Here is a 60,948-nt window from a genome sequence, read left to right on the forward strand (position 1 = left end):
TTTCTGAAATTCATGGTTTTTGCTGTCCCAGTGTATATTTTTTTTTACACCAGACATTAAATAATATTACTGTACTGAATATTACTTGCCCTGGTGGTCCAGTGGTGCGGTGGGGACGCTCCGTGTCCGGAGCCATTTTGGAGGCCTATGGACGCGCGCGCCTCTACGTCATTTAAAGGTGCAGGCGCGCTGGCGTGATGACGCCAGCGCGCAATGGCGCCAAATTTGAATCGTTTAAAAGGCTCATTAGGGCTATGAGACCGTGCCCGTGATAGGATCTTGTTTCCTGGTGCTTTGTTGCTGTTCTGTTTCTGATTCTGGTTTTGACCCCTGCCTGGCTTACGATTATCCTGACTTCTATATCTAACCCTTACCTGAATATCGACTTTCCTTCTGCTGAACCCTCCTGTCTGATTGATTACCCGGTTTTGACCTTGGCCTGCCTGATTACGATTGACTTCTGCCTGCCTCGACCCGGCCTGTACTGACTACGATTCTGTTTCCTGTTTTGTACCGTGACCCTCGGGCCAAAAGACTCTGCTACCAGCCGTGCCCCTTTGCCAGCCAGAACATCTCGCCTTGTACCCCTCGTTAAGTCCAGGTGGCACCCAAGTAAGCTGAGGGCTCCTCCCGAAGCCCAACGGTGGTCACACTACTGGTGAAGCCGAGCCGAGACCAGGGTACTTGGCATTTGTTCTGGTATTGGGTGCCGGCCGTGACATTATCACGGGCCATGGAAGACGAAGGTCACGCCACTGCTGCTGCTCCCTCCACTACAGAAGTGCTCGTGGAGGACCACGAGCGGAAGCAAGACTATCTCATGCAAGGCTTCCACAATCTGACTCGCCGGCTGGAGTCTCTGCAGCCTTTGCCTGGTCCAGTTGCTTCTCCTCCTGTGGGTTCTTCTGCTATGATGGGTAACACCTCTAAAACCCATGAACCCAAAATTGTGTTCCCTGAAAAATTCAGTGGGGACAGAACCAAGTTTTTTGTGTTTAAGGAGGCCTGTAAATTATACCTTAGTTTCTTTCCTCATTCATTTGCATCTGGTGAGGAGAAAGTAAGGTTTGTTATGACCCTGCTTCAGGGTGACCCTCAAATTTGGGCTCTCAGATTACCCTCCACTGATCCTGCCCGCTTTTCCCTTGATTGCTTCTTTAACACTATGGCAATTCTATACGATGACCTGGATCGTGCGTCTTCTGCCGACTCCGCGATTTGTAAATTACGCCAGGGAAAACAGGATGCGGAGGTATATTGCACGAGTTCCTCCGGTGGGTAGTTGAAACTGGGTGGAATGACATGGCTCTTCGAAGCCAGTTCCGTATTGGGCTTTCTGATGCTGTTAAGGATAGCCTAGTTAACTATGCTCTATCTTCCAACCTGGATGATCTCATATCTCTTGCCATCCAGGTGGATAGAAGACAGAGGGGGGCAAATTCACTAAGATTCTTAGTTGCGCCAGGCGTAACTTCGCCGCACTTCGCCACACTTCACCAGGCGTAGTTTCGCCAGCGCTTCGCAAATTCACTAAAATCCGAAGTTGCGCTCAGGGGTAGCGTAAGGTTGCGAAGTTGCACTAGCGTTGATTCGCTAAGCGAAGCGAAGTTACGCTAGCGATGGTTAATTTGCATACGGTGCCAAATTCAAATTTCAATGGAGGAATACGTATCAGCACTACAAATGCCTAGAAAACTTTCAAAACATCAAATAAAATTTTTATTTTGCCCTACACATGTGCCCACTGTATAGGCAAGTTGCCATGAGTCAGGAAATGTAGGGGGGAAGGAGGGGAGCCCCAAAAAAATTTGCGATCTTTTTCAGCCTATCACCCATAATGTAGAAAACACGCCAGCGTTTTTTAGGACTTAGAAAAAATTTTGACTTTTTTTGAAGCAATCCCTATGTACTCTATTGCGCTTCACCTGGTCTGAGGTAGCGAAGGAAGTCTAGCGTAAAAGGTAGCGTTCAGTACACTGCGCGCGTTAGTGAATTTGCGTAGTTACACCCGTAGCGATAATTCGCCAGGCGTAAGGGTGCGAAGTAACACTAGCGAATCTACGCCAGCGTTCGTTAGTGAATTTGCGCAGTAACGAAAATGCCAAACGCTAGCGAAGTAACGCTAGCGTTCGGCTCTTCGGCGCTTAGTGAATTTGCCCCAGGGAGAGAAGGGGTGAGAAAGGTTCTTCCTTTCAGTCTGGGTATACCAACACTAAGTCAAACTTTCCAAATGTGGCGACCAATGTTAAATCCCCTAATCCATCTGTGCCTCTACCTCAGGAGGAACCCATGCAATTGGGTATATTCCATCTGACTCCTGAGGAAAAGGCCCGCAGGCGGTCCCAAGTTTTATGCATATACTGTGGGGAGAAGGGTCATTTCCTGAATCAATGTCCTAAGAGGCCGGGAAACTTCCAAGCCTTAATGGTGAAGGGGAACTCCATTTGGGTAAAGAAGTTTCCTCTCCCCAGTATTCCTCTAGGATTTTGATACCTATTAAACTTACCTGGCCTACGGGTTCTGTCAGGGTGTCCGCTTTTGTGGATTCGGGGGAAGAGGGGAATTTTTTGGATGCCGCGGCCATTGCTTCGCGGCCAGATTTTGTGTTCCTCTGACCTCTCTAAACCCTCCCATAAGTATATTAGCGGTGGACAAAAGACCCTTGGGGTCAGGGTTGGTTTCTAAGAAAACTGCTATCATATCTATGTGTGTAAACAATCTCCACAGTGAAGAGCTAGCCCTTTACATTATAGAGTGTGCTTCTTCTCCTCTTATTTTGGGGCTACCCTGGCTCCAGAATCACAATCCTCTTATTAATTGGGTATCTTGGGAGATTGTTGAATGGGGTTCAAAGTGTGGGGGTACCTGTATTCCTTCTTTGGTGGCGACTACCTCTTTTGAGGGTTTACCTGTGGCATATGCAAAATTTGAAGATGTGTTTTCCAAAAAAGCCGCTGAGACTTTACCCCCACACAGGCAGTCTGACTGCCCAATCGATTTAATTCCCGGGTTTACTCCCCCTCATGGTAGAACTTTTCCTCTTTCCTTGCCGGAAGCCCAGGCAATGAAAGAGTATATCAAGGAAAACCTTGAAAGAGGTTTTATTAGACCTTCTAGTTCCCCAGCAGGGGAGGGCTTCTTTTTTGTTGGAAAAAAAGATGGTGGTCTTCGCCCCTGTATAGATTACAGGGGTCTTAATAAGATCACCATAAAGAATCGCTAACCCCTTCCCTTGATCTCTGAATTATTTGACCAGGTTAAAGATGCCAAGATCTATTCTACGCTTGATCTTAGAGGTGCTTATAACCTCATCCGAATCAGGGAAGGGGACGAGTGGAAAACAGCCTTTAACACCAGGGACGGCCACTACGAATATCTAGTAATGCCCTTTGGTCTCTGTAATGCTCCCGCAGTGTTCCAAGAATTTGTTAATGACATCTTCAGGGACCTGCTGGGGATATTCATAGTGGTCTATCTTGACGATATTTTAATTTTTTCCTCAAACCTGTGTGAACATCAAAGACATGTTTGTGAAGTTTTATGAAGGTTAAGAGAGAATAATCTTTATGCGAAACTTGAAAAGTGTACCTTTGAGGTTTCTTTTGTTCAATTCTTGGGTTTCAATATTTCCAGTAAGGGTCTAGAGATGGATCCAGGGAAAGTAAAAGCTGTACTGGATTGGGCCCAACCTCTCTCCTTACGTGCAACACAAAGGTTCTTAGGTTTCGCCAATTACTATCGTCAGTTCATTAAAAACTTCTCCCTGATAGTGGCCCCTATTACCGTTTTGACTAAGGAAGGTACTGATCCAAGCATATGGTCCCCCCAAGCTATCCAAGCTTTTGAATCTCTCAAGAAAGAGTTCAGTTCTGCCCCCATTCTTCGACACCCTGACACTGCACTTCCTTTCATTGTTGAGGTTGATGCCTCTGAAGTTGGGGCTGGGGCAGTTCTTTCTCAAAGGCATCCAGTAACCAACAAAGTGCACCCCTGTGCATTTTTCTCAAAAAAATTCTCGCCTGCTGAGGCTAACTATGACATCGGAAATAGAGAATTGTTGGCTATCAAATGGGCCTTTGAGGAATGGCGGCATCTGTTGGAGGGCGCTAAGCACTTAATTACGGTCTTTACTGACCATAAAAATCTTTTGTATATAGAGTCAGCCAAACGGCTGAATCCTAGGCAGGCTAGATGGGCACTGTTTTTTACCAGGTTTAATTTCGCTCTTACTTTTAGGCCAGGCTCTAAAAACAGTAAGGCAGATGCACTCTCTAGAAGTTTCGAATCCAACCCCGCCGAATCTAGTGAGTGCATTTCCATCATCCCAAGTGAATTAATTGTGGCAGCTTTGGGATCTGACCTTACTACTTTGTTATCTCATACTCAATCTTCTGCCCCAGTTGAAGCTCCCTCTGGGAGACTATTTGTTCCTGAGGATCTTAGGGAACAGGTTTTGGGTGAAGTCCACAATTCCAAAATGGTGGGACATCTTGGTATCACTAAGACAGTGTACAAGAGGGGGGTTGTGGGTGCACTCCTAAGGCCATATAAAAATATATATAAATACAATAATCCCCTGTCTTAAAAAAAGAAAAACAGGGTTTTTTGTTACAAAGTTATGATCATAAAATTGGTAAGCCGCCATACCACGTCAAGGTAAACCCCATACGGCGGTCCCTAACCTGTTTACCTGTGATCAAAATTTAAAACCTTGGTTTCAATCTGGACTAGATCCTCCCCTACCACCTGCATATGCGGCTTTTGTAGGGGAGACTGCCCAGACCAACGCCCATTTAAAAAAAAAAAAAAAAAAGTGATTGTGAAGAGACTATAATGAAGGAAAAGTAAAGTTGTATATATAAGTGCACACTTGTGTGTGTATGTGTGTGAGTATAAGTATAAGTACAGGTGTGAGTATAGATTTAGAGGGAGATGAAAAAGGAAAAGCTAAATGTGGAATGTAATAGGTGTAATGGATGTGGGTCTGTGCAAGTGTTACCTAGTGATAAGTGCAGCAGATATAATGGGTGTCTCACAGGCGTTGGTAATAAAAAGGCCAAAGCCTCCCCAGCCGCTAGCATTTGTGGCTTTTGAGGGAGAGAAATTGCCCAAACCAAGGATTCATAAAAAACAACAAGGACATAGGGCCACCGTTAATTTAAAGGGGTGGGTATGAGGGTGCACTAACCACATGAAGCTTAGCCACAGCTTCCGGCTACATTTCAGGTACAAGAGGGGGGTTGTGGGTGCACTCCTAAGGCCATATAAAAATATATATAAATACAATAATCCCCTGTTTTACCATAAAATTGGTAAGCCGCCATACCACGTCAAGGTAAACCCCATACGGCGGTCCCTACAAAAGCCGCATATGCAGGTGGTGGGGGAGGATCTAGTCCAGATTGAAACCAAGGTTTTAAATTTTGATCACAGGTAAACAGGTTAGGGACCGCCGTATGGGGTTTACCTTGACGTGGTATGGCGGCTTACCAATTTTATGATCATAACTTTGTAACAAAAAACCCTGTTTTTCTTTTTTTTAGACAGGGGATTATTGTATTTATATATATTTTTATATGGCCTTAGGAGTGCACCCACAACCCCCCTCTTGTCACTAAGACAGTGTCCCTTTTATCCTGCAATGTGTGGTGGCCTTCCTATAAGCAAGATGCTAAAGCTTTTGTTAATTCCTGTCCCGTTTGTCAATGGTCTAAATCCTCCAGGAATTAGTCACAGGGATTGTTAAGGCCACTTCCCATTCCTGACAAACCTTGGTCCCATCTTTCGATGGATTTTATTGTTGATCTACCCCCTTCTCAGGGGAAAACTGTGATTTGGGTGGTGGTGGATAGGTTTACCAAAATGGGCCATTTTATTTCCCTTCCACACCTCCCTTCTGCCAAAACCTTGGCTGAATTATTAATTTCCCACATCTTTAAGTTACATGGGTTTCCGGTCAATATTGTTTCTGACAGAAGGGTTCGATTTGTTTCAAAGTTTTGGCGAGCCTTCTGCTCTTTGGTTGGGATTGAGTTGTCATTTTCTACCGCTTATCACCCCCAAACCAATGGTCAAACTGAAAGGGTTAATCAATCCCTTGAAAAGTATCTGAGGTGTTATGTATCTGACAACCAATCCTCATGGGCTGAACTGTTACCCTGGGCAGAATTTGCCTACAATAATGCTACTAATTCCTCCACTGGGGAATCTCCTTTATTTATTGTCCATGGTTTACACCCCACAGCATTTTCATTTTCTGGTTCTTTGTCTCCCGTACCCTCTATTAATTCCTCTGTCCAACAGTTTGCGAAAATTTGGTCTCAGGTGCATGACTCTCTTTCCGCAGCTACAGCCGCTCAGAAAAAGGCAGCTGATAGATCCCGTAGGGAGGCACCCAAGTATAAGGTTGGTGACTCTGTTTGGTTGTCTACTAAAAACATCAAACTCAACGTCCCCTCTCTCAAGTTGGGTCCTAAGTTTATTGGTCCCTATCCCATCTCAGAAATAATTAATCATTCCTCTGTTTGTCTTGAATTACCAGACATTTTTAAGATTTCTAACTCTTTTCACGTGTCTCTCCTAAAACCAGCTTCACAGGTCCGTCAGCTACCAGTTCCTCCCACAGTGTTGGTTGAAGGTCAGTCTGAATTTGAGATCCAAGAGCTCCTCGATTCTCGCCTGGTGCGTGGTAAGCTCCAGTATCTAGTTAAATGGAAGGGCTATGGCCCTAAGGAGAACTCTTGGGTCTCAGTTAGTGACATCAGGGCTGACCGTCTCAGGAGACAGTTTCATCAAAAATTTCCTGGGAGACCTGGGGGTCCAGTGGCCCCCCCTATAGGGGGGTAAATGTAGTGAATATTACTCGCTCTGGTGGTCCAGTGGTGCGGCGGGGACGCCCACCGCTCCGTGTCCAGCGCCATCTTGGAGGCCTAAGGACGCGCGCGCCTCTACATCATTTAAAGGCGCGCTACCGTGATGACGCCAGCGCGCAATGGCGCCAAATTTGAATAGTTTAAAAGGCTCATTAGGGCTGTGAGACCGTGCCCGTGATAGGATCTTGTTTCCTGGTGCTTTGTTGCTGTTCTGATTCTGGTTTTGACCCCTGCCTGGCTTACGATTATCCAGACTTCTATATCTGACCCTTGCCTGAATATCGACTATCCTTCTGCTGAACCCTCCTGTCTGATTGATTACCCAGTTTTGACCTTGGCCTGCCTGATTACGATTGACTTCTGCCTGCCTCGACCCGGCCTGTAGTGACTACGATTCTGTTTCCTGTTTTGTACCGTGACCCTCAGCCCAAAAGACTCTGCTACCAGCCGTGCCCCTTTGCCAGCCAGAACATCTCACCTTGTACCCCTCGTTAAGTCCAGGTGGCACCCAAGTAAGCTGAGGGCTCCTCCCGAAGCCCAATGGTGGTCACACTACTGGTGAAGCCGAGCCGAGACCAGGGTACTTGGCATTTGTTCTGGTATTGGGTGCCGGCCGTGACAATTACATTATGATCACTTTTACCCAGGAGTTCAATTACTTGAACATTTGCGATATGTTCTGGGTCATTAGAGATCACTAGATCCAGGATAGCAATTTTTCTGGTTGGCTCCTCAATAGTGATGGGCGAATTTCGCGCGAAATTCGCGAAACGGCGAAAAATTCGCGAAACGGCGCTGGCGTCTCGTTTTTGACGCCGGCGCCCGTTTTTGACGCGAATTTTCGCGCCCGTTTGGCGAATTTATTCGCCTGCCGTGAATCGCGCAAATTCACCGCGAATTCGCGCCTGGCGAATAAATTCGCCCATCACTACTCCTCAACAACTTGTGCCATAAAATCAGGGCCACCACCAAGGGGGGACAGGCGGGAGCATTGTCCCGGGCCCAGAGGATTTTAGTTTTTAAGGGGGGGCCTGGCCATACTGTACATCCTTAGCCGGGCCCCCTCCCCTGCTGTTTGTGAGGGAGGGCGAGAGCGAGGGTTGCTGCATCTTCTGTACAATAGCAGCATTATCTTCCCTTATTGGTTACAGATGTTTAAGTCCCAGAAAAGCTGCATAAGGATGGGGTGAGCTGGAAGGGGAGGTTCAAACCTCAGCTATCCAATCCCTGTGCAGCTCAACTGGGATTTATAATAAGGGAATAGAATGCTGCTACTCCTGCGGCGCTCGATTTCTCCTCCCTGGCTATTCACTGACAGTGTGTGGCTTCTTCTCCTCCTCCTTGTTGGATTCGGGATCTTATGGCTATCGGCACTCTCGATAGAGTCATTAAATGGGCCTGGGTGCAGAAACATCAAAATTGCTCCATGTATATCTGAAAATAATATACAGGACTTATGAAATAAAATTATTTTAAATTTTCAGAACTTCAATCTGACGTTTCGGCCCAACCCTAGGCCTTTCTCAAAGTACCAAAATAACAGTAATCATGCCTTAAATCTGCATTTTCGCGGGAAAACAGCAGCAATTACTGTGACGTATTAGCATAGTCATCAAATATCGCTGTATATTCACTAATGTAACACATACCCATTAAAACTACATAAAATAACATAATTACACCGAAATATTAAAAACAAGACACTGTATAACAATCAAAGTTGTAACTAACTAGATACAAACTATCACTCATGTGTCAATATCTAAGAACTTTAGAATTCTAAAAGTATCAGTCATTAAAAGGCTACTAAAAATGTATAAATCCTCTTCTAGTACAGATTAGACAGCGTAACCCCTTCAGGTCCTTACATGTATTGTTTTATACCACTCAATATTAATTACTTCCATATTTCAGTAAATGTAATGCTAATCACCCTAATATATGTGGTGTGTCACAACTACTTTATTATTTCTTATTAATTATTTCTTCATTGTTTGGTTTAACGCTCCATATTACTTCTTTTCATACCTCTAAAACAAATAGTGAGGGGCGAATTTATTCGCCAGGCGTGAATTCGCGGCGAATTTGCGCGATTCGCCGCCAGCGAATAAATTCACGAAACGCCCGCGAAAATTCGCGGAAAAAAATCGCCGGCGTCAAAAAAAATTTTTCCCGAAAAATGGATGCCGGCGTCAAAAACGGGCGCCGTTTCGCGAATTTTTCGCCGTTTCGGCGAAGCAAAACGGCGCAAATTCGCCCATCACTAAAAACAAACAATTTTGGTACTAATCACCGTGCTTCCTGTGGTGTGGCAAGCTGTACTGTTATGGTGCAGTGGCATATTCAATCTATACTCCCCCTAAACTGTTCCAGTGTGTTTTATCAGCGACCTGATCCTCTAATTAATCTCTCCCTGGGAAACGAGTCATGGCTCCTACTCCTACTGCTTAATGACCTACCTATTGTAAACTTAGTTTGCCTAGCTCCACAAATTCTAGTGTCAGTGAACACAAAATTACCAACCAGTAAAAAATATAAAATGATTAAGCAAATAAATAGGGAGCTTACAAACCCAAACATATATATATATATTAAAAACCAAAGTGGGGACCTCTATCCTCATTAAACCCCTGTCTGTATATATCATTATCTTGTGTACCATATCGACCAAAAATACAAAATCAGTCTAGGTGGCCACCATATACTGATACATGCACCCTTGTTATCCCCATGAATGTACCTACACTATATTTATATTAATTAATAATCTCCATCTTGTTCCATGTCACCATCCAATCAATATTGGAATATATTATCTAAGTGTATTCTACTCATACCCAAACATTTAATAAACCATCCAAAGTTGCTCAAAAATACCCGAAACAAAGCTCAAAAAATACTCAAAAAGAATGTTCAAAAAATGTTCAAAAGCATGTCCCAGTGCTTAAATGTCCCACATGTTGTTTGCCTGCATACAATCGATATATAAGGCCAGTTAGTATCCATACCCAGGATCTTGTTCTTCCCGTTATTCACAGTGCATATCGGGGGACACACAACTTTACCTCCCCACTGTACGTGAAGTCCATTCCCGACTCCTGATCGTGACTCCAGCTGCGGGACCTGACCTCCGGTTAATGGGCTCATGTCATATGGGTGATTATACTTCTTGCAGTATAGTGCGATTATCTCTCAAGCCAGCAGTATGCCTTTCCAAAAACGGAGTATTCGGGCCGGCACTTTCCGCGTTTTAGCCATGTCTGCTCAATGCTGATTGGACAGTGTGGAGCAGTGTTACGTCACAGGAAGGGGATTAGCTGAATGGGGAATTTCGATTTTTTACCTCAGCGTTCATGGAGGATGCAGTTTCTTATTCTGCTACAAACTCCGTGGAGCTTCCACCTCAGTTTCCTTCCAAATATCATAAAAAAAAAGGTGCAATCTCCTTTATATTCTAAACATAAGGAGGAACATTTTTCTCTGTTCTGAGGAAAAAGAGTGATGTTAGACTCTAGTCCACAAAGCTGCTTTATTTGAGGTGGATAGACAAACGTAGCAGTGGATGAATAAGTGCTGCAGGTCAAAAAGAATATTTCCTTCCTAACCCTTAGGAACACAAGAGCATTATGGGAGGAACTGACGTCACACATAAGGAAGGAATAGGAGGAGGGTTTACAAACAAGGAAATACAGAGCCTGCTGAATAGCTTTGGTCACTAGGTGGCAGCATAACAATGGGTATGCATATAAACATAAGCAATTAAACATATATATATTCTAACCCTGATAACTTTAACTGCTGGGGCAGCACACTGATAAAGGAAGATGATTTAATGTACATATGCATTTTTTGCATATTTTCCTGATATGCTGAAATTAATTGCACGTTACATTTACCCACCTCAGCTGCCATTTGGGTTACCAGGCCTAACCAACAAATATAATGGCTCCATTTCTTTCAACTTTACACTTCAAAGTTTCAAAGGCTATTGGCTCCACCCCTATTAGTCAGTGTGGATCAAGAAGGCCTAGATAAATTCTTGCCATGAAATAATTCCAAACTGGCAATTTGTGGATTCTGGCAGATGACAACGGGACTGCTATAAGATGCCATAGACAGTCACTATTGACTGGGCATGTGAGGGCTGTTTGGACCTCTGTATACCTGAAATGGCAGGTAATTTTTGACTCCCAGTCTAGACCTGCTTGTAACTCTTATTACTTCCTAATTAGCTCTAGAGAGCAGCTCTATTTATTGGCCAAATCTTTAAACGTGTGACCAGCCAAGAAGGTTTCACCACAGCTGTGCTAGCTGACCTAGCCTGCAAATCTGCCCTTATGCTACATCCTCCTACATGTTTTTGTCAAATTTCATCCATGAAATAAGGGCTGGACATAAAGCTAAGAAATTCTTTGTAGACATTAATGCTAAACCTCACTTTATGTAGCACTTTAGTAAATATGGTTGTTTTAAAAGAGTCCAGGACACAATACACAACTTCCGTTCTGCCATTGTCAACTTCTCTATGAAGAGATCAGGGAAGGCTATGCATTGGTTAATCATGACATCAGATCCCTGATTATTCAGGATAGTAAAAAATCGGTCTGCCCCTTTTTTTAATGATATTTCCTGTATATCTATCTGTATTGCACCTCTCTTTTGCAAAAATTCTAGACAACATCTTATTAAATGAGGTAACTTTAGGAGATCCCAAAAAGACCCTAAAGCTCAGTGCAATTTAGATTAGTGTAGGTACCTGCTTAAAGAGTCTACCTTGAAATGGTGGTTAATAATCCTTTGGCCAAAACTATTTTCTGTTTTTTTGCTCATGTCTTTGTTGCCTTTTTATTGTGGTGTGGATGGGCTTGTGGGTGGAGCTTGTAGTGCAGTGGGCGGGGTCCAGAAGTTTTTTTTTGGACGTGGCCCCGTGATTTCTCATGGCAACTCTGCATAAAAATGCCATGCAAAAAGTTTATAAATGTGTTCCCATTAACTGACCTGGCAGTGCTCTTGCTCCAGTCAATATCTGGGTAATTAAAAAAAAATCCCCCATTATCATTAATTTTCCCAAACTAGCAGCCTTTTCTATTTGCATCAGGAGCTTAGTCTCCTCCTCATAAACATTAGGGGGTCTATAGCATACTCCTACAATTCATTTGCTGGAGTCTTTACTCAAAACATTTTCTATCATCACCTCCTCCTTTAAATTAGCTTTTAAATCCTTCCAAACAAACAGACATACCCCTCCTCTTTTTCTATTGCCACTGTCCCTCTGAAACAAAGTATAGCCGCTAATATTAACTGCCCAGTCATGCAACTCATTCAGCCATGTTTCGGCCACACCAATCATATCATATTTTTCACCTCCAGTTCTCCCATTTTACCAGTCAGACTCCTTGCATTTGCAAACATACAGTTAGGTCCATAAATATTTGGGTAGAGACAACTTTTTTTCTAATTTTGGTTCTGTACATTACCACAATGAATTTTAAATGAAACAACTCAGATGCATTTGAACTGCCAAATTTTAACTTTAATTCAGTGGTCTGAACAAAAAAGATTGCAGAGGAACTAAAGCTTTTTTTTTTTTTTTTTTTTTTTTAACACAATCACTTCATATCAGGGGCTCAAAAGTAATTGGACAATTGTCTCAAAGGCTATTTCATGGGCAGATGTGGGCAATTCTTTCATTATGTCATTATCAATGAAGCAGATAAAAGCCCTGGAGTTGATTGGGGGGGGTGCTTGTATGTGGAAGATTTTGCTGTGAACAGACAACATGTGGTCAAAGGAGCCCTCCATGCAGGTAAAACAAGCCATCCTTAAGCTGCAAAAACAGAAAAAAGCCATCCGAGAGATAGCTACAATATTAGGAGTGGCAAAATCTACAGTTTGGTACATCCTGAGAAAGAAAGAAAGCACTGGTGAACTGGTGCAATGCAAAAAGACCTGGACGTCCACGGAAGACAACAGTGGTGGATGATCTCAGAATCATTTCCATGGTGAAGAGAAACCCCTTCACAACAGCCAAACAAGTGAACAACACTCTCCAGGAGGTAGACATATCGATATCCCAGTCTACCATAAAGAGAAGACTGCATGAAAGTAAATACAGAGGGTGCACTGCAAGGTGCAAGCCACTCATAAGCCTCAAGAATAGAAAGGCTAGATTGGACTTTGCTAAAAAATCATCTAAAAAAGCCAGCACAGTTCTGGAAAAACTTTCCTTGGACAGATGAAACCAAGATCAACACTACCAGAATGATGGCAAGAAAAAAGTATGGAGAAGGTGTGGAACAGCTCATGATCCAAAGCATACCACATCATCTATAAAACATGGCAGAGGCAGTGTGATGGCTTGGGCGTGCATGACTGCCAGTGGTACTGGGACACTAGTGTTTATCGATGATGTGACACAGGACAGAAGCAGTGAATATTAGAAGTCAACCCATAGGGTATAATGGACAAAGGTGCAAATCTTTGGTGGCCACTTCCACCTGTTCTGTAGACACGATCAGCAAGCAGATAGCACCACACGTAGGTATTTTCTTAAAAGGCCTTTATTGCAAAAGGGCTTTTTTTTCAAAGAAAAGCCTTTTTGCATTAAAGGCCTTTTAAGAAAATACCTATGTGTGGTGCTGTCTGCTTGTTGATCTGTGTCTAAAGGACAGAAGCAGCCGAATGAATTCTGAGGTGTTCGGAGACATACTCAAATCCAGCTAAATGCAGTCAAATTGATTGGGAGGCGTTTCATAATACAGATAACCAATGACCCAAAACATGCAGCTAAAGCAACCCAAGAGTTTATTAAAGCAAAGAAGTGGATTATTCTTGAATGGCCAAGTCAGTCACCTGATCTGAACCAAATTGAGCATGCATTTCACTTGTCGAAGACTAAACTTTGGACAGAAAGGCCCACACAAACAGCAACTAAAAGCTGCTGCAGTAAAGGCCTGGCAGAGCATTAAACAGAGGGGGGAAAAAAAAGGAGGAAACACAGAATCTGGTGATGTCCATGAGTTCAAGACTTCAGACTTTCATTGCCAGCAAAGGGTTTTCAATATTCATATTAGAAATTAACATTTTATTTAAAAATTTTTATTTGTCCAATTACTTTTGAGCCCCTGGAATGAAGTGATTGTGTAAAAAAAGGATTTATTTCCTCACATTTTTATCTTTTTGTTCAACACACTGAATTAAAGCTGAAAGTCTGCAGTTCGACTGCATCTGAGTGGTTTCATATAAAATTCACTGTGGTAATGTACAGAACCAAAATTAGAAAAAAAGCTGTCTCTGTCCAAATATTTATGGACCTAAATGTACATTTAATACTGGTACCATATTGAACATATGACATGTGGTCCTCCGTATCCTTAACAGTACCCCAACCAAATCTCCTCCTCCATTTTCCCTTGCTTTGCCCACTACCTCAACTAGCAATTAGTGAGGTAGTGGGAGCACTTACCAGATCACAAGCTTGAGTGTGCTGCACGTCAGACCGCTATGCCAAACTGTAAATCCAAGACAGAGTTTATGTAGAAGAACGGGGCACCGTAGAGCCAGGATAAAGAGTTAAAAATATTCAAAATTTATTATACATCCATTAAAAATCACAGCAGCATATCTCCCAAGAGGGCTACCCGCTTAACGCGTTTCGTGGCTCCTTGCCACTTAATCAAGGACCCAGCTCCCATCCTAATTAAGAGTGTGTGACCCCACCTCCCCCTTATCAAATCTCCATTAAGTGAACACACACTCCCACCAATTAAAACTTCAGAGGTGAATATACGTCACAGCCCCACTAGGTGGTATCGCAAAAATATTTAGGAACATACGGATTAAATAAATACACTTCCAAATTATCTTGATAGATCCAAGTAACTTAAAATATATCAATTTACCACAGACCTTATGTATCCAGTACTATTGCCACAATAAATGTTATAGCAACATTGGGCAGCCCTCTTGGGAGATATGCTGCTGTGATTTTTAATGGATGTACAATAAATATTGAATATTTTTAACTCTTTATCCTGGCTCTATGGTGCTCCGTTCTTCTACATAAACTCCACTACCTCAACTAACCTATCTTCCACAGAATCCTTTACTAAACCCTCCCCACCACACCTAGTTTAAAATCCCCTCCAATCCTCTAGCCATCTTCTCCCCTAAAACAGTTGCACCATCATCATTGAGGTTCAGCCTATCCCTAGCAAAGAGCCTGAAGCCAATTGAGAAATCAGCCCTTCTTTTTGTTGAAACATTGTATGATTAACATATAGTCAAATCAATGTATTTTAATGAAAAACTCAATAAAAAGAATTTTAAAAGAAAAGAGAAATCAGCCCAGTTCTCCAAAAGCCCAAAGCCCTCCTCTCTACGCCTATCTCTCAGCCATGCATTAATCTCCCTAAACTCCCGATGTCTTCTTAACGTTGCTTGTGGCACAGGTAATATTTCTGAGAAAATTACCTTGGAAGTCCTCGCCCTCAACTTTACACCTAGTTTTTTTAAATCATTCTTGAGGACTTCACCATCTCCTCTTAGTTTGTCATTGGTACCTTTGTGTACCAAGACCGCTGGGTCTTCCCCAGCCCCTTCCAATAATCTGTCCACTCGTTCCACCACATGCCGAACCCTAGCACCAGGCAAGCAGCAGACTGTTCAGCATAACTCTCTAATGCTGCAAAGTTTGGGGACCCTGGCATGGACATCCAGAGAAAATATTCCAGGGGGGCAAGAAAAAAACATTTTACACAGATTACTCATTTTGGTTTCCATACAAACAGCATTTCTATAAATATATAAAGTAGTAACTGTTGCATCTGTATAGCATTGCCATTCTATTAGTGACACAAACTTTGTTTGCCATGACAGCACTTTGAGAGGCCACCACGGCCCAGGCCTAGGGCGGCAGTATTTTAGGGGCGGCATGCTGTCCAACCACACAAACATTGGTTCAGAAACACTGGGGAGGTGCAGGATATACGATAGTTTTTAAAATTTCCTGTAAGCCAATCCCCATTGCACTGGTCCTGATGATGAAAATATGATTGAATAAAAGGGAGGCGGCTGGGATGACAAACGACAGCTGGCCTAGGGGCACCTGCTATGTAAATTCGCCCTGCCTCTACACTAATTCACTAAAATGCAAAGTTGCATTCTGGGCGCCGAATGCTGGCAACTTCTCAATAGCCTTACTTCGGCAGTGTGAGCATTTTTTAAAGCAAAATTACGCTAGTGGTTGCTTCTGCCTAACAAAAATTCGTTAGTCCTCTTACACTTAGGTCAATTCGAATAGGGCGGGTATATTAAAGTCATATGGATGTCTTTATTAGAGATGTTGGTGCAAAGGCTTTAAGTGGACACTTTCTATTACAAATGTCCAAGGAACCTGAATAAAGACAAAAGAGATCCTCTAATGCCCTACACATGAGCCCAACCTAAAAGTCCCCAGCATTTTTACAACTTTAATGTATTTCCGGCAGACAGTGTATGATGTATCTGACAAAGATTGAGGAAGATGCAGCTTTATTTTAGCAGTTAGCCTGGTCTGAAGTCAACTCTGGCGAAAAAGATAACGTTCAGTAAAATTCGCACTATGCTGAATTTGCAGAGTAATGACCGCTCGACAGAGCGAAAAGTCGTCCGGCTCTAGAGTGCGAACTAAAGCTAACGACGGTTCCGTTCACTAGCAAATTGTTGCCTACACTTGTTAGTAAATTTGTGATGTCCCTGCGGATGGGATTTCTGGTGAAATGTCGCCATAAATCTGCCCCTATGAATGCTATTTAAGTCTGACTAAAGGATGTAACTCTTGTAAATACACAAACAAATGTACTATACATTGTTATCCACTAGATGTCAGTATTTTCCTATAATGATGACAAGGCATGTGTATGTTATTCTAAGAGACCAGTGCAAGAAAAGTTCCCCCCCCCCGTACATTACGCCTGTATATGAAAAACTGCATTAAACATAGATTTGCAGGATACTTGCCTTCAAGCATCTCCCCCCTACCCCTTCCCACCCTTTTCACACCCCACTTTCTTTTTCTCTGTCTAATTCTAATGTTCTCTGATTATTCTATTTTGCATGATCTTGATTTTGCAAATGTTTACAACTATATGTGACAATTGGAAGTGACACCTAAGCACATGTCTACTGTAAACATGTTTATTTTCTATGAATAAAATCTTTTTGAAATACAAAAAAAAAAAAAGAAAAACTGCATTAGCTCAAAACACATTTTCCCCCTTGTCTTTTTAATTTGTTTTCTGTTTATTATGTGTCTTAAACTATCTGCCTGCTTAGAGGTGCTAAAACTATTACTTGTATGGTGAATTTGCTTTGGGTAATGGGTGGACTTAACGAAGAATTTTGCATGTGGGTTTTGGTAATAAAATAGGTCCCTAGTGGAAGGTCAGTTTTTGTAATGAAAAAAAAAAAAAAATCTTAGCATTTAAAAAAGACATTTAAAGAAAATAGGGATGCATCAAATCCACTATTTTAGAATCTTTTTTTATACTGTGATATTGGTTCAAAGACAATAATATTAAGACTGGGTAAAAATTACAATATATCATAATTGAACATTTCCTCGGGTGAAAAAATATATAATAAAATTATACCAGCCCCAGTTTTTGATGTCAATATCTGTATACAAATGTTGGATAGAATCAGTGGTATCAGAGATTTCTACGCTAATGTTTTTCCACTGGTAGAGAACACAGTCATTAGCTTAACAGATAAGCTGACCCTGTTCAATTCTACTTCAATTATATGTTGTATAAATGCTATCCACAAAACCAATGTGAGAGGTTTTTAAGTGATCTATTTGCTAGTGATTTATTGTTGAACTTTTATTGTTGTTTTTTATTATCAGTCAGTGTATTTCTTTTTACTGGACCAATTTTCTCTCTCTGGGTGATTTTATTTCCTGCTGTCTGAATGGCCTGTATCTAGGCTTGCCACCTCACCCCTTTAAAACTGAACACATATGTGTTTGGTTTTAATATCCTTGTTGTTTTGATCTGATCGCTTGGCCCTTGGATCAGCGACATTGCCCACCTCAAGGTGGCCATATTGGGGTAAGATCCACAAACAATGGGCCAGAGAGACTTTTAAACCTTTTCATCTTTTCTCTAGCTAAAGGTGATGTAATGGCAAAAAAATAAAATCCCATTTTTACTTTCAGTAATGAAAAAGAAAAAGAAACTATCTCCAATATACTTTTATTATAAAATGTCTACCCTTTTTATGAGAAACCTAGCTGTATGCAGTGAAATTCCCACTCCGTTTTACTTGCTCTGACTGCTGTGGATATCAAATTCAGACGGTCCATAGCTGGGAAATGATCATACGTGAACAGCATGGGGCAACCCGCCACCTTACTTCCAGCCATGCAGAACTCAAGCAGCTGTGTTTATTTCCCTGTAGAGCAGTCGGTGACGGTGTAGAGATTCGTATTGGATTTTATTTTTGCCTTTATATCCCCTTTAATGTATCCAACTCCAGTGGCAGTGACAAAGATCATGGAGCTAGATTTAAACAGATAAACTGTGATTCTAATTGAAGAATTATTTTGTGGCAGCCACTGGTTCTGCAGATTTGGAGAAAGTTTGTATTAAACAATACAAAAACTATAAACTCCACATTAGATTATATAACAACACAGGACCCAGTGCAGTCTGCATATTATGATTATCAGTTTTGCTGTATCGGCTTCACTTGTGCTGTTTTGATAATTTATGACGATCCCTAAGCAGTAGCCCAAACCACACTGAGCATGAGCATAGTCTTGGTCTTGCAAAGATGTTTAACAAAGTTACAAGATGGTGAGCCCCTGTGGCCAACTTTGATAAAATCATTTGTTTTATTAGGCTTGTGGTGTAGTAAGTTCATATTTTTGTTTAGTATTCAAAATACAGCATTTCTAGCATTAGTCTATTTTAGATTTTAGTTCCCCTTTAATGGCTGGCCCCATGGCTATACAGCAACTATACAGTAACTATGTAACTTATTTATATAAACTATAGAAGTATTTTTGAAGCAAACACACAGTTCTTACCAATGCATGCTAACAGTATATTATATATGAATTACTTTAAAACACTTTCATTTTTTGGTGTTACTGGAATCAGCTCTCTTTATTCAGCAACTCTACAGTTTGCATTTTCAGCTATTTCTGGTTGTTAGTGTCCCAATGACCCTATGCACTGATATGAATAAGAGACTGGAATATAAATAGGAGAGGCCTGAATAGAAAGACAAGTAACAAAAAGTAGCAATAACAATACGTTTGTAGCCTTACAGAACATTTATTTTTTAGAAGGGTTCAGAGACCCTCATGTGAAAGCTGAAAATAAATAATTAAAAAAATATTTTAAAAATGAATGAAGACCAATTTAAAAGTTGCTTAGAATTAGCCATTCTTTGAATCACCCCTCCAATTCAAAATTAACTAAAGTATTGTTCTTAGAAACAGAATTGCTTCTTCCAGATCCTCATTCATAGATGCTTTTAAAACTGATTTAATTATTTTCAGTGCTTGTACAGTATACTCCAGATTAAAATTATGTATGAATGTCAGGTTGCATAATATTTTATCTGGACTTCACACTAGTGAAACAGTTACAAACCAGCTTTATTCTTGCAGTAGAGAAGTACTTTATGCAATGTCCTATTTCACAGATATCATCATAATATTGTATTTTCCAACTCCATGACTCACCCTCCACAGCCCTGCTCATGGTTTATCATGTGAAAAGTTACAGATGAGATTCAATTAGAGGAGAAAAAAAACAGTTCCTTTTAATTCAGTTCCAGTTTTTTTCCATTGAATTTTCACGTTATATACTGTGAGATACGTTTTTCTGAATTGAATCTCAAACTGAATCCCATCCATGAGTTTTCACGTGATAAATCTGTTTCTCATTTAACTGAATCTGGCCCATATCATGCTAATTTGCTAATAAACTGATGATAATCCCCATGATAATGTTTTGTTGCATTTTAGTCCTTATTTTATGAGTAAGGCACCAAAAATGGCTCCCAGTGCTATTTAGTATGATCAACCACAGTCCCTGCGACTATGGTGACATTTCTTTGTATAATTTAAGATTTAATGTGTTCATCTAAAAACAAAACAAAAACTGTGGTTCCGTGTTAGCCAGTAGCAAAAATAACAAATACAAAAAGTATTGTAGAAGTGATACCTATATTGGCTAACAATAAAAATATATTGCAAGCTTTCTGAGCACCAAGGCCCCTTTGTCAGGCAAAATACAAATGAAAGCTAGAAAGGCACAGCAAATATACTGTCAGATCAGTGAAAGGTATTCATGGGCAATAAATTAGGAAGTTACAGATAGAGATCAATTGTAGAGATAATACAATGAATTAGGGTGGGTTTTAAATAGTCCAGGAGTCTGGATTCAGTCAGGTCACATAGTGTGACCTGAAACCTGACCCTAAATGAAGGCCCTGTCTTAATGTGTTAAATAACTCCATACATTTAAATTCATAAATCTTCCTTTCCTGTGCAGTTTTAAAGTTCCCTTTTAGAATTAAGACCTGCGTTTCCTGAAGACTGTGATTTTGACCACAGAACTGTTGCCTCACTGGTGTATCACATAATTTGGTGTTGATTTTATGTCTGTAATGGTTCATCCTGGTGCACAATTTTTGTCCTGTTTCACCAATGTATATGCCTCCTGTAGAGCACCTAGTAAATGTAATCATGCATACCGCATTGGCTGAAGCACACAAATAGTAGTCCAGAATAGTGTATACTTTTTGTGTATTCGGTATAGCAACTTGATCTTTGCACAGGATGTATTTGCAGGTTTCACATATGTTGCTGTTGCAGGGAAATGTACCTGCTTTAGTTGTTTTAGGAATAGCACTGACAATCATTTTCCTCAGATTAGGTGGTTGTCTATAAGACAAGAGAGATAGTTCCGGGAATATTTGTTTTAGTCGGGTATCTGTATGGAGCATTGGTTGCAGTTCTCTGGCTATTTTTCTAATAATGTTCTGTTGTGGGTTGTTTTCTGTATTTTCTTTGTAATCCAAGAGTGTGTCTCTGGGTACTTGAGTTGATCTGTGGATTTGATCATCAATAACCTGCAGATGATATCCTTGATTAACAAAAGTTATCTTTAAGGAATCGAGATGTTTATTTCTGTCATCAAGATTTGAGCAAATGTGTTTGTATCTCCCTGCCATCCCCCCACTAGACCACCAGGTACAATCACTACATTAACCCCCCTGGGGGGCCACTGGACCCCCAGGTCTCTCAGGAAACCTAAGGTGGAACTGTTTCCTGAGACGGTCAGCCCTGATGTCACCAACTGGAATCCAAGAGTTCTTCTCAGGGCCGTAGCCCTTCCATTTAACCAAATATTAAAGTTTACCTCGCACTAGACGAGAATCGGGGAGCTCTTGGACTTCAAATTCAGACTGACCTTCAACCAACACTGGGGGAGGAACAGACAATTGAAAGACTTGTGAAGCTGGTTTTAAAAGAGAAACATGAAAATAATTAAAGATTTTGAAATTGTCAAGTAGTTTCAGATGAACAGAAGAAGGATTGATTATTTCAGTAATGGGATATGGACCAATAAACCTGGGCCCCAACTTGAGAGAAGGGACTTTTAACTTAATGTATTTTGTAGACAACCATACAGAGTCTCCTACCTGATATTTGGGTGCCTCTCTACGAGACTTATCAGCTGCCTTTTTCTGAGCGGCTGTAGCTGCAGAAAGTCATGCACCCCAGACCAAATTTTTGCAAACTGTTTGACAGAAGAGTTGACAGAGGGTACAGGGGACAAGGAACCAGAAAAGGAAAATCCTTTGGGATGTAAACCATTAACAATAAAGAATGGAGATTCACCAGTAGAAGAATGAGTTGCATTATTATAAGCAAATTCTGCCCATGGTAATAATTCAGCCCAAGAAGACTGATTGTTAGACACATAGCACCTTAAAAATTGCTCAAGGGATTGATTAACCCTTTCAGTTTGACCATTTGTCTGAGGGTGATATGTGGTAGAAAATGAAAATTCAATCCCAACCAAGAGCAGAGCGCCAAAATTTTGAAACAAATTGTACCCCTCTGTCAGAAACAATATTGACCGGAAAACCATGTAACTTAAAGATATTGGAAATTAATAACTCAGCCAAGGTTTTAGCAGAAGGGAGGTGTGGGACGGAAATGAAGTGGCTCATTTTACTAAACCTATCCACCACCACCCATATTTCAGTTTTCCCATGAGAAGGAGGGAGATCGACAATAAAATCCATTGAAAAATGGGACCAGGGTCTATCAGGAATATGTAATGGCCTTAACAATCCCTGCAACAAATTTTTAGAGGACTTAGACCTTTGACAGACAGGACAAGAATTAACGGATCTCTTGACAGCCTGCTTAAAGGATGGCCACCAAACATTTAGAGACAAGAGGGACATAGTTTTCGTGATGCCAGGATGTCCCGCCATCTTGGAATTATGGGCTTCACCCAAAACCTGTTCCCTCAAATCTTCAGGAACAAATAATCTACCCGAGGGAGTCTCTACAGGAGCAGATGACTGAACAGAGGATAAGAGTGTGGCAAGGTAAGATCCCAGAGCTGCTACAATTAACTCACAGGGAATAATGGGAATACACTCACTAGTTTCAGATGGATTGGACTCAAAACTTCTAGAGAGTGCATCTGCCTTTGTATTTTTATTACCAGGCCTGAAAGTAAGAGAAAAATTAGATCGGGTGAAAAACAAAGCCCATCTAGCCTGCCTAGGATTCAGTCATCTAGCAGATTCAATATAAAGAAAAATTTTGTGGTCGGTAAAGACCATTATCACATGCTTAGCCCCCTCCAACATATGACACCACTCTTCAAAGGCCCATTTAACATCCAACAATTCTCTATTCCCAATGTCATAATTAGCCTCAGCAGGCGAAACATTTTTAGAGAAAAAAGCACAGGCAAGTACTTTGTTGGTTGTTGGATGCCTTTGGGAAAGAACTGCCCCAGCCCCAACTTCTGAGGCATCGACCTCTACAATGAATGGAAGCGAGGTGTAGGGATGACGAAGAATGGGGGGCAGACAAATTCTTTTTTAAGGGTTTCAAAGGCCTGAATCGCATCGGGAGGCCACATACTTGGATCTGCACCTTTGTTTGTTAAATCTGTGATTGGGGCTACAATCAGGGAAAAGTTTTTAATAAACTGGCGGTAATACTTGGCGAACCCTAAGAACCTTTGGGTCGCTGTAAAGAAAGAGGCTGGGCCCAGTCTAGTAAAATAATCACCTCTAAGATCAAGCTTGGAATAAATTTTGGCATTTTTAACCTGATCAAATAGTTCAGAAATCAGAGGAAGGGGGTAACGATTTTTTATGGTGACCTTGTTTAGACCTCTATAGTCTATACAGGGATGAAGACCACCATCTTTTTTCCCAACAAAAAAGAAACCTGCCCCAGCAGGGGAACTAGAGGGTCTAATAAAACCTCTGTCTAGGTTTTCCTGGATATATTCTCTCATTGCCTGGGCTTCAGGCAAGGAGAGAGGGAAAGTTCAACCACGAGGAGGAGTAGACCCAGGAATAAGGTCAATTGGACAGTCATACTGTCTATGTGGGGGTAAGGTCTCTGCGGCCTTTTTAGAGAAAACATCAGAAAAGCTTGCATAAGCTGCAGGTAACCCCTCAAGGGAAGAGACTGCCACCACTGGAGGAAGGCAAGAAACCTTACATTTAGAACCCCATTGGAGAACCTCCCCCGTTACCCAATCTACATGTGGGTTGTGTGCTTGAAGCCATGTTGTGTGCTCCGCATCCCGCTTTCCCAAATTTGGGGTTCACCCTGTAACAGGGTCATCACAAACCTCACTTTTTCCTCGCCAGTGGCAAAGAATTGAGGGAAAAAAGTTTACATGCCTCTTTAAATACAAAAAATTGGGTTCTGTCCCCATTAAATTTCTCAGGGAACACAATTTTGGGTTCATCGGTTTTAGGCACGTTGCACATCAAAGCAGAAGAACCCACAGGAGCGGCCACAGGAGGGGTGACTACTGGAGCTGGAGACTGAACAGGAGCATCCAGTCGACGGGTCAAATTGTGGAAACCTTGCATCAGGTAATCTTGCCTCTGCTCATGTTCTTACAGGCGCTGTAACAGTGTGTTGAGTAGCGCTTCAGTGGTGGAAAGAGCAGCGGCAGCTAGACCTTCTTCGTCCATGGCCCGTTATAAAGTAACGGTTGGCACCCAGAATTTAGAACCAATGCCAAGCAGCCAGGTCTAGGCTCGTGCTTCTTGTCTGTAGCAGCCGCCTTTGGCCTCGAGAGGAGCCCTCAGCTACTCAGATGCCGCCAGGTCTTAAAACGAGAGGTGCAAGGCGAAAGGTTCTAAACAAGCGAAGGGGCACAACTGTAAGCAAAGTCTCTGGGCAGAAGGTCGTGGTGTAAGGTGTTTAGACAGAATCGTAGTTGGAACAGGTCGGGTCGAGGCAGGCAGAAAGTGAGAGTAAACGAATCAGGCAGGGTCTGGGCAGGCAGAGTTCAAAACGTGGTCAGGCAGGCAAAGGTCAAAACCGGAAGATGAAATAGATGGAAAAGGCAGAAGAGATAGTCGGATTTAAGGCAAGGATCAGGAGACAGAGGTCAGAATCGTCAGCAACAAGCAGGGGTCACAACAGGTAGTCAGAATCAGGATCAAGATCAAAATAGGAAAAGCTAACAGCACCAGGAACAAATCCTATAACAGGCAAGGTCAGAACGCCCAAACAAACAAACTATTTATACATTTAAACTTCGCGCCCTTGCACGCTGACGTCATCACACCAGCGTGCATGTGCCTTTAAGGTAGCGTCACCGTGCCACTAGACCACCAGGTAGGATCGCTACATTTATCATCTAAAAACAAGAAACACTGGTTTACCTAGTGAAAATTTTTTATAAAAAATTTGTTTCATTCTAGTCTGTTTATAAGTAATAACAGTTTATTAATACCTACATCTCAGTACATGAAAGATTATACTTTATTATACTTTATTATACTTCTTTCTATATATAATTTTTTTACCAGTGGAAAGCTTGTGTAATTTAATCCGATGATCTCCTTAGAAGAATTTTGAGTTATGATAGTGTCTGACCACAATTAAGGCGGAGTAGACAGTACAATGTGGGCTAACAAAAAAGAGACTGACTTATTCAAGGCAGCTTTCAGATAGTTATGTGAAAGCTTGCCTTTTGCTGGCAGCAAGTCATTCCACACAGAAGCAAAGAAGACAAAAATGCTTAAATGGATTCAGGGCTCTGCCTTACTGAACTTGCAGCTCAGTTCCTTTCGCTGATTGGTTACATCTGCTGCTTGGTGACTTTATTCATACCTAGGGATGTATCGAACTGCCGATTTGGTGTTCGCGAACGCCGTTCGAACACCGGCAAAAAATGCGAACGTTCGCAAACAGTTCACGAACTTCGAACACCCGCTAAAATCGTTCGATTCGAACGTTCGAAGGATTTTTCATTCGAATCGAACGTTCGAAGGATTTTAATCGTTCGATCGAAGGATTTTCATTCGAATCGAACGTTCGAAGGATTTTAATCGTTCGAACGAATGGAAATTGTTCGAACGAATGGAAATCGTTCGAACGAATGGAAATCGTTCGAAAGAATGGAAATCGTTCGATTTTAGCGGTCGAATGGTCGAACGATTTGTATTCGAATCGAACGCGAACTCAAAATGCGAACGTTCCCAAACGTTCACGAACATTAGGCGGACGCGAACGGTCGAAGTTCGCCGGCGAACAGTTCGCTACATCCCTATTCATACCTCATTGGTTGACTGTATCGCCAGGTATGCTTGTCAATGAAAGCTATTGACTTGGTTTGTGGCAGACCTGTGTCATTCAAGATGTGGGTTCAAGAGAGTGTCAGGATTTCTAAACTATCCTTGACTTGCCTTTTCAGATCCAGTTGGGTTGTATACCTACAGTATGTGTCTATCGGTATTCTGTGGGGAGCTTGGATTTTTGGTCTCAACACCTGCTTGATCTGTCTGAAGTGCATCGTTGACCAAGATAAATATGTTAGAAAAAGAGCAATTATGATTGGAGTGCTTTTTTTACTAGCTGGAGCCTTGTATTGTATCCTACTTTGCCTATGATGCCTTTGTGAAATTTTGGAACTTGCCCAAAGACATTCCTTGTTTTGAATATGGAAGTGCCATGTTTTCTGTCTGGGCTGGTGGGTCATTCTTAATAGCAGGTGGAAGTGTACTCATGGTTTCCCATTTCTACAATGGCCATGAAGGAACTCTACCAATGGGTTCAAATGCCACAACCATAAACCTTGAACCTGTCTAAAAAGTCTGTTATTGCTACAAATAGTTATTCCAGAATTACATTTCATCACACGGATTTTTAATCAGTTCAAATTTTACCATTCAAATTTTAAAATATTTCTATATATATCAATAAAATGCCTATAAATCACAGACATGTTAATTTTTTATCCTTAAAAGCAAAAGGAATTTTAAGTCACAAATGATGTCTCTTTTCTACACGTGTGCGGTTTTACAATGAAGGGTAAGCTGAGAATAATAGGAGCCTTTGTGTAAATACTTCACTCACATGCTTTTTAAACTGGCTCCCACCCCTCAGCAAGCCCAAACTGTAGGCATAGCAATTTCCCATTCAGCATATACAAGCCAGATAATACCCACACAAGTCGCATATTTGAATTTATAATGAGATGTTTATTTTTGATGATCTTTTAAAATCCAACATGTACTTTGTTACATGTACTTCTATTGGAGAAGTTTATTCATCCCACAAACTGTAATTCTAGTGCAGCTTGCTCTATATGATCCATCAAAAATGATGAGAAAAGAAAATAATGAGCACAGTTTTACTTGTAGTGTTTAAAGGCTGTTAGCAGTGAAATATATGTATTTTTATATTTATATATTTTTAATAGTAGTACCATATGATAATTGAACTACTTCTATCACAAATAACTACACTATATAATCAGCATATCATATCAGCATGGTACATTTGTAGTCCAAATGTTACTATACATACATATGCATACCTTTGCATGGTATGCATTGATTATAAAATTTTACCTGGCTTTAACATACTCTACTCATACATGGGCACACCTTGAATACACACTAGGCTGTATTTAAGCTAGTTAGCAGCCTATTGGTTAGTGTGTGGGGCTAAAACAAAGGTGGCCTCCCTAAAAAAAAATGTGATTATGGCTAATTCAGGTATCCATGGGTTAGGTCCACAGCTAATGCATCTGTACAGGACTCAGCATGTTATCCCATGTATGGCAAAAACCTAACTGGTTGCTACAGACAACATGTCAAACTTACCGAACAGGAGGGAACCACTGGCTTTGAGGAAGACAACCCTTACAGCCCCTCCTCCAACACACCCTCAACTAGGCACAGAGGGAAGTTAGTGAAGGTGAGATATGGGAGCCCGTAAAGGTGGCCATAGACCACAGATCCGATCCGGGATGACAACACAGATGCTCAAACTCAGAATACAACAACACTGCAGTTCAATCAGAAATGCGGATAAAATAGGTAAATCAGATAAAATATTATCCACAGTTGCAAGTCATTTCAAACAATATCACAATATGAACCCCTCCAATGTTAAATTTTGGGCTATAGAACAGATCCAATTGGGAATCAGAGGGGGTGATCTGGAACAAGAATTACTCAAACGGGAAACACATTGGATTTTCAAATTAAATTCAGTTTCACCCAATGGGATCAATGAAAATATACTATTTAATGCTTTTCTTTAATAAACATGATTCAGGTATTTGGTTTAACATATCAATTCCTTCTAATAGTAGACACTATTCTAATAAACATGATTCAGGTATTTGGTTTAACATATCAATTCCTTCTAATAGTAGACACTATTCCACTAACATTTTATTTAAATAATCTTGGTAATAAATAATAATAAGTTTTACTAACATCTCTTCCTCAATAAATACCGGTGGTTGTTATAGATACCAGTGAGTTATATATCGATTTAACCAAATACATCTGAAATGTGACCGTCGCTTAGCAACGATATACACATATCTTCCCCAATGTAACTCTCGCGAGATCTCATCGCGAGATCTCATTTCCAAGTATTGCGAGATCTCATCGTGAGATCCCATTTCCAAGTATCGCGAGATCTCATCGTGAGATCCCATTTCCAAGTATCGCGAGACCTCATTGCGAGATCTCATTTTCAAGTATCGCGAGATTTTGTATTCAGGAAGTGATAAAGATACCACACCAAACGAGTCACTTTTAGATTTTGCCTTGACAAAGCCAGCAGGCGAAACACGTGTTGGCACACTGGGAAGCGCTTTTTGTGAAGTCTCCTGGGCGCTTTCCTTATTTTTACTATTGCAAAATAATTTCCTATTGATTTTAAACCTTTGCGACCGCATTGATTCTTCTTTTATAATCTTACCTGTTATCCAATGGCACTGTGGGATTTGTAGTTTTATAGGGAAGATTAGCTCTCCGAATTATAAGATAGCAAGGTAAAATTGAGACTACATTCCCAGTGACCTACTTTCTCCTCCGTGTGGGGTCCCAGACTTAGAAAAATACAGGCAGCTAGAACTTGGGACTTCTCCACCTCTAACAATTTTCCTATTCCTCCTTTCTCTTTCAATGCTAGTCTCCTTTGAATAATTTTATGCAAACGTTTTTTAACACCCTATAACTTTAACGGGGGTGTATGGATTAATTATTACTCACCAATTTTTATGCAGTCTTCAAAGATTACTTTAATTGATTTGCAGCAATTTTAATGAATTTAGTAAAGTTTACTTTTTAACAGTTAATCAGTTATTTACAATCTTCTATAATGAATGGATTTTAATGTGTGATATATAATAATGAATTAACTTTAATCTCACCTGGGTCAATTTAATCCTGGTTATTTAAGTTAACTTCTTAATTTCATTTGAAGCACTAGCACTTTATAGCACAATATTAATTAATCCTGTTACATGATTTTTAATTGCTAATGAATTATTAGCACCTAGCACATAGCACTTTATTGGGTAACCCAGCAATGGCTGCCCAATAATTGAAGCAACACTGGGTTAGTAACCGTTAACGAAACTGTTAATAAACTCTGACACTGCTGCACTAATATTTGAATTTTCTTTAATTGGTGGTCAATTGAATAGAGAGGGGTTTTACTTCTTTTCATTTCTATAACACATTATTTTGGTAATCACACCTCTTTCGTTTGGAAAACGTATTGCTTTTTTAGGAAGGTACACTGAACAATTCTTTCTTTACTTCACATTATAAGGAATAACAAGCAGCACACTCACTACCCAGGGGTCAGATTCATGTGCATTGTAGGGATTTAACTTATGGCGTTAGGAAGCACCAAGATGTATTCTTGGACAGAAGAATTGCTGCTAATATTGCAGGGGGACTAAAGATTGTGTTGTGCTCTGCTCTATGTACTGCTGGCTTGTGTGGCTTTTGAACAAGTGTGTGTAAAGCTAATAAATAAAAGCAATTTATTATTACACAAAGGGTGCTTTATTTGTTGTATGCAGTACACCCATGGGTGGGCCCGAGAAGTAGTGTAGGATGTGTGACTGGCTTACAGTGTACCCCCGATACCATTGGGCTGTGGACAACTTCATGCAACTCCCAGCAGTGTGCATTGGCCCCTTTAAGCACCCTACCCTGAGCTGGATCCTGGTGCACAGATCAATCAGGCTGAAAGTAACAGGGTGATTGTTCAAACAAATAACTTCTTTATTGAACAATGGCAGATGATATGGCTCACAGCAGTCAGGTAGTAAAATGCAGCAAATATTTTAAAATCAAATTCCTTGTTATTTATAGACGTTTATATAAGAGGGACAAGGGTGTTCGCTAGTGCAGTAACCCACACTAAAAAAGGTTTTGCATTCCTTTATATAGCTAATTACTGATTTTTTGCTTTAGTTTATTGTTCAGGAGCAAATTTGCCTGTGTTAGTAAATGTGTTTCCTTTTTTTGTGGCTACTTACATTGAATAATAAAATTACAGGCAACAAACACAGTGCATTGGTTTCTCCCAGAATAATAATAATGGTTAACCTGTAGCATTAATAAACTTTGTTCACGGATCCACACACACAATTTTTCTGCAATTGGGGAGCTTACCCCTTTGATTGTGTTACCACAGTATCAACATTTTGGGGGGCACACCCTCCCTTCATTATCCTGATGTGTGTTGCTAAGGGACCTTGCCGGGTCAACAGAGTGCCAGCACCACCAGTGCAGTAGAAGTGAATTACAGGTGTGCGGTAATTACAACATAATAACCTGTAGCATTGCAACATAATTTTACATAGTTATATAATACAAGTATTTAAACTGAAATAAAAATGTGATCTTAATTTCCCTAAAAATAACATCATTTTGCAACTATGTTGTAATAATTGTGTTGTATTTTATACCATAGGTTGAAAACAATAGCAAACAAAAGAAAGAAAAATAAATTTACAACTTTTCCTCTAGTTCAAAGCTTCATTAGGAATTCCATCACAATTTAGTATGTGATTTGAACTTCTTCTAGATGCAATGCTTCTAGTCCTGGATGTTTCACTAGTGGTGAAACTTAGACCATCACAAAGTATATCATCTGAAGACAATGGAAAGACATTAGGATCCAAATTGTAAGGCAACTTGTAAGACAGAAAAAAAGCCCCACTAATGAACAGAAGAATAGCAGACACAATCCCAACAGTAATCGCAGCACCAACTTCCTGTTTCTCTGGGCTGGACGGAATGTCATAGGAACTTGGAAAATATATGCTGGAGTTGTTTACAACAGAATGTAGGTTCCACGTCACTGGAATTATAATGCACATACTAGACAGCATAGTGAGCACTCCTCCAGCAATAAACCATCTTGGGATCACAGTTACATTAGGTCTACCTTGATATACATTCTTCAGTCCAAAGACGCTAAATGCTTTTCCTACTGACCCCAGGATAATAGCTACTATCATGAGTCCTTGCGCAACGAAAATCTCCCGGGGTACAAAGGAATCCTGAACACTGAATTCCTGGCAGTACATTACCTTTTGGTTGGAAGACACTAGTATATCCCTAAAGAAACAAGTTTGCCAGATGCCTATCCAAGCAATGCCAGAAGAAATTATGGTGGCATTAGACACATACCAAACTCTCCATTGTACAAGTCCAGTAGTGATTAAGCCCAATATCCAGCCGACAGTAGCAAATGCAAACCCAGCAAGTTGAGAATTTGCAGTATGTGCAAGGTAGGGCATGACCTAGTTCCTTGGTGGCTGTGTCACAATTTCCCTCACATCACCTGATCATAGATGTTACCAACTGACCACTGAAAAAAAAAAAAAAATTAAAATTATAGCAAAAAACAATGAACATAAAGTACAAAAGCTTTCTGTGATCTTTCGATGTTTGCTCTGCTTGCTACCTATGCCTTTCAGATGTATAACGTAGCTCAGTTGCCAAGAGACATTCCGTATTTCCAACTAGTAAGACTAGTAAGCAGTGGAATAGTTTGTGCTTATGTTTCTTGAGTAAGTTCAGATAGGATAAAATAGCATTCATTATAATCTATTACGTTAACATGAAATGTATTTAATTTCACATTCTCTGGCTACAATGAAACAGTTGCGTGTGGACCAGAAAACTAAAAGTAATTAGATTATAAAGATGTAAAAGCTGATGTTTAATCATTTATAGACTGTACAAATTGGCTCCACTCTAAAAAACAAAGGAAAAAAAAAAGTAGGATTTAAGTTGAATTTACACTTAGCAATATTATCAATTTCCGGGATTCTTAAACAGAGTACCATTAGGGTTAGTTCATACGAGGAGATTCAGGGAGATTTTTTCGCCTGGAGACTAATCGCCTCTTCTTCTGGGCGACAATCTCCCCGAACTGCCTCTGCGTGTCTTCCCATCCACTATAATGAAAAGTCCCTGCGCTAAAGCACACGCGGCGTTGCGTTTTCCGAAGTCGCCCGAAGTTTCCTCGGGAGGCAACTTTGGGCGACTTCTTAAAACGCAGTGCAGAAGTAGAGGCTATTAGTCAACAGGCGACAAAATCTCCCCGCATCTCCTTGTGTGAACTAACCCTAAGGTATTGGTTTACAGTATTTTCATGAAAAAAAATTTCATTTCAGTCAATGCCCAGTTTTTTCTAAGAGGTTTAACGCTTTATTGCACACAGTGTGAGCTGTAACTCATAGGTGGATTCATGTTAAAGTCAGATGCAGGGTTGTACTGGCCCATTGGTCTAACCTGCAGTAGTCAGTGGGGAGCCCCACAAGTTAAAATAGGTTCTCCCACTAACACTGGGGGCCTATTCATTAAGGGTCAAATTTAAGATTTGAATTTTTGATTTTTTTTATGGTCAAAACTGTCAAAATCTACTAGGGAATTAACCAAACTTGATTCGAGTTCTTTAAAAAAAATTTTTTATCATACTCTGGCCCTTTAAGAATTCAAATATGACTATTCACCACCTAAAACTGACGAATTACTGTATAAGTCAATGGTGCAGTGACAAATTTGGAGTTGTTTGACATCAACATATGAATCGAGTTTGGACGGATTTGATTATAATTTGATTTGAGCTTTGAAGCCGGTAACATTTTACATAATCTATTTTATAAATAAATAGACAGACAGACAGAATAGAGTGTTCAAATTTCGAGTAAAATCTAATTTATGTGAGTTAAAAACAACTCACATGAATATAAAATTTGGCCCTTGATAAATGTGCCTCCCCATATGAAGAGCAATTCTGGCCTGAAAAGCTACCTGCATTTTCAAGGAGAAATACATATATAAAATCAAGAGAGAAGGCGCACACCCTTAGATTGAATTATAGGGTGCTAATCCATAGGTGACTCCCTATAAGGGTCTCTGGAAAAATTGACAAGAATTCAAAGTAATAGATAGCACACCCAATTTAAAGAAAAATAAGTAAATTTATTAGAAAAAACAAATAAACAAAAAATAATAATAAAAAAGATCCTTTTTGATTTTTGTTTGATTTGTGCCTCTGAGGAAGACCCTTAAGGTCGAAACATGTTGGGTTCACCTTCTTACTTTTTTATTATTATTTTTTGTTTATTATTTGTTTTTTGTAATAAATGTACTTATTTTTCTTTAAATTGGGTGTGCTATTACATTGAATTCTTGCATTTTCAAGGAGAGCTGATGTGCCAGACAGGTAAAAACAATGTATTAAAGTAGTTGTTCACCTTTAAAGCGGAACTATCACAAGATGAAAATTTAATATAAGTTTCAGCATACTGAAATAAATAAACTTTCTAAATACAATCAATTTAAATTATTGAACTGTTTCTGAAATAATCAAGTTTATCTTTACTATCTGTTTCTCTTCATTCTCTCTTCATGCAGTAGTTGGGAGTAAAGATATTCATTGACAGTTAGATCCGGTTTATATAGTGAATAAAGTACCCCCTCTTGTAAAATATAAGGATATTATAAGTTACCAAGGAGTTTCATGACCATATAAAAACACGAGGCCGAAGGCCGAGTGTTTTTATACAGGTCATGGAACTCCGAGGTAACTTATAATATCCTCATATTTTAAAATTGGGGGTACTTTATTTATTATAATACACAAATTTTAGTGAGTCATGTGACAGAAATTACATCACTACTCACCGTTTATAACTGATGACATCACTACTCACCGTTTATAAGGATATAATTTACAAGATATTCATGGCTTTTGTGTATTATAAGGGGGATCCATTTGCCTAGAAGAAGATGTATTAGAGCTCACTCTATTAAATGACCAGAAATCCTCTCTCTCTACATGCAGGATTTGTGCAAAAGGCAGTTATTTTCTTTTTTCTGGAATCAGTTATTTTAATGAGCTCTAATTCATCAGGAAAGGAAGCCTCCCCATAAGATATATTGGATCTTATTGTTAAAGGGGAACTATCGTGAAAATTTAAATTTATTTCAAGCTTCTTTATACTGAAATAAGAAACTTTCAAAATACAATCAATTAAAAATTATTTTTTGTTTCTGAAATAATCAAGTTTATATTAACTATCCCTCCCTCAGCATCTGTTTCTCTTTATTCTGTCTTCATTCAGCAGTTGGGTGTCAGATAAATGATCCAATATATTTTATGGGGGGCTTCCTTTCCCAGGTGATGAATATAAACACTGTAATCCGGAAGGCAAAGAATGGAAATGAAGAGTTAATTGCGGTGGAGGTGAAAACTAACCCTAAAGTTTTTTAAAACATATTAATAGTAAAAAGATGCAGGTTGAGCGTGTTGCTCCATTAAATAACGGTACCAATATGGTTGTAACAGATATAGAAAAGGCAAATGTGTTAAATCAGTTCTTTTCTTCAGTGTATATAATAGAGGAGTCAGAGTTCCCATGCTCACTTTTTAGCTGCACAAATGGCTCAGCTCAATCTAGTCAATGGCTGACTCAGGATATGATTCATAAAGCTTTAATAAAATTAATGTAAACAAGGCTCCAGGGCTTGATGGCATACACCCCCGGGTTCTAAGAGAGCTTAGTTCAGTTTTAGACCAGCCACTGTGTCTGATTTTCTCAGATTTGCTTTCATCTGGAATCCTGCCTATGGATTGGAGAAAAGCTGATGTTATTACAATATTTAAAAAGGGATTACGATCTCAGCCTGGCAATTATAGGCCAGTAAATTTGACATCTGTGGTGGGCAAATTATTTGAAGGCTTGTTAAGGGATCACATTCAAAATGTTTTCCTAGTGAATGGCATAATGAGCAGCAATCAGCATGGCTTTATGAAGGATAGGTCATGTCAGGCAAATTTGATTGATTTTTATGATGAGGTAAGTAAGATTCTGGACAGTGGGGGGGCAGTAGATGTGAACTATTTGGATTTTGCCAGAGCTTTTGATACTGTGCCTCTAAACTATTGTCTGTTGGGCTTAATGAAGTCATTTGCACATGGATAGGAAACTGGCTACAGGATCGGGTACAGAGTGTGGTTGTTGGTACATTCTCTACTTGGAGTAAGGTTCTTAATGGGGTCCCTCAGGGCTCTGTATTGGGTCCACTTTTACTTATTTTGTTCATTAATGACTTAGGGGAGGGTGTTCTTAGTAATGTATCAGTGTTTGCAGATGACACAGAACTATCCAGCCCAATTAATTCCATCCAGGATGTGGCATCCTTGCAACACGATCTTTACAAGCTGGCAATCTGGGCAGCTAAGTGGCAAATGAGATTCAATGTTGATAAATGTAAAGTCATACACCTGGGATGTAAAAATATCCAAGCCACTTATACCCTTAATGGGACTGCACTAGGCAAATCCATTATGGAAAATGACCTTGGAGACCTTGTAGATGATAAACTTGGCTGTAGCAAGCAATGCCAGTCAGCAGCATCAATGGCAAATAAGGTCTTGAGCTGTATTAAAAGGCATTGGGCATTGATTCACGGCAGGAAGCGGTCATTCTTCCACTTTATAGAGCACTGGTAAGGCCCCATCTAGAATATGCCGTACAGTTTTGGTCTCCATTTCTCAAACAGGACATTATTGTATTAGAGAGGGTACAGAGAAGGGCAACTAAGCTAGTAAAAGGTATGGAAAATCTTAGCTATGTGGAAAGACTGACCAAATTTGGGATGTTCACAATAGAGGCGCTTAATATATAAGAGGAGCTTATAATAATCTCTCTAATGCTTTATTTACCAGTAGGTCTTTCCAGCGGACACAAGGTCACCCATTCTGATTAGAAGAAAAGAGGTTTCTCCTAAATATTCTGAAGGGGTTTTGGAATTCTCTCCCTGAATCACATGTACTGGCTGATACATTAGATAGCTTTAAGAAGGGGTTGGATGGCTTTTTAGCAAGTGAGGGAATACATGGTTATGGAAGATAGCTCATAGTACAAGTTGATCCAGGGACTAGTCTAACTATTATGTTACTATGTAAATAAAGACCAATTGAAAAGTTGCTTAGAATGGGCAATTCTATAACATGCTAAAAGGATAAGTAAACTTTTAAAATAAGCAAATGTAGAATTTACGTGGGTGCAATTTTAAGAACTTTTGCAAAGTAAATTTAATTTTTATTTTGTTTTTAATGTCAAGGATACTTGAATTGTTGATATGAATGTGCCACCTGCTGGTCATTTTCCAACCGTTCTGACCATTAGGATCATTTTGAGAAAGGTTTCTAATTTTTTTCCTAACTAGAAGAACATCAGAGTAGCTCCTGACAACTTTATTGACTGCTTGGTGGTCAGAATGGTTGGGAAATGACCAGCAGGTGTCATGGTTGTAACAAAATTAATTAATCTTAACAGCACATGTATCTTTTACTCTATCTTCAAATTAAAAAAATAATAATAATGAATCAATATACATTGCAAAAGTACTTATAAATAGCACCATCATCAATCTTACATTCACTTAATTTAAAGGTTTACATATCTTTTAAGAGAGAAATCAACCTGTGGGGAAAAAAACCCCTACCCCCCACCCCATCTTCCGGCTCCTTTGTAAGCTGATCGGTATTTCTGCGCATGCGCAGTTGGAGCAGTTTGCGACAACTGCACATGCGCAAAATTACACGGAAATTGCAGATCTCTCAGTCAGCTTACAGAGGATGCAGAGGATGGACACATGGAACTTCGCTGGAAGAATCTGCGCCAAGGGAGTATGGAGTATGGGGCATCTCCCAGGGGGTTTATTATCCTGGGGGAAAGAGGGAGGAAGGGCTACCTGGGGTGGGGGGTAGGTTTTTTTCCCCCACAGGTTGATTTCTCCTTTAATTAACCACCCCTTTTAGCTTGAAACACATTTTTACACCCAACACAGAATGGCTAGTTTCACTGAAAAAATGCCTCTAACTTGGAAATATAATTGAAGGTATGTTTTCTATGGTCCATACACTTCAGATAAGTTTCAGAAACCATTCGATTTGGTTATGGAACCAGCATTTGCATGTTACCTATTATAAAAGTCTAAAATTGGAAATTATGCAGGTTCTCACTTCTCCCTTTGTCTCCAGCAAAGTGACTAAAGTCTGATGTCATTTGTTCCTAGCACTATACATGGTAGAGTCAAGTTAGGGGATCTGTGCAGCCCCAGGCTAGTATGCTGATAAGAAAGTTCAGTTGCTTGCACATACCTGTATTAAACTACATTGAGAAATATTATATACTATTCCAGATTATCTTTCATATTTTGTGTCTGCATGTTTTTAATTGATGTATATTGCCAAGTTGCTTGAAATGAAAAAAGCTTAAGTTACATTTTTGTGAAGTTCCCATTTAAAGGGGTGGTTCACCTTTAAGGCAACTTTTAGTATGTTATAGAATTGCCAATGCTAAGCAACTTTTCAATTGTTTTTAATTTTTTATTTTTTATAGTTTTATAGTTATTTGCCTTTTTCCTCTGACTCTTTCCAGCTTTCAAATGGGCGTCGCTGACTCCTGTCTAAAATGCAAATGCTCTGTAAGGCTACAAATATATTGCTATTGCTACTTGATATTCCTGATCTTTCTATTCAGCTCCTCTCCTATTCATATTCCAGTCTCTTATTCAAATCATTGCATGGTTGCTATGGAATTTTGCACCCTAGCAACCAGATTACTTAGAATGCAAAGTGAAGAGCTGCTGAATGAAAAGCTAAATAACTCAAAAACCACAAATAATAAAAAATGAAAACCAATTGAAAATTCTCTCAGAATATCACTCTCTACATCATACTAAAAGTAATCTCAAAGGTGAACCACCCCTTTAAGCTATGTGTTTGACCAATAGACTTTATGGAGGTTTGGAATGAAATAAAAAAATGTAATATGCGCAAAGTATGTGAGTGACATCTGCTGGGAGTAGCATTCAGAATTTCCAGTGGCTTGCCAAAATCATAACAAATAATTTATCTTGACTTTCAGTATGTTACAGAATGGCTAATTCCGAGCAACTTTTCTTTCCCTTAATTTTTTCTTTTTTATAGTATTTGAATTATTTGCCTTTTTTTCTTATTCCTACCAGCTTTCAAATGAGGGTCACTGACCCCCTCTAAAAACAAATGCTCTGTAAGGCTATATATTTATTGTTATTGCTTTTAATAAATCCTCTTTCTATTCTGTCCCTCTTCTATTCATATTCCAGTCGCTACTTCAAATCAATGCATAGTTACTATGGTAATTTGGTCCCAAGCAACCAGATTGCTGAAATTGCAATAAATAACTCAAAAACAATAAATAATAAAACATGAAAAACAACTGCAAATTGTCTCGGAATATCACGATCTACATCATTAATTTAAAGGGGAACTATCACAAAAATCCATCCTTTCTGAAATAATCAAGTTTATCTTCACTATCCCTCTCTCAGCATCTTTTTCTCTTTATTCTCTCTTCATGTAGCAGTTTGGTGTCAGATGAATAATCCAATATATCTTATAAGGGGGCTACTTTTGCCTAGAAGATGTATTAGAGTTTACTCTATTAAAATCACCAGAAATCTTGTATCTACACATGCAGAATTTGCAAAAGGCAGTTATTTTGTTAGATTTTGTTTTTAATGGATTCAGTTATTTAAGTGAGGTCCAATACATAGTAACATAGTAAGTAAGGTTGAAAAAAGACCACGTCCATCAAGTTCAACCTTTTAGTTGATCCAGAGGAAGGCAACCCATCTTAAGGCTCTCCAAATTGAAGAAAAAATTCTTCCTGACAATCGGACTAGTCCCTGTATCAACTGGTACTATGAGCTATGAGCTGTATTCCCTCACTTGCTAAAAAGCCATCCAACCCCTTCTTAAAGCTATCTAATTTATCAGCCTGTACAACTGATTCAGGGAGAGAATCCCACATCTTCACAGCTTTCACTGTAAAAAACCCTTTCCGATTAGCTTTTCTGAAATTCATGGTTTTTGTTGCCCCAATGTATGTTTCTTTTTTGCACCAGACATTAAATGATATAACATTATGGTCACTATTACCCAGGGGTTCAATGACTTGCACATTTCTGGGTCATTTGAGATCATTAGATCTGGTTGGCTTCTCAACAACCTGTGCCATAAAATTGTCATGCAACAAGTTTATAAACTTGTTCCCATTAACTGATCTGGCAGTACTGTTGCTCCAGTCAATATTTAGGTAATTAAAATCCCCATTACTTTACCCAAACTAGCACCCTTTTCTATTTGCATCAGGAGTTAAGCCTCCTCCTCCTCACTTACATTAGGGGGTCTAATTTGCTGGACTCTTTACAATTGGTGAAGAACTACATTTATAAGACTTCTGCCCCCTCATTTTCTAACATAACCTCTTCCTTTACATAAGCTTTTAAATCCTGCCTAACAAACAAACACACCCCTCCTCCTTTTCTATTGCCTCTGTCCTTCTGAAACAAAGTATAGCCGCTGATATTAACTGCCCAGTCATGCAACTCATTCAGCCATGTTTCGGCCACACCAATCATATTTTCCCTCCAGCACCAGCACCTCCAGCTCTCCCATTTTACCAGTCAGACTCCTTGCATTTAAACATATATTTAATGCTGGTACCATAATGGTCAAATGACATGTTGTCTTTCCTATCCTTAACAGTACCCCCAACCAAATCTCCTCCCCATTTCCCCTTCCTTTGCCCACTACCTCATCTAACCTGTCTTCCAATGAATCTTTTACTGAACCCTCCCCCCCATGCATAGTTTAAAATCTCCTCCAATCTTCAAGCCATCTTCTCCCCCAAAACAGCTGCACCACTATCATTGAGGTGTATCCCATCCCTAGCAAAGAGCCTACAGCCAACTGAGAAATCAGCCCAGTTCTCCAAAAATCTAAAACACTCTTCCCCACACCAATCTCTCAGCCACACATTAATCTCCCTAAGCTCCCGCTGTCCTCACCATTCCTACCTAGTTTACTTTTTTTTTTTACACCTAGTTTTATCTTTACACCCAATTTTTTAAAATTGTTCTTGAGGACTTCACAACCTGCTTTAACTTTGTCATTGGTACCTATGTGTGTCAAGACTGCCGGGTCTTCCCCAGCCCCTCCCAATAATCTGTCCACTCATTCCACCACATGTCGACCACTATCACCGGGCAAGCAGCAGACTGTTCGGCATGAAGGGTCCTTACGAAAGATTACCCTATCCACTAGAACCCACCTTTCCTTCCTTGCACTCCCCCCACCACCTGTATTAGAGCCACTGCCTCCCAGGGTGCTCTGAGAATCAGCCTGCTCCATACATTCCAGTTCAGAGCTTTCCTCCCCATTTTATTTTAATGTTTTTTTTAAATAAATTGTCTTCTCCTTCGGACTGTTTCCAGCTTTCAAATGGGCTTTTAGTTTTTAGATGACCCCATCTAAAAACAAATGTTCTGTAAGGCTACAAATGTATTGTTGCTGCTACTTTTTACTGCAATTTCGATAAACAGACAGCACCACACTTGAGGTAAATTCTTAAAAGGCCTTTATTCCAAAAGGGCTTATTTCAGGATAAACAAACAGCAGCGATGTTTCAGGCTCACACTCGCCTTTTTTCAAGCTACTGAGCACACATTGATGCAGGTATTTTATACCTTCTAACACACCGCCATCTAGTGGCTAATCACAATGTCAATGACACAGCTGCATTCACTTACAATGATCATATATATCTACAATGTTACAACTTAAGTATAAAACAATGTATCAAACACATCCATCTTGTTAAGCTATTGGGACCTGGCCACTGATACATCAATCCGCTTGCCTGTAACGACAAATGTATAACAAAATAGTGTTTCTTAAAAATTATTATATACAATAAAAAGCTAACGAAAGATTTTATGCAATTCATACTCTCTATTTAGTCCAGAGGGGGTGAGATTGCCTAATGTACGAATCCACATGGCTTCCCTCTTAAGTAGTTCTTTTTGTCTATCCCCCCGTCGGTGAAGTCTGGGTACCTGATCTACCACCTGGTATTTCAATTGTTGGACCCCATGTCCTTTCTCAACAAAATGGCAGGCAACTGCCTGTTCTATCTTTTTGGTTTTAATCGTGGACTTGTGTTCGCGTATACGATCTTTTACCATGCGGGACGTTTGCCCCACGTACTGCAAGCCACACGGGCATTTAATCACATAGATCACGAATGTTGAAGAGCAGGTGAAATGTCCCTTAATTTTTATCGGGTACCCTTGTGTGAGTGGTAAATCACTTCACCCCGTTGACAATTGGAGCAACAATTGCATGCTAAGCAGGGGAAAGTGCCATTTTTTACAGGTCTAAGTACTTGCTGCGTATCCTTAATGTCTCCAATATCTGATCTAACTACACTAGACCCCACTGTTTTACTCTTTTTAAAGGCCATAATTGGCAGTAACTTAAATTCTCAGACATTAGGGATGCCATCTCTCAGAAACCCCCAGTGTTTCTGCACGATCTTAGTGATATGTGAGGACAGTGGATTATATCTAGAGACAAATGATGGGGGTGTGGAGGCTGTCCGCCTCGAGCTGACGCATGATGTATCGATGGATGGTGCCCAAAAAAATTTCATACTGCAATGCTTATGTATGGTTCTACAAAATAATTATGTCCTTTTCCAAAATGATTTTTTTCTCCAGATAAGGGGAACAGCGATGGGTTCTAACGTGGCCCCGTCCTATGCCAATATTTATATGAACAATTTTGAAGAAATTAACGTATATACCAATGAATTTTTCGGCAAATATTGTTGGCATTGGGTTCGTTTTATTGACGATATCTTTGCAATATGGACGGGACCACGTTGGACTCTGGACAAATTCTTTGAAGAGGTTAATAGCGCATCACCCCATATCAGGTTTACCCTTGATGTTAAAACTGACTGTATCCCCTTTCTGGACACTTTGATAATTTTGAGAGATGGTGTACTTTGGTAAGATCTTTACGTTAAACCGACTGATAAAAACACTATGCTTCATTTTAATTCATTTCATCCGCCGCATATTAAAAAATCTTTACCTAAGTCTCAATTCACAAGGGTAAAGCGTATCGTTTCTGACCAAAGCACCCTCAAGGAAAGAATGGATGAGATGACCATTAAATTCCAAGAGAGAGGATACCCACTTGCCCTGTTGAAAGAACAGTGGGCCCAAGAGAAAGCCCCGAATAGGAGGCAAACCGAAAGAGGGTGGGCGCTTGACTTTTGTCTCTAGATATAATCCACTGTCCTCACATATCACTAAGATCGTGCAGAAACACTGGGGGTTGCTGAGAGATGGCATCCCTAATGTCCGAGAATTTAAGTTACTGCCAATTATGGCCTTTAAAAAGAGTAAAACAGTGGGGTCTAGTGTAGTTAGATCAGATATTGGAGACATTAAGGATACGCAGCAAGTACTTAGACCTGTAAAAAATGGCACTTTCCCCTGCTTAGCATGCAATTGTTGCTCCAATTGTCAACGGGGTGAAGTGATTTACCACTCACACAAGGGTACCCGATAAAAATTAAGGGACATTTCACCTGCTCTTCAACATTCGTGATCTATGTGATTAAATTCCCGTGTGGCTTGCAGTACATGGGGCAAACGTCCCGCATGGTAAAAGATCGTATACGCGAACACAAGTCCGCGATTAAAACCAAAAAGATAGAACAGGCAGTTGCCTGCCATTTTGTTGAGAAAGGACATGGGGTCCAACAATTGAAATACCAGGTGGTAGATCAGGTACCCAGACTTCACCGACGGGGGGATAGACAAAAAGAACTACTTAAGAGGGAAGCCATGTGGATTCGTACATTAGGCAATCTCACCCCCTCTGGACTAAATAGAGAGTATGAATTGCATAAAATCTTTCGTTAGCTTTTTATTGTATATAATAATTTTTAAGAAACACTATTTTGTTATACATTTGTCGTTACAGGCAAGCAGATTGATGTATCAGTGGCCAGGTCCCAATAGCTTAACAAGATGGATGTGTTTGATACATTGTTTTATACTTAAGTTGTAACATTGTAGATATATATGATCATTGTAAGTGAATGCAGCTGTGTCATTGACATTGTGATTAGCCACTAGATGGCGGTGTGTTAGAAGGTATAAAATACCTGCATCAATGTGTGCTCAGTAGCTTGAAAAAAGGCGAGTGTGAGCCTGAAACGTCGCTGCTGTTTGTTTATCCTGAAATAAGCCCTTTTGGAATAAAGGCCTTTTAAGAATTTACCTCAAGTGTGGTGCTGTCTGTTTATCGAAATTGTTCACAGAACGGGTGGAAGTGGCCACCTCAGACCTGCACCTGCATCGAATATACCCTATGGGTGAGTGCTGACTTCTAATTTGCATTGCTACTTTTTACTACTCATCTTTCTATTTGGACCCTCTCCTATTAATATTCTAGTCTATTATTATTATTATTAGGCCCTAGCATCCAGATTGATGAACTTGCAAACTAAAAAGCTAAATAACTACAATTGAAAATTGTCTTAGAATATCATTCTCTACATCATACTAAAAGTTAACCCAGAGGTGAACAACCCCTCTTAAGGGGATATGAAGACTTTTTTTTCATCAGCTTAAATCTGGTGCGTTGTTTGATAAAACCTTCCTACGGAGTTAGTGACATCATTAAAATGTATGCCAGTGAGAAATTCACCTAATCTGTGTAAGGTTCCATGTTCTCTATTCACGGATCTGGAAGTTTAAACAGTTCACCTTTCACAGGATATCTAAACTGCAGTATTCCCTCCCACCTCATGTTTGATTACAGTGTAATAGCATACAGCCAAAATGACACAGTAATCTCCATATTTGTGTCTGGCATTGCTGATAAACAGCATTCTCACTGGTGTATTCTCTTCAATCGATGATCTTTAGATATGATCTTTAGATAACTAGGGGAGCAATGAGGCTGACAATGGGGCTGGCTTAAAGGAACAGTAACACCAAAAACTGAAAGTGTTTTAAAGTAATGAAAATATCATGTAGTGTTGCCCTGCACTGGTAAAACTGATCTGTTTACTTCAGAAACACTACAATAGTTCATATAAACAAGCTGCTGAGTAGCAATGGCGGAAATTGAAAAACGGCTATATTGCACAGGATAAGTAATGGATAACAGATAACATTATGTTCTACAGAGCTTATCTGCCATCTGCTGTGTAACTTGAGCCTTTTCTCATTTGAATGGCTGCCCCCATGGCTACACAGTAGCTTAATTATATAAACAATAGTAGTGTTTCTGAAGCAGACACAGCAGTTTTACCAGTGCAGGGCAACACTACATGATATTTTCTTTACTTTAAAACACTTTCTGTTTTTTTGTGTTACTGTTCCTTTAAGGAAGAGTTAGATCCACTTTAAAAATGGCTTCCAAATCTGTGCAGGTTTTTTTAAATGTTATTTGTGTTTGTTGATATCTCTTTTTTCAGATATTAGTACACAACCGACAGCAATCGTGCTGATTATACACAACTCATCGATCTACATAAAAGGAAGTGAGTCATTTTCCATCACCTTTTTTGTAGGGTTTAGCTATTTATATGTTACTCAACATCTATATTTAGAAGCTGACATCAGAATATCAGACTGTATATTTTATAAACTATATGATTTCACATCTATCAATTGATACTAAGATAAGTATTAAAATAAACTTTTTAGGTGCCTTAATCTTAAATCATCAATGGGGGAGTGCACTAAAAATTGCATAATAATTTATTGCACTGGGGGCGTGGCTAACTACCGATCTTGACGATCGCATGAATGCAGTGCTCTTAGGCCAGTTACCGGGAAACAGAGGCAGGCCAAGCGCCCTAAGCAGCCCAGCCAGCCTGCTCGCCCCTTCCTTTCTCCCGTCACTTGCGCATGGGCAGTAAAGGCATTCCGGCGCACATGCACAGTAAAGGCGTTCACTCGAGCGTGCGGCGCTTACTGCAAACAGATTTCCAGGTGGGTTCGGTCTAGGGGTAGACAGAAGAGGTAGCTGTCCAGCGCCCCCCAATCATTGCGCCCTAGGCAACTGCCTCTTCTGCCTACCCATAGTTCCGGCCCTGCCGGGAAATGCTCAACGTGGACGGCTGTGATGGGCAAACACGGTAAAACAAAAGAACACAGCGGTGAAGAAAACAAAAACAACAAATCGGATTACTAACAAAGATTACTGAAGCAGTACTTTGTCTCCTCAGAACGTGAACGCATGCAACAGGGATCGAAAATGGCTGCGCATCACAGTGAATGCAGACCCATCGATGATTCTGACAGCAAATCTGTTAAGTACAGAGAAAGTAACTTTGGCTCACTTGAAATCCATACCAACAAAGTCAGAACTGCCAGACATGATTACACACTTTAAAACTACCCTTAAGGAAGAAATTAGTATTATAAAAGCAGACATTGCAACTATACACTCATGGCTCTCAGAATCAGACAAGAGACATGAACATGTGCAAACAACCACCACACTAAAACTATTGTGGCTTTGCAAAGGCGCGTTGATGACATTGATAATAGGGGGTGCAGAAAAAAAACTCTGGATCAGAGGCATACCTGAGTTAATTGAAGAAGACAACCTTCAGGCCAAAGTGACGCAGTTATTCAGGCAAATATTGGAGAAAGGCTGACACTTTTGCAATTGATCTTGAAAGAGCACACAGAGCTCTTAAACCACAAGGAGCCGCAAAAGATAAACCAAGAGACATTATATGCTGTCTGACTAGGTTTAGCGTAAATCTCTTCTGAGATTTTGGCCAAAGCGAGGAAATCAAAAACTATCACCTTTATGGACGCTGATATTATCATACTACAGGACCTTTCATGGCACACCCTGCAGCAACGCAGACTGATACAGCCACTTGTTGCTAATTTGAAAAATAAAAGACTGCTCTACAGATGGACTTACCCTTTTGGCTTACAAGTCACCAGAGATGGAACAACAGTAACATTATCTAGCCCTGAGGATATTCCACAATCTTGCCAATCATGTGGAATTAAAGAACCGGACTTGTCAGAATGGATTAAACTTACCTTGTCTCCTAAAATTCCGGAATTGCCGCAGCGAGAAGATTGGACCGAAGTTGAGTCACCTAAAAGCAAGAAGAAGAAGAATAAGATGACACCAGAAAAAAGAAAAGGACGAGATGAGTGACTGTTTTCAGAACTTTATTTTAAACTCTTTTCCTGCTAAAGGATCATCATTATCGTAACTATCACCACAAATATATATCTTGTTATTATGTGACTGTTTAATACATTAAAATGTTTTTGATATGTTTATTAGCCAATGGTTATATAGCCCGATGCAGATGGATCTCCTAGGAATATTACTGATGATGTGATATTAAATTAAGATCCTACGTCCACTGAGAAATACTAACACAAGTTGCAGAAAATTTGCAGCTTATTTTAAATCTGTTTCTACACATCTTCCCGGTAACAAACTTATGGCCCATTTAGGCTTCAGTCAAAAGGTATACCATCCCCCCAGGGGTTTTGACAGGTATAATGGTTACACCTGTCACAAAATAGCCATTGTAACAGGCTTAAATCACCCCAATGTTGATAAAGTTCAATCGTCTAAAAGTTTTGTTTTGTAAGTTCATGGTTTTTCATAGACATGTCATTGATCTACAATTTCTTATGAGTATACAATACTGATATATTGTCCAAATATCCAAGGGTAGATGGAACACTATTAGTTCTGGTTTTCTAAAAAGGAAAATGCAGTACTTACCCAACACGTTTAATGGCTGACACCAAGGTAATTTCGTTGAATATCAACGGACTTAATATCCCTGAAAACAGAAATAATTTATTTAGGGAAATGAAGAGGCAGAAGGTACTGTATCTATTGTAATGCTACAAGAAACACATCTTAAAGGAGAAACTGAAATACTTAAAGGGATACTGTCATGGGAAAAAAAATTTTTTCAAAATGAATCAGTTAATAGTTCTGCTCCAGCAGAATTCTGCACTGAAATCCATTTCTCAAAAGAGCAAACTGTTTTTTTTATATTCAGTTTTGAAATCTGACATGGGGCTAGACATATTGTCAATTTCCCAGCTGCCCCAAGTCATGTGACTTGTGCTCTGATAAACTTCAATCACTCTTTACTGCTGTACTGCAAGTTAGAGTGATATCACCACCCTCCCTTTATCCCCCCCAGCAGCCAAACAACAGAACAATGGGAAGGTAACCAGATAACAGTTCCCTAACACAAGATAACAGCTGCCTGGTAGATCTAAGAACAACACTCAATAGTAAAAACCCATGTCCCACTGAGACACATTCAGTTACATTGAGAAAGAAAAACAGCAGCCTGCCAGAAAGCATTTCTCTCCTAATGTGCAGACACAAGTCACATGACCAGGGGCAGCTGGGAAATTGACAAAATGTCTAGCCCCATGTCAGATTTCAAAATTGAATATAAAAAAATGTGTTTGCTCTTTTGAGAAATGGATTCCAGTGCAGAATTCTGCTGGAGTAGCACTATTAACTGATGTGTTTTGAAAAAAACATGTTTTCCGATGACAGGATCCCTTTAAGACATATCATAATTACTCACAATGGTTTTATAGCAATAATAAAGATTCGAAAATGAGTGGCTATAGGTATACATAGGCAACTTGATTTCCAACCACAAGAAATCTTGAAGGATAATGAAGGGACATATATCTTTGTAAAAGGTCTATTATACCGAACCAAATGTACATTGGGATGTTTATACTTACTAAACCACAATCAAGTTGACACTTTGATTAAAATACTGAGAGAAATTGAGAGTTTTTTTGGAAGGTTTTACGATCATAGGGGAGATCTTCACATGACCCTTAATCCAACAACATCTAAATTGGATAAAATCTGCCATATTGCAAAACATAGTTTGGTCTGTCCATGCAGCGGTCCAAATAATAATAGATTAATAATCCCAATAATCCTAGAACCCCCTGGAGATGGAAATTAAATGATTCCCTGCTGGATGATAAAGAATGCCTTAAAGATCTACAGGATTCATTAACAACCTATAACAATGCTATAAAGGCAGATGCAGCTTCAGATATCTCGAAATGGCAAGCCTTGAAATGTTTAGTGAGAGTAATTTTAATAAAACATGGGTCCAAATTAAAAAAAAATTAGTGAAGCACGAATATTAAAGCTATTGACACAGGTGCAGGAGTTGGAGATAATGCATAAAACAGACCAATCTCAAAACTTATTAAATAAACTAACTCAGGAAAGACTTCAACTCCATCAATTTTTGAATGTTCAAACTAAAAATATTGTATCCAGAGTGCACCAAAAGTATTTTGAACATGGAAATAAGACAGGGAAATTATTAGCGAGGGCCCTTAAGAATAAACGGGACAGCTCATATATTAAGCAAATTAAAGACTCAAACAATAATAGCTGAAGTCTTTAAAGTTTACTATGAAAAACTATACAATCTTAACCATTTACAAACAGAAGGTAAAGTTAAACTGAGGGAGAAGATTAAACGATATCTCACAGGATCGGGTACAGAGGTTGGTTGTTAATGGGACATTCTCTACTTGGAGTAAGGTTCTTAGTGGGGTCCCCCAGGGCTCAGTATTGGGTCCACTTTTATTTAACTTGTTCATTAATGACTTAGGGGAGGGTGTTGTAAGTAATGTATCAGTGTTTGCAGATGACACAAAATTATCCAGCCCAATTAATTCCATCCAGGATGTGGCATCCTTGCAACACGATCTTGACAAACTGGCAATCTGGGCAGCTAAGTGGCAAATGAGATTCAATGTTGATAAATGTAAAGTCATTCACCTGGGATGTAAAAATATCCAAGCCACTTATACCCTTAATGGGACTGCACTAAGCAAATCCATTATGGAAAAGGACCTTGGAGTCCTTGTAGATGATAAACTTGGCTGTAGCAAGCAATGCCAGTCAGCAGCATCAAGGGCAAATAAGGTCTTGAGCTGTATTAAAAGGGGCATAGAGTCAAGGGAGGAGGGGGTCATTCTTCCACTGTATAGAGCACTTGTAAGGCCCCATCTAGAATATGCCGTACAGTTTTGGTCTCCATCACTCAAACAGGACACTATTGAATTAGAGAGGGTACAGAGAAGGGCAACTAAGCTGGTAAAAGGTATTGAAAATCTTAGCTATGAGGAAAGACTGGCCGAATTGGGAATGTTCACGCTGGAGAAGAGGCGCTTAAGAGGTGATATGATGACTATGTATAAATATATAAGGGGATCATATAATAATCTCTCTAATGCTTTATTTACCAGTAGGTCTTTCCAGCTGACACGAGGTCACCCATTCCGATTAGAAGAAAAGAGGTTCCGCCTAAATATTCGGAAGGGGTTTTTTACAGTGAGAGCTGTGAAGATGTGGAATTCTCTCCCTGAATCAGTTGTACAGGCTGATACATTAGATAGCTTTAAGAAGGGGTTGGATAGCTTTTTAGCAAGTGAGGGAATACAGAGTTATGGGAAATAGCTCATAGTCCAAGTTGATCCAGGGAATAGTCCGATTGCCATTTTGGAGTCATGAAGGAATTTTTCCCCCTCTGAGGCAAATTGGAGAGGCTTCAGATGGGTTTTTTTGCCTTCCTCTGGATCAACTGGCAGATAGGTAGTTAAAAAAAAAAAAAAAAGGTTGAACTTGATGGACATGTGTCTTTTTTCAACCTTACTTACTATGTTACTATGTTACAGAGAATCCAATACAGGTGGTACCAGATAAATATAAACAGAGCTTACAAGAACCCATAACTGGTTTAGAAATACAGAATGCCATAAAAACTCTCAAACTGGGTAAGGCACCAGGACCAGATGGATACACTGCAAAATTTTACGAAATATTTGAAGGTATTGTAACTCCAATAATGTTACCCTTTGTCAACTCCATTTCAGAAGCCTCTCCTTTAAACCCCGAATTTTTGATGGCCCATATTACTTTAATTCCAAAGCCGGGGAAAGATCATTCATTATGTCGGAATTATAGGCCGATATTGTTACTTAATATAGACCTCAAAATGTTCTCCAAAATTCTAGCCCTTATACTGAAACCTGTTCTGCCTCACTGTATACATAGAGATCAGGTAGGGTTTGTACAAGGAAGAGAGGCGAAAGAGAAACACCAGGAAAGTAATAAACTGGATCATATGGGGGGAAAAAACAACAAAGACCTGTAATGCTTCTCTCCACAGATGCAGAAAAGGCATTTGATAGAATTAGTTGGGATTTCTTGGAACTAGCAATACTGAATATGGGGATACCACCTCAATTTATAGAGAAAATAATGGCTCTTTACACGGTACCCTCTGCTCAGTTAAGAGTTAATGGTAATATTAGAAACTGAATGAGGCAGGGGTGCCCCCTTTCTCCGATGTTATATGTGATCTGCATGGAATTTTTGCTAATAGCAATCAGGAAGAATAAAGATATTAAAGGGTTGTGTTTATCTAATATAAAACACAAGGCAGCGGCTTTCGCTGACGATCTTCTCTATAACTAACCCACTCATAACTCTCCCAAATATAATGCAAGAGTTAACTTTATATGGTCAAAGTTTAACTATACCCCATTGTTAACAGAAACAAAACACCTATTATATTATATACCCAATGACATGGGCGAAAAATAATTTTATGTGGAAGGGGAAAATTAATAGCATAAAGATGACAATACTGCCAAAATGTATTTATTTATTCAATTCCTTACCAATAACAGTTCTGAGAGCTTATTTCGTAGAGCTAAATCAAACAATCTTTCACTACATTTGGCAAAAAAGTAGGGTCAGAGTTAAAAGAGAGACTCTATACAAATCCAAGGTGGACTGGCTATGCCAGACTTAGAAACATATTACCAGTCAGTGGTTCTCTCAGCAGTGCCTGACTATTGTAGTTTTGACTCTCCCAAACAGTGGCGATTACTAGAAAACTTATGGACACAAAACGAATTACATAGCCTGGCATGGACGCGGAAAGAGAATGTACCACGTTATACCAAAGACCATTTATTAATTAATAATTGTTTGAATATATGGTTTACACTCAATGCTACGGAACAATTAACCAAATACCCTTCACCAATTATGCCACTATATAATAATGTAGAATTTCCACCAGGTTTGCTTGACAAAGGGTTTATTACAGCATTTAACATTGATTATTCACAATTACTACAATTACAAACACTTCTTAATGTCTAAATCTGGACAAAGACCAGAGGCTGAACTCTCTAGAGAGCAGTGGTCAGTCAGAGATACGTGGAGGGATCAGCAAATACAACATTTTTTTGTTACAACTTAAGCTCAGAGGAACAAGAGTCAGGGAATTAACAAAATTTGAGCAACTATGTAAAATAGAAGGTAACATGAGACACTCTCTATCACTTATATCTAAATTAATTGTGGAAATAAAATACCCGAACAGTCCTACCTATAATCCGCAATATGGGAAAGTGAGTTAAACATTGCTTTAAATGACCAAGACTGGGAGAGAATATATAAATACACTAGTAAATGTTCTATAAGTAACAGACTACAAGAGTCTTCATACAAACTACTCTCCAGATGGTATAGAACACCAATCTGGGTTTGATGGATAATGACTTATGTTGGAGATGTGAGCAAGACCAGGGTTTATTAAAACATTTATGGCTTACTTGTCCATTATTAAAATCATATTGGAAGGAGGTATTTGAAACATGCTCTGATATTATAGATGAACGAGTGATAATAAGACTTACCAGCTATTTTACTATTCCATGACTTTGAACCAGAGAATTTCACTAAAACAGAATTATTAATACAACTTATTATTGCTGTTAAGGCTCAGATCCAATGTTGTGGAGACAGAAAACTCCACCAAATAAGGAGAAATGGTTCCAAATGATAAATGACATATGTCTAATGGAGGAGTTGACTGCCTCCATAAATAATACATATGTGAATTATACAGCCATTTGGTTGCCATGGAAGGAATATTTAGCAAAGTTGCTTCCCCATTAAATCTAAATCTTATTTAGAACACCAATATGCGTTAAAGTTACTCCCAAACTGGTAAACCCAGACTTACGATATTACTTACCTGATTGTTAACTGTTGACTGCTTGTCCCTCTCCTTGGAGCGACCTAAATGACCTATAACGAAATTAGAAAAATAAATTATACCACAATAATGAATATCTTTGTCTAGAAATAACTTAATGTTAACTCTTTATGACTTTTTAGTTACTATTGCTGCAAGCTTTTAAAAGATATGTACGAACAATATATAGTTTGAATTGATGTTTACTCTGTCATTTAATGTACAATAATGCTTATGCAGTTTGGTTGTAAACTGATATAAATATGTTCAATAAAAAGAATACAGAGAAATTTTTTTTTTTATTGCACATTTTAAAGATTTGCTTGAAAGTGGTGTAATTTTAGGGAGTAAGAAGTTTTCTTTCAACACACTGGAGCAAACTATAAACTATACAGACTTTGTTCCAATGGCAGATGAGTCACTAAATACTTGGTGTGTTAGCTATGGGAAAATAAATTCAGAGTTTCATTCTCAGAAATGAAAAATTGTTCCCCCGTGAACAAATTTCCCATGAGTGATAAAGGTGTGCTTAGTTCTAGCAACACTTAGTAGATAGCAGTAGCATAGTAGGTAACATTTACTCTGCTTTTCACAGCAAATATCGGATGTATTGCTGTCAGGTAAGTAGTTGCTAAGGCATGTTTTCTCTTGCTTTGGCAGTATGAATAGAACAAAGGAGAAATCAAGTTTTTTGTATTTTCTGTACTAAACTAAGTCACAATCTTTTAATAAAGAGTCTCTATGCAAAATAACAGTAACAAATATTACAAAAATGTGTCCATTGTGCATGTTGTTTTTTTAAAATAAGTGACACTGTTGTGGAAACTGTAAATCATACAAATAAAATGTACTAAGTGGATACTATTAGTGCAAGATATCCAGAGAATCTTTTCATTAGGAGTCTCTAATCAAATATACAAAGAATATACAACGAACTGTTTAGTTAATAAGTAATCTCATGCCATTATATTAATTCAGATACATGGTACACTATATGCATGACTGTATTGTCATAATAGAATCTCATTATCCACAATAAATCCTATTTATAGGATATTATGGAATATTTTTATATTGAATGAGAGTGAGCCCACTAAACATCATACCTCCCAACATTTGAAAAATAAAAAAGAAGAATAAAAAGATCTGTTGCATTCAGTGTGGCTAATGAAGGTGAAAAAAAGGTGTTTCCCCAAAAGACTTGCATACATAGGTACACTTGTATCTTTGCTTAGCTTTAATTGTTACAAATGTATCTAAGTGGTGCAGAGTATTCTGGGATCTGCAAAAAAGCTTCTAATTTAATTAAGTTTCAGAAACATTGTATCTTTTTCTGGCTTCAGTGCAAGAGATCAACGAGAAATGCTAGACTTTTTTAATCAAAATCCAGGACTGCGGGCTGAGCTGTCAATGTTAGGACTGTCCCACAGAAAATAGGACAGCTGGGAGATATGCTATAACCACGACTGATGTGCAAGATACGGCAGACAGAGATTCAACATAGCCAGTTAGTAAGGAGTTTTTCATCTTTTTATGCACATTTATAGATATGTAAATGTATGTTCTATGCCCTGCTTGGATGATGCCCATATGAACACTTGCACCACATTTACAAATAAATCCAGATTTTATACCTATGTTCTAGCATATTTTGTAAAATTTTTGTGGTGTGGCAGACAATTATACTGGAGTTTTGGAGAAAAGTGAAAATTTATTTCCAATTGCACTTTGCTCCTATATGTAAATTTGGCCTAAAGTGTAATTTGTTTTCCTTCAGGTCCCTTGGCAGCACTTACTAGAGAGAGAGCCCCTCCTTGGGGTAAGAAAACACTGGCCAGTTCAGTGGTGGCTGCGGCTTCAGTAGCTAGATCGCTGAAAGTATGGATCATGCAACTGGAAAGGGCATTAAAGAAAGGAGTGTCAAGAGAGGCTCTTGTCAGATCTTCCCATGTTTTCTTCAGCAGTTGACTTTTTCACTGAAGTTGCTTTAGCTTTGATAGATATTTTCCACAGCATAGCCAGAAGGGCTATATGGTTAAAGCCATAGATTGCAGCTGTAGCATCAATTAATCACTTATGCAACCTTCCGTTTGAGGGAGAAAAATAGTTTGGGTCTTGAATTACTATTAGAAAATAAATCAGATGATAAAGTGAAGTGTTTACCTCAAGATAGAAGACAGAAAATCCAGCTACCACAGGGACTAAAAAGGTCACTCGCTTGGTGGCTGCAGACTTAGAATTTGTTAAAAGGGACACAATTGTTTCCTGCACCTGCAAAATTAATTACAACAGATGCAAGTAAAAGAGGCTGGGGTGCTCATCTTCATGTTTTTTCAAAACAAAGAAGATGTTAAGACGGTATGGCAGATCTTTCAGCAAATTCTTTGGAGCTGGAGGCAGTTTGGAGGGCCTTAAGAGCTTTCACCCCATATATAAGAAACAAAAATGTTCTGATCCACACGGACAATGTAACAACAGCTTATTACTTAAATCAGGTGTAAAGAAAACTAACCCTGGTGGTCCAGTGGTTCAGCGAGGACGCCCGTCGCGCCATCGGCGGGGACGCCCGCCACGCCAGTCTGTCTCTGCCGCCATGTTGGTTCCTTAGGGCGCGCAACCGCGTCTCGTTGTACTTATTGACGCAGAAGTGCAAGCGTCTGATGCAGTCGCGCAATGGCACAAATCTTGGCGCAAAACTACTGCTATAAAAAGCCTAGTTGGGCTGCTAGACCTTGCCCGTGATAGAATTTGATTTGTGGTGGTTTCCTGAGCCTTTTGCTAGTTCCTGTTTGCTTGTAATCTGTTCTGATCTCCTGTGTTTGGCCCGGCCTGGCTTTTGACTTCTCTGACCTCTGAAAACCTGACCCTTGCCTGAAACCGACTTTGATTCCGGGTGTCCCTCCTGATTGACTTCCTGTTTGGTCCTGCCTATTGTTTGATTCCGATTCTGCCTCATACCATCTGATTGATTACCCGGTTTTGACCCTTGCCTGCCTGACGATCCTTGCTATCTACCTGCCTCGATCCTGCCTGTCTGACCACGACTTTGCCTATTCCTGCTTGTACCGTGACCTTTGGCCTTAAAGACGCTATCTACAGTCGTGCCCCTCTGCCTATCCAAAATCCTCATCTTGCACCTCTCGTTTAAGTCAAGTTGGCATCCAAGTAAGCCGAGGGCTCCTCCCGAGGCCCAAAGGCAGTCACACTACTGGTGAAGCACGAGCCAAGATGAGGGTGCTTGGCGTTTGTTCTGGTGTTGGGTGCCGACCGTGACAGGAGGTCTAAGAAGTCAAGACTTTATTCAAAGAACAAAAAGAATATTCAAGTAGGCAGAACAAAATCTAAAAAGCTTTGTTTTAGGCAACTCAAATCTCAAAGCAGATTTTTTAAGTCGCAGAGAGATACATCCAAGAGAATGGAGTTTGAGCCAGGAAGTATTTTTGCAAATTTGCAATAAGTAGGGTCTTCCGGATATAGACCTCATGGCATCAAAGCAAAACAAAAAGATGCCAATATTCTTCTCGCTGACAAGAGGTAGCTGTGGATGTGCTGGCTCAACCATGGAATTTCAGTCATGCCTACATATTCCCACCATTCCCTTTGGTGGGCAGGGTAGTCAGAAAGATACGACTAACCACAGCAGAGGTGATAGCTCCTGCATGGCCAAGGAGAAGTTGGTATTCAGAGATAATTCAAATGTCAGTGAGCCCACCATAGCTTTTGCCCAGAAGGAGAGATCTTCTCACTCAAGGGCCAATCTCATATCCAGATCTGATTCCGTTACAACTGACTGCGTGGCGACTGAAAGGGATATGTTATTATGCTAGGCGGTGTTTTTACTACTCCAAGAGGGAAAAGAAATTTACGGTAAGTATTAAATTCATGTTTTCTTTTGACTGCACCTTGAATACATTTTGTTTATTCAAAAGGAAACAGGCAAGGTGGTTCCATCTTATTGAGGATTCTTGTTCACAGTGAGTGTTGTGTGGTACCTGTGTCCCAGCAATTACATGCTACAGAGCTTAGAATGAAGAATCTACCATTACTGGACAATGCTTTATGTAAGTGTTATTTTAGGTGCAAGGGCTGATGCTACAGATGCAGCCACTTTGGTTTGTCTGTTTGACACAGAATAACTAAACACAGATATCCCATTTATCTCATTTAACACAGAAAACTGCGTCACAACATCCCATCTAATTAAGGCATTCACCATTGTTCACAATGGTGCTTTGGTATGCTAATGGAAAGGTTAAATGCATTAAATGAGTTAAGATGACTTTAGATAACGCAGTTTCTTCAATTAACCATGAGTCATGACGCATTTATCTCACAAATCCAAGTGGCTTCATCTGTATATACCTTTCTGATTATCTATATATCAGTCTATCTATCCATCGTCCAATGAACTATCTATGTATCAATCTATCTGTGAGTCTGTCTGTCTGTCTATCACCATTATCATATTTTCTAGCATCTTGCTTGCTGTGACTTGATTATGAATATATAATCCCAAACCTGGGGATTTATTTGAAATGCTTGTTCATGTTTAATTAGGCCATCAGTGTTCAACACATAACCTATTATGCTTTTCGTGTATTCTCTGTATAGACTCCATCTTGCTCATTATGTTTACCGTGCATAAGACATAACGGTTATGCTCATTCTCAGCTGTATTCAGCCACATTGCACGTGTGCGTGTATCACGTCATGTGTATTTAATATAACTTGGCAGACCTGTTATCGGCGCACTGCTAGCCAATCCAAACAGGGCCATAGTGTTGCTGTTGCAGATATGTGCTTAATCAGTTATTTTTAATGGGAAAACAAAAATGTTGTAAATGCAAACCTTGCAAACACACTTGAAGTGGCCAGATTCTAACTTTGTGTCTTTATTAAGTGTCATATACTTCAGTGTGGAATTTTTACCATCAACATACCAGCTTTTTACACAAATAAAAGTTTCATATATGACGATATAGTGCCAACATAGTAACAAAGCATATAGCACACTTGGTTTGCTGCATAGGGTGCAAGGTATAAACTGGGCATACAGACCATGGATACAATGTAGCCTGCCTTCAGGAAGTGTTCATTCCAGGGCTCTGTTGCAACAAACATACACCTTACGTGCATCAGCTGTAAGAAGTTATGCAATACACACCCACATAGTTTTTTGCATGTTTTACCACAACTAAAGAAAACTAGTTGGAAGAGAACACTGCATTTCAATTTGCACCATAATTTTAAATATTGGAACAGGTTAGTAAATGTGCCCTTAAAGTTAATGAAATGAGTTAGGGCTCAAAACCTTTTTATGGCCAAGGTGGCTCACCATGATCCCATTTATTACAGTGGAATTTCTTCATACGTGTCTATGTGGGGGGTCCGACCCTGATAGCAGCAGTTATCGCAAGAGAAATTTATCCCATTGCACATGTAATTTTTACATGCTTTAGCAAATGGACACCTTAGTGTCCATTGCAAATGGTCTTCGGGTTTAAATCTTGTTGGTTTTTAAATGATTTTGTTTTCTACATGACTCAGGCTTGGCATTTCAGCAAGTATCTGATTGCGAAGACTTAATTTATATAAGCAATAAGAAAGAATAATATTAAAAAAGTAGAATTTCAGCTCTTAAAGGAACAGTAACACCAAAAAATGTAAAGTGTTTTAAAGTAATAAAAGCAGGGCCGGATCTACATAATGGGTGCCCCTAGGCCCAGTGCCGTTCGTCGCCCCGGTCACCTCTCCTTTATTCGAGGAAATTTTCATCAATGGGGATTGGCGCATGGGAAATTTAAAAAATTATTGTATCTCCGGCGCATTCCCAGTGTTTTTGAACCAATGTGGGTGTGGTTGGGCAGCATGCCGCCCCCCTAAAATCCTGCCGCCCTAGGCCCGGGCCTAGGTGGCCTTTCCACAAATCCGGGCCTGAATGAAAGTATCATGTAGTGTTGCCCTGCACTGGTAAAACTGATCTGTTTGCTTCAGAAACACTACTGTAGTTCACATAAACAAGCTGCTGTGTAGCAATGGTGGAAATTGAAAAAGGGCTAGGCACAGGATAAATAGTGGATAACAGATAACACCATTATGTTCTACAGAGCTTATCTGCTATCTGCTGTGTAACTTGAGCCTTTTCTCCATTGAATAGCTGCCCCCATGGCTACACAGCAGCTTATTTATATAAACAATAGTGTTTCAGAAGTAAACACAGCAGTTTTACCAGTGCAGGGCAACACTGCATTATATTTGTATTACTTTAAAACAATGTAATTTTTTGATGTTACTGTTCCTTTAAAGTTACCAGAAATAAATTCGCCACCCCTTGTAACTTGCAGCTACTGCTGCCTGAAGGAAATTTCGGAACTCGCCCCATGGCCGCAGCACCCCTGAGTGTGTTTATTTGGTTTGTGAAAGCAGTAAGCCCAGGACAGCATTTTAATTAACAGACTGGAAAAAGGCAGAAACCATGCAAAATAAAAAGTTGCTTCCACCATGTCCCTCTATATCATACTAAAGGAAGAATTTAATAAACAAGCTAGCCAAAACTAGAAGCACAATGCACATAATATTAATATATACATATTAATGGGTGAACACACAGAGCCCTATTTATTATGATGTTTAAAGAGAATTTTGAGGGGGGAAAAAAGTGTTTGTAAAATAAATGGCAACATTTATCAAAGTGTTTTTTTAGACCATATGAATGCCAGATTTTACAACATTATATTAAACTGCTACTGTACAATACACATATAGGTTTATTTCTAGCTTGTATAAATGGTACTGCATAAATATTACTATAGACATATGTGATACTTTACATGGATACATTGTAGTGAATTGAATACCTACATAAGATGGTTTTGAAAAAAAATCAGAAACTCTGTAGAATCACAGCAAGTCAAATAGCTGAGAATTGTGAAGTGCTTACCCTCTGGATCCTATTGCTCACATGTTAATATGGAAAGCTCTGTACAGTAACTGGCTGAGATATGGGATCCCACTGATTTCAGTGAGGGTTGTGCAAGGCAGGAAGTGCAGGTACCAGGCTAAGGCTCCCTACCTTAGCCTGTATATCTATTTGCATATAATATATAACTTTCTAGGTCTCTCACCTAGAAAGTCAACATTGATGAAATAAAGTTAATCATTAACACGATATAGAAATGGTGTCATTTTTTACAATTGTGTTCAAACATATCCCTGAGGAAAATAATGTGAGTTGGATATCATGCCTGCGTATACATAATATAAATTAAAGGGTAAAAAGTATCATGTGCAGGTCCCCTCTTTACCTCTAGTCCCTCTTTACCTCTAGGCTGAAATTCAATCTGTATATTCAGTGTAGACACCCATCTATTGTACAGTGCTGTGGAATATGCAGATGCATTACTAATAATAATGGTGCATAATACTACATAATAACAATTACACAATTAGACATATGCAAAAATCAATGGAAAGAATTAAATAGGCCAGTGTCTATTGTGGCAAGCTGGAGGCTTGAACACGTACATTTCTTTGGGGGGGATTAGTCAATGGTGGGCAGGCAGCATAGGACAAAGGAGCGGAAAGACACGGACACATAGGCTTCTTCAAGGATAACAGGTTTATTTTCCCACTTTTAAACAAACAGTCAATTAGGCACAGACACAGGGGTGACCATTATATCATACAAAGAAATCATAAAATAAAACCTAGCCCACTGGGCACTACCTTCAAACTTTGGAGCAGTCCCTGACTAGGCTGGGCCCCTTGTGGACTATGAGTCAAAACATAACAGTATTATTTGGCTCACCCCTGTACTCACAGGACTCCTTCCTGGTAGTGTTTATTCAGCCTCCTGGCACAACTTTGTCAGGGTCACAGGCTTCCTCCGCTTCATGCAGCATCAGGCAGCACTCCCAGCTTCTCTGGAAGTTCCTAACACAGCCAGGTCTCCTACCTGTTGTGTCCTCCCATTCTAATTAACTTTTAATAGCCTTTCCACAGGACAGCTTTCCTGTGGAAGGTGAACTCCAATCTCTGGACTGGATCTGCGGAATGGCTACTAAACTCTTTAAACAGAGCGCTGATTCACTGTTTAACAACTCCCTTCCTGAAGCCTCTCTCAGTACCTGGGGAGAAATTAAAGGCTAGAGTGACACTTTTCCACCTTTTCCTAGTCATTCTACCACACTATGAATAAGATACAAATTCAGGTGCATTTTATATGCCCAAATTTATTTTACACCATTTTTTTCTTGCCCCCTGAAAAACATAAAATGGGGGTTCTGTTGTTAATGCTTTATATTTTTTTTATATATGTTTTAAGATCTTCTAACTGCATGGATGTATTTTGGTGGTGAACTCAGATCTAACTGAATTACTGAATGGAGTCAAAATGTTTGGCAATGAGGAAGTGACGTTGGAACGACTAGCAATACAAGGGGTCCAATTTTTGCTGTTTAGAAGGAGGACTGCTCCTTGGTACCTAAGTCCTTGCTAGTTCTTCACCAACACCAACAGAGCACTTCCCACCGGTGATTTAGATTCTAGCCAGCTGGAAGGCTTTTCAGGGAGATTAGTCACCCAAAGAAAAGGCAATTTTTTGCGGGGCAACTACATAGTAACATAGTAACATAGTAAGTAAGGTTGAAAAAAGACACATGTCCATCGAGTTCAACCTTTTTTTTTCTTTTTTTCTTTTTATTAACTACCTATCTGTCAGTTGATCCAGAGGAAGGCAAAAAAAACCCATCTGAAGTCTCTCCAATTTGCCTCAGAGGGGGAAAAATTCCTTCCTGACTCCAAAATCGAACTAGTCCCTGTATCAACTTGTGCTATTTCCCATAACCCTGTATTCCCTCACTTGCTGAAAAGCTATCCAACCCCTTCTTAAAGCTATCTAATGTATCAGCCTGTACAACTGATTCAGGGAGAGAATTCCACATCTTCACAGCTTTCACTGTAAAAAACCC

General features: G+C 39.6%; 1 protein-coding gene and 1 pseudogene across 1 annotated transcript; one reads left to right on the top strand and one right to left on the bottom strand.

Moving 5' to 3' along the window:
• The first annotated feature begins 25,178 nt into the window (after window positions 1–25,178).
• Window positions 25,179–26,244, top strand: LOC121400524 (annotated as a pseudogene).
• A 3,452-nt stretch (window positions 26,245–29,696) lies between these two features.
• cldn34.S (claudin 34 S homeolog) lies at window positions 29,697–59,933 on the bottom strand. Its single transcript, XM_018249240.2, has 5 exons — window positions 59,799–59,933; window positions 51,980–52,032; window positions 46,636–46,696; window positions 45,930–45,988; window positions 29,697–31,293 (listed from the first exon to the last, which is right to left on the bottom strand). Exon 5 carries the CDS (start codon window positions 31,220–31,222, stop codon window positions 30,443–30,445), a length of 780 nt encoding a protein of 259 aa, XP_018104729.1. The 5' UTR covers window positions 31,223–31,293; window positions 45,930–45,988; window positions 46,636–46,696; window positions 51,980–52,032; window positions 59,799–59,933; the 3' UTR covers window positions 29,697–30,442.
• Window positions 59,934–60,948: the final 1,015 nt, after the last annotated feature.

The sequence above is a fragment of the Xenopus laevis genome, chromosome 2S, assembly GCF_017654675.1.
Source record: "Xenopus laevis strain J_2021 chromosome 2S, Xenopus_laevis_v10.1, whole genome shotgun sequence".
NCBI lineage: Eukaryota > Metazoa > Chordata > Amphibia > Anura > Pipidae > Xenopus > Xenopus laevis.

What these genes read in the sequence shown, in the direction of transcription:
- cldn34.S (XM_018249240.2), bottom strand. Translation starts at nt 31,222, where the DNA reads ATGCCCTACCTTGCACATACTGCAAATTCTCAACTTGCTGGGTTTGCA.